This window comes from Syngnathoides biaculeatus, chromosome 12 (genome assembly GCF_019802595.1).
Source record: "Syngnathoides biaculeatus isolate LvHL_M chromosome 12, ASM1980259v1, whole genome shotgun sequence".
Classification (NCBI taxonomy): domain Eukaryota; kingdom Metazoa; phylum Chordata; class Actinopteri; order Syngnathiformes; family Syngnathidae; genus Syngnathoides; species Syngnathoides biaculeatus.
This window is the reverse complement of record NC_084651.1, coordinates 19,833,535-19,887,832: the sequence shown is the minus strand read 5'-3', so window position 1 is coordinate 19,887,832 and position 54,298 is coordinate 19,833,535. Positions and strand designations below refer to the sequence as shown.

The window sequence follows — 54,298 nt, the reverse complement described above, 5'->3', positions numbered from 1 at the left end:
AAATCATCAGCTCTCCATGTACCTAGGAAATCGCAATGTGCCATCACTAGTGAGCTTAATTTTAGAATAGAACTGGATTTTCTCTGTGTGGTCCTTGGGGGCTACCTGGTGCCCATGCACATCATGTTGTGACCCCTGAGCTATACCATGGGTGTTTCAACTAATCTTCAAACTAAGCCTGAGAAATAATTCAGATAAAGCTCAAATACAGGCCCATTATAAAGATTTGTATGGTAAGAGTTCACATTCAATTTAAGTCAGATGAGTTATTACACAATTCATTTAAAAAAAACGAAAGACCATTGCCCCAGGACTCAAAATAATCACTACAACAAAGAATTGGAATGGAATAAAATTCCACAAATTAAATAATTTTATGGAAATATTACTGCTATTACAGCAAGGCTTAATGTGATGTAAAAATAAGAAAAGGGGATTAAGGTTTAAACAAAAAAAAAAGTAGAATGGGCAAATGTAGAATATGTGATGCCAATGTGTACCCAACCAGAAGACAATACACCCATATTATCAAAATATACATTGGATTTTATGGGGAAAATATTTTCATTGAACATTCAAAGGCATTTTAAAGACTTCACGAGGATCTCTCATTTATTTAAGACACAGATGAGCTATAAAATAAATATTAAGAATTTTTTTCTTGATACTGACATTCTGTTGACACAAATCAAAGCAAACAAGTCTGTAATAAAACATGAGTGTTTACAAAAAGTTAGTTTTTAGTTTGATAGTTGGTGCAACTTGAACTGTATGTTGAGCTTTGCGTGCTGCATCTTTAGCTTTGCTGCTGGCCTGGTTTGCCCGAACAGCAGATTCCAGACGGGTTTTAAGCTCAGGTGCTGCACAGATGACTTTCTTGAAGGCAGCTGGATATAGAGGGCCAATACGCATTAAGTTCTGAAGGGCAAAATCATGAAGGCCTTTGGAGACTTGGGATGCAGATGGAATGGCATTTTCATCCAAAAGATATGAGATAAGGGTAGGAACAAGAAGAGCCACCAATTGCACTCCTATTAGACACATAAAAAGCATATAGATAATACAACAATTATAATCAAAAAAGGTCACATTACACTGAACATTTCTGATAACTGAGTCAGTCCATTATTATTTTAAAACACAAATCATAAGTCTTCTAAGCGCAAAATCTGTTGGTGAAGGTGTTATTTTCCATTATGGAGCAAAATCTTTTCTATACCCATTGATTATGCTTTTTTACTGTTTTACCATGGTGGTTGCCATTATCTTGTGACACTGCAGAGGGTAGGTGGTCTTCTCACAGTTTTTTTTTTAAAGACTAAATTAAAAAAATATATATATATAAATGTATATATATGATTTTTGATGCAGTAAAATGTTAAGATTAGTTTTGTCATACACCTTTCAGATGATGTACAAAAGAAATTGATGAATAATATTAATTGAAAAAACAATAACGGAAAAAATCCCATTAAGTTGGCAATTTAGTAGCATTCTAAAAATAGCCAGTAATGCAATGATCATTGATAGTGCACATTTACAGGCACTGTACTTAACACTTTAATGGAGAGCACCCATCCATTATTCAAAGAGATACTCACGGTTCTGCTCTTCACCCATGCCAACTAGATTCTCCAGGACCCTGATGCCCTCCTGTACAGCCTGCAGCTCAGCAGCAGTCATTGGCCGACTCTGTTCCACTGCCTTCAGTTTCTCCACCATGAGTGGAGCCAGAGCGTGAATGTATGGGGTACAAAGGGGACGGCTGGGATGTTGAAACACTGACAAGAGAAGCTGGTAACACCGTGCCTGAACCTAAAGGAAAGCACACAAAATGGAATGAAAAAAAAGAATAAAATGAGCATGGCACATTGAAGATTTGCCATGTGTCGGTTTATCGTTTTTTAAGTTCAGGTACTTACCGATGGATCACAAGAGTTGAGGGCATTACGGAAACGTTCCATGCAGCCCTTCTGCAGGACAGTCACTCCTACAAGTTCATTACTACCAGAGAGTAGGAAAAGTGTAATTGCTGTCAACATGCTGATGTCATCCATGTCAGGTCTGGACTCATCTAAAGAAAATCATATGTTTACATAGCATGTTGCTCATATCTTATCATTTAGGATGAGTACATATAGTACATGCAAACCTGGCTGTGAGTCCTCAAGTACCGAAGCCAAACTGCTTCTCACAAGAGCAGTCCACTGTGTCTGGAGGCTATGCACTCGAGCCAATGGTGAGGTGATGATGGTCTTGATGCCCTGCAGTGCAGCAGACACAGATGTAGGCGCCGAGTTGTCAGCAGTCTTAACTGCAGTTTCCCTCAGCACCCCAGTCATTAGAAAGAGAATGGTAGGTAGGATGGTCATACTTCCTGAGAAGAGAAACCGTGAGAACCTGAGTGTTAGAAAAAAAACGACATGTTAAAATAAGAGAACCTGGGCATCATTTCATGAGAATAAAAACAACAGCAAAATCTAAACTTCAGCCTTACAGTGATATTGAAGGAGCAGAAATACAGTACACCAGAGAATAATGTACTTGAGTTGAGATATCGTTTTTAGAAAAATTACAAAAAAGTATAGGTTCTTTTGTGAAACAGTGTTATTTGATTATGCATGCGCGCGTGTGTGCGTGCATTTTACCAGCAGGGGAGCAGAGCGAGGGTAGTTCTGCCAGGATGGAAACAGTGTTTGCCACCAGGCGTGCGCTCTCTTCAGGTAATCGTTGAGGCCTGATCAGCACATGGCTGGGTGACTCCGTGACACGTGTATTGAGCTGTGGTAAGTGGCGAATCAGGATAAAAACCAGCAACTCCATTGCAGCAAAAACCAGAGAATTGCCAGGGACGAGTTCACCAGTCTCTCCCCCTTCCCCTAGGGTGAGCTGAGAATCTCTTTGCCCTTCCTCTTCTTGGCCTGTGTTAAATACCATCATGACCTACATCAGTGAGACTGCCACATCACATTAATGTTTTGCCAATAGAACATAAACCAATGACACATCCATTCCTTTTCTATACCGCCTATCCTCATTAGGGTCATGGGTGGGTTGAAGCCTATTGATGCTAATCTCAGACGAAAAGTGGGTACACTCTCAACTGGTTGCCAGGCAATTGCAGGGACTATTTGATGTTCAATGACGATAAGATGCGTGTTTTTGGAATGTGGGAGGAAGTAGGAAGAACCAAAAAAAAAAAAAAAAAACAGCAAACCTACACATTCGCAGGGAGAACATACTAACGCCACACGGGGAACCTGAAGCCCTGATTAGCAACCCAACTGCAAAACTGTGACGCGGATTCCCTAACCACAAGTCCACTGAGCCAAACCTCATATAATTAAAATGGACACTCAGAGTAGTTTGATCACATTTTTGGCAAAAACAAGAACTTTATGACAGTAAGTTGTGTTGACAGATAAGCAAAAGGACTCACTGTGTTCGCTCATTACCTTTGTTCATAATTTGCTGCTGTACATGGTCCTGCGCAGCTCTTATGATTTCCTGTACTACAGCAGTCACCTGGAGCTGGACAGCAGGAGGGTCCCGGGTCAACAACAGTCTGTGTAGTACATTCAGGAGCTCCACTGCCAACAGCTGGAAGAAAATTAACACTTTTAATGACACTATTGCAAGGAAGTGAACATGTGAGCCATGTGGATCATGGGCCTTTGTTGTAGCCTTCACAATTTCAAAAGGTCAACCTAAACAAATCAACTCATAAGTTAGGACAGCACTTAAGAGGCCTTTGTCAACTTGTAAAGGCAGTAAATGTCACATGGCCATGTTGGATTTATCAGATGTTTGCACAAAAGCAACCCTAGCAAATGTGTCACTTGGAACTACAACCAACTTACTAGGAGAATGGAGCTGTCACTTTCATTTCCCTTACAATATTAATACTATTTAAAAACTTTTACAACTTAAAGTATTTTATTTTGACAAACTTTAAATTAAGGAAAAAGGTTTTAAAATGTTAATGGGTACAACCACTGGCTGGCATTGCACTCTACAAGACTGCCAACCTATAACAAGTAATCTAAAATCTACACCACCAGAATCCAATAAAAGTATTTCCTCCTCCTATGTCATAATATTTGTTGCACCATTATTTTGTTTATGATGACAAAAGTGCTCTTGCCTGGTCTTCTGCAATGTGGGTCCTTGCAGTGGGAGACTCAAGCAGAGTGGACAAGGCGTGCAGGCAGGACATGACATGCTCAATGGGTTCCTCTGGCCGGGGGAAGCAAAGAAACTCAATACTGACACCTGAGAGACAGAAAAAAAAATGGGCTTCAGCCATACTCACACCAAGCTTTTCCTTTATATTCTGGAATCTCTGTGGCAGGTACAGTAGATATAACAAAAACAACTATTGTTTACGAAAAAATGTGGCGCTGAATAACAATTGTTGTTCTGCCAGGTAAAATGGGATATTGAGAAACAACATCAAAATAATATGAACTACAATACATTTAATCTCTATAGCTTTACCTAACATTAGGTGCATCCTGTCTTTGATTGATTCCTCAAAGGTCTTAGCAGTCCATGAGGCTCCAGTATGGAGGGCAGGAGCCTTGGAGAGTGCTGGAGAAACATTTTTTTGTTCACAAGTTCCAAAGCCCGTGCTGCTCAACCACAAGGCCACGGCATGCAGTACAGGAGCCCAGGAGTTGCGGTAATGCAGCCTTGCTGTGTCTATCGTCTCTGGAGTATAAAATGCTCCACCTACACACATAATTAATTCACCTTTAAACATTTTAGTGGAGTAACTGTTTCAAAGCAAGCCCGAAAAGTTAAGCCCTATAAAGCTCTGTGGTGTGCATCCACATGCAGGAAGTGTGAGGGACAAGGCGTTGGACAGATGTAAACATGTTAAACATTTCATTGTGCTATTCAGGAATCAAAAGGCACAGTTATGTTGTACCATCAGGGGGTAGCTGACTGGAAAACTCTGTAGGCAGAGTGAGCAGGGCATAGTCTCGGAGCATGGCCAACCACAGCTGACTAAGTGAGGGCAATTCAGGCTGGACTAAAGTGATGAGACTGTCAGGTGGAAGCACATCTGAACCCAGATCATCATCATCCTCATCTCCACTTCGAACTGGTTTGACAGGCTTTGATTCTGCCTCTTTCTTTATCTTCATCGCCACCACATAAACCTGTTAAAATAATCGCTATGTGTTTATATGAATTCTTTACACCATTTTCAAGTTGAACACATCAGTGTTATGGACAGAGGAGCACAGTCTTGGGTCTCACCTCTGCCCATGCTTTAAGCACAGCCAGCTTCTCCATGGTGGTGGCACTCTCACTATACAACTGACTGGATGAATCCTTCCCTGCTTGCACCTTGTCCAGTGACGACACTAGCAGGTTGTGAACTCGCCGCAGGTCGTTGAGGTCACTGACTACACCACTACCAATCCAAGTGCTACACACCTGTGAAAAAGGACATTCAAAGATGAACACATTGGTTTTGGCATTTGAGTGTCCAGAAAAAGTCCCTCTGACAGGTGCTTCTGTTTGATGTGTTTTTTTTATCCACTTTTTCCAATGATTGGTTCCCTTCGTTTAGAAGACCCACATGTGAGGCACACTTTTGCTGGGTTGACACCACATGCTCATGATATTTACATTTTTCACGTTTATTGAGGCAACAAAGCGGCAATATTACATCCAAAGTATTGAAAAAAATTTGCTTTGGTTTGGTAAAATATGGATCTTTAAAGTCCTGACAGATCTTGCTCTCTTATTGTGTGTGAATTTCTGGTAGAATTAATATCCAAGGATAACATTTCCATAATGTGGAGTACAAAGAGAAATAAAAAGTGATTTGTTCAAATTGACTCGAAAGAAAAATCACAAAGTTTCTCACCTGGCATGCTTTAGCAGTTATGTCAGATGGTGTATCAGGTGAAAAAGCTGGTCTGAGTGCAGCACCGACCTTAACACATATATTTGAGAGCTCAATTATTTGACGTCCAATTATTTTGGTTATTCTAGTAGAACTGAATTTCGACAGAGAAAACTCAGAGAACTAATTTTTTTACTCACATTGGCCTGGTATTGTTCCAAGATAACATGCCCTGGGAACTCGGGCTCAGGAACACACGCAAACCTTTTAATAATGTCTTCCAGGGCCTGCAGACCAGCCATTCTCAACTGGTTACTGTGGTCTGTGGCAGCCATGAAAGCCATTCGGATGAGGTCAGACAAATGGAGCACCAGCAGATCTCCTAGACAAGAAGAGATGGTGAGGAAATTGAAAGATTATGTGAGGAATGCATTATGCATAACTTCAATAAGCAGTTAGTCGAGAAACTGAAAAATGGCTGTCCTGTGAATTCTTTCACCACTCTTAAAGGCAAAGGCACGTTATTTGTTACTTGTACAATATTTAGCGAAATCAGGTGTTTACATTTAAACTGTTTGGGAGGTGCAAGTACCAATTCCAAGTCTCATGTCCACCATGGTGAAGGAAACTGGCTGGAAACCAATCAAACATAGGTATGTTTATTAGTTTGTGTGGGGACTGCGGAGCCATGAGCTCATATTAATATGACAGCGGAGAACGTAAATCTTGGGTCCCTACTTTCACACTTTCCACTCTTAAACACAGACAGCAAAGATAATAATGATTAATTTCAACTGAGAATGCCAGAAAGGTATTATTGACACAATAGGTTAACTGTTGACAATAATTTGCTGTGGAGTCGAAAATCACCACATCATACTGAAATAGGTTGCTATTTTTTCACCTCTCTTAAGATATTCAGGATAAATTATTTTTAGAAGCAACTTTCATTATGATAATACAGTTTTAGTATAATTTACTAGATTTAACAGATCTGCCACAAACTGAAATGTGTCATACAACACCCTACAATAAAGGTTTGATTAAAAAAAAAAAAAAAAAAATCTGTTTATTTATTTATTTATTTGCATAATCTGTCCGACACATAAATGGTTCCCAGAAATCCCAAGAGAAAATCAGTCTTTGTTCGGTAATTTGTGTCATGTGTTTTGTAAAACATCACTTGTAATACCTTTGGGGTTCTTTGCTCGTGTAGAACGGGCAGTTGACAAGTCAAAGTGTGCTTTGTCTGCATTCTCACACAGCAGGAGGATGCGGCACAAGCAATCTGCGGCAAACACTCGCGTCACCCAGCGAGGTGCCACTGAGGGCTTAGATTTGTCATCTTCGCCTAAACCTGTAAACATGATGTCGTCGTCCATCTCATCTTTTTTCTCAGAATCTTCATCTTTTTCCATCTCAAATGTTACTGCTCCGCCGATGTCTGACCAAGAAGATGGACATAAATTCAGGCATAAATACACGAGACTCAGTTCATAGTATCCTATCTTAATTTGTTCAGAGAACGGGCTCGTCTCTTGTCTTCTCATTTAATGTCACCTGTTGTTGCTGCAAGGACATCCTTGCATAGTTTAAGCCAATGTGAAAGCTTTTTCACTGCAAGTGATGACAGCATGTGGCCCAGCGTGTCATGAATATCAGAGCACAGCTTCCTGTCTGTTTCGTGATCCAGCATGCCAAACAGTGCCCCCTCAAGACCTGTCTCAGTGATATTCAGCTCTGAATCAGCAACAAAGTAAAACACCAATGTCTAATTAGAAATTATGCAAGCACAACACATTCTCGTTAATGTCCTGGTTTGCACTCACTTATTGCAGTGTCTTTGCCATTTCCTGCCTTCTTTGCAAGGCTCATGGCATACTCACAAACCTCAGAGGCCTCCCTCTGAGTAAGTTGTCTCAAGCAGGCTACGGCAGCACGGCGCAGCAACAGGTGAGAGCTGCATAAGTGCACCTGAAAAAGTCCCATCATCATCATGAGGCAAAATGTCATTACTACAGCAATGTGAGATATTTGTTGTTGTAAAGTGATGTAGAAGCCTCTAAAAACAACAACAAAATTATTCAGAATAATCAATAAAAAGTAAAAAAGTATTAATAAATTCCCATTGCTCTTACACAAAGACATGGAACCAAGCTTGAAAGGTTGACATGACGAGGAGCAAACATGTGTAGCTGCTGGAGACAGGAGATGGCAGCTGCTTGCACCAGTGAGTCTGAATGATCTTGCATTATGGCACAGCCAACCAGGCAGGACGAACGGATGGTTGAGATAGTGGCACCGTTTCCTTCATAATATATTGGCAGAGTGTATGTAAGAGTTACATAATTGTTCAGATCTGAGGTTTAAGATTGCTAATACAGTACTACCACCTGCTGGTAAAGAAAGTTGAGTGCAATTACATGGCAGCAACGTCGCATATTAAATGAAGTCTGATTTTCTCTCCAATAAATTTACCTTGTAATTCTGGTCCAACAGTAGTGATGAGAGCGCCCAAGCAGCGACCCAAACACTGATGCACCTCTGTGTGTGATGGGGGCACAGTGAGAAGTAAGGTGAGGACCAAGGACAAGGTGGGTTCCACGTAGCCTCTGTACATAGGACCACTTGAGTCCACAATGAGAGCCAAAGAGTGCAAAGCCCAAGTCTGTTGAAAAAAAAATATATAATAAAAAAATTATACACAGTTAGATATAGTGATGCATATCAGAAGTGATGAATTGAATTTTTGATCTTAGTCTACTTCAAGTTGAAACGAAACCAAAAACAAAAATGCTCAACACTGAAAAATCGTATTTTCCTTTCAGCTTGTTCCCTAAGGGGTCGCCACAGCGCGTCAACCTTTTCCATGTCAGCCCAACACCTGCATCCTCCTCTCTAATACCAATTGCCTTCATGTCTTCCCTCAATACATCTATCTAATCAACATTTGGTTTTCCTCTAGATTTCTTTCCTGGCAGTCCATCCTCATCATCCTCTACCGTTATATAATACTATATAATGTTTTTGCTGTGTGTGAAGTAATTTAATTACAATAAAGTAATTAAGCTCCAGTAAGTTAGCAACCATTATATTTGTGTTTTAATGTTAGAGAATAGTTTTGAAGCTACTCAGAATACAGTACACAACTATAAACAGTAAATGATCAAGTCAATTCAACAGACACATTGTTCCATCTTGTTTGGTGATATAAATATATATATATATATATATATATATATATATATATATATATTTATTTATTTTTAAACAGTCGCTGATCTGTCCCAAAAATCCTGACAGTGTAAACCTAGTCTCAACTCTTCTCGAATAGCCTCACAACAATCTTCCTTTCTCGGCTTCCACCACATGGTTCTCTGGTTTGCTTCCTCCCCACCACCAGTCATTTTACACAACACCATCCTACGCTGTCTAGCCACACTCTCCCAGTAACCTCGTTCAGATTACATTCTCTGCACAAGATGTAATCCACCTGCGTCTTTCTACCATTTTTATGTCACCCTAGGTTCCTCCCTCTTCTGGAAGAAAGTGTTCATTACAGCCATTTCCATCCTTTTTGCAAATTCAACCACAACCTGACCTCCATAGCTCCGTTCCTGGATGCCAAACTTAACCAACACTTCATCACCCCAGTTTTCTTCACTAACATGTCTATTACGATCTGCACTAATCACAACTCTCTCTCTGTCTGTCTGGATGCTCAGAACTACGTCACCTAGCTCCTTCCAGAATTTATTTCACCTCGGTTACATTCCAACTTTGAGCTACCTCCTCTAATCACATTAAACATACACCTTCCAAGCTAAAGTTTCAGCCTCATCACTCAATCTGATACTCTTTTCACCTCCAAGACATTCTTAGCCAACTCGTCCCTTAAAATAACCCCTACTCAATTTCTCTTCCCAGCTACACTATGATAAAATAATTTGAATCCTGCCCCAAAACTTCTCACTTTACTGTTTTTTCATCTGCTCTCCTAGACACAATATATAAACCCTTCTCCTAATCATCACATCAACCAACTCCCGAGCTTTTCCTGTCTTTGGCCCAACATTCAACGTCCCCAGATCCAGTTCTAGGCTCTGTGCTTTTCTCTTCTCTTTCTGCCAAAGAACCCGCTAAGCAGTAACTGAATTTCCACCGGTGCTCTGTAGGTTAATGGTGGAAGTGGTGGAGGTTGTTAACCCGGGCCATGTCCAATCCGATATGGAATTCATTGGATGAACATCTTTGTTTGGCAAAGTTTTAAGATGGATGCCATTCCTGACACAACTCTCTCCATTTATCCAGATGTGGGACAGGCCTACAGTTTGCAATAGCTTGTCCCACCCATAGGGATGCATTATAACACAAATATATATACTGTAATTTAAAATGAAGAAACAATTCCATAGAATGGTGCCTGCAAAAATCTGGAGGCTGTGGCCATACTGTACCTGGACCTCATGAGAGGATCCATCCTGGGCCAATGCCAGCAGGATACTAACACTGGTCTTTAAGTGCTGACCAGAGCCAATTCCTCCAACATATCGATGCAGACAGCCAAGAGCCAGTGAATGACCTGTCCTTGACACTACATCACGAGCTGACTTCAGCCTGCAAACAGAGGAGAGAATATATGAACACCTGATTGAAGTTCAGATTTAGCTCAAGACAAATTTACCTTGAAATCAAGATTTTAAACAAATCTACCCCTCCTCCCCTAAAGGCTTCTTTATACTCGCATGGGCAGTGACTGCGCTAACGTCACTGCCACTAACCTGCTAAGAGTTTACCCTTTTACTTGAATGCAACCAATGCACGCAATTTTGAAAATATTCTTCCGAACACTTTCAAGCCAGGGTTGTCGCTACAGCTGGTATTGGCAAGGACGCCACAGGGTGGAATTTCCTCCGCAATTTTTCACCATTTCTGGTAGCTGTTTTTACTTTCCATAACAAGGAACAAGGCAACAACAATAGTGACCGTGCTTGCTGCTCAAACGTAAGACTCAAGATGACCAGATAATACGTTTAATTATTCTGCAAAATCAATCAAGAAAGTGGCAGCATAAATGGTACGTGGAACCAAGTGCAATGGTGAGTACATCAGTCATCACAGCATGTCACAAAAATTGACTTATTACAAGAGATGATCTCTCCAGCATTCTACGCACAGCAACATTTATAGCGCTGCATGCGTCAAATGACGCACAGGGGCCGCGCAGGGCAAAGATTCAGCCACGTGATGCAATGAAGGTGTTGTCGGCCGCACGAGCGCGGGAGTAAAAAGAGGTCATAAGTCTGATCTGCAGGTGAGAGAGGGAAAACGTACTTGTCAAAGCTGGTCTGTGCCATTCTAGCGATGAAAGTAGCCTCTCCCACTACTTGAGCCATTCTGCCCAGGGCCTCACCAGCAGCACAGCGCAAGATTGGATTGGGATTGTCGAGGGCCCCCATCACCAGAGCAAGTGCGGACTTTCGGACCTCCTCTGGGCCCAAAGTACTCTTGTTCTCCGCCAAACCCTTGATATAAGACAGGAAAAGATGCAATTTCTCAACATTTATATTGAGAGTTGAGGAAAAAAAAATAGAGCCTTTTCTTATATATGGATTGATTAATTCTCACCTTGAGTGCACTCAGCACAGCAGTGAAGATGTTTAGTTGGACGGCTTGCTGACGAACTCCTTTAGCCTGCTTGATACATTCCGCAAAGTGATCTAGCATCTGCAACCTGAATTACGTAGACCAGACAGAATTAATCGTTTTCAGTTTTTACACAACAGCAGTGAATACAAAAACTAAATAAATTAATCAGAAATTCACATTGTATGTTTAATTAGGGTTACAAATAGGCTCATGATTTCATAGCTCACCTGTGTTTGAAAGAAACATGCGGGAAAACTACACCAAACAGAGCCACAGATGCATCAATGACTGATACTCCCAAAGGGAGTGGACCTGGGATAGCTTCACCAACAGGCACCCGCAGGTATATTGAGGATGGATCATGCTCCAAAGCCCCACTTCCGGATGCACTGTTAGGCTGCAACTGTTAAGCAACAGTCATAGTTTGGAAATCAATAACTTTGTTTTTTGTTAAAGTTATATGGACAATGAGGACATCAGCAAAAAAAGTTATTTAGAGAAAGAATGTCATTTTAACTATCCAAAGTGCAGGTTATTTTACCTGATCCTCTATAGACTTGTGGTCAGTTTCCTGCAACCAGGAGCCCATGAGCACACTGTCGTCATAGTGACAAAGTGAGCGCAACAAAGATGTGGTGGTGTTGGATGAGTTGTCAGTCAAAGTGAATTCTGCCACCAGCTCTCTGAGGAGGGCATTGAAGCTGCCTAAGAAAATATAGGATAGATTTTTTTTTTAAAGAGCTTCACTATTTCTCAAAAGGCAAGTCTTTAGAATTTAAAACTATAACAGCAAACAGTGTCATATTATTTAGAGCAAGGGTGCTCAATGCATCGATCAAAACTGCCTGGTCAATCGCGGGACGCCGTGCCAAAAATAAAAAAAAAAATACGTCAGCCAATGTTCCCTTCTAATTTGTGCGTGCGCAATTGGGGACCACTGATACAGTCTCTTCGCAGATATTCTGCGTTGCGCGCAAAATAAATAATCACCCAATGCTAATTGAAAATATAACATACAGCTATCCAGTTTGTGGCATTTTGGAAAAGGATTCAATGAGTGAGGGATGACTGGTTGTTACATCCAATTGCACAATTCACACACCTACTGTAAAAAATTAAAAGACGAAGCCAATGGTTTCTTTTAGGCAGCACACCGAACTTTCTCTAACAACCTACTCCGCCACACTATCTTCTTCCTAGTTTACCTTACACCCCCCTCCCTCTTAAAGACGTACACTAATAATTACAAATGTTACAGTACTTACGCAGCCCATCAATGTGTTTTATAACGACAGGGTCCACCACCGCTGCTTTAGTTAGCAACACAGTCTGGGCAACGTAGAACAAAGACAAGCTAGACATGCTGCTTATGTTTACTTTCGATATTGATGGAGAAAGTTAAAAAAGAAATGCTGTTGTTTTAAGATGCAATGACTGTCGGAGTATGTGAATAATCAAAGAAAAAGTGGTTAAACTGGATGAGATTTTCTCTTTTCCGAGTGGGAAAGATCTGGTCTGAAGCCAAAGTAGAAAGTGCAGGATGAGATGGTGTGTAAGTTTGAAATTCCACCTTGCCACAGCCTGATCTAGGATGAAAGCACAGACAATACAGTGCACAAAAAGCTAATTCTGTATTTTAAATACAGGAGGCAATATAATATTAACCTTAAAACGGTTAGGGAGGATCAACATCATTCCCCCCACCCCCGCGTCGGTAGCTCGCATGAGGCTGGCTGCTTGAAAAGTAGATCTTGGGGTAGAAAAGTCTGGGCACCCCGGATTTCGAGCACTGATTCCAAATTAGTGTGCTGTGGCACATTAGTGTGCTGTGAGAGCTCTTCCGGTGTGTCAAATTTCACTTTCATAATCATATTATTTATTTACAACAAATAATTTATCTTTGTTCATCATCCTATAGGAGGGGAATATAAAAACAGACAGAACATTTAAAAGCTCTTCTATTAGACAGCAGAACGTGTATAATTGACTTGTGTATCCACTTTTGTTTGTTGGTATGCTGTGACATTTTTCAAATGTAAGATATGTGCCTTGACTTAATGAAGGTTTACAATCACTGATTTTGAGGATATGTACAGTGTAAAATTAAATAAAGCAAACTCAAATGTACATTACAATTTATGCTGAAAAAATACCCACAAAATACTAGGGAAGACATCTGAAAGCTGACTAAACAATAGCAGCATTCGCCATTTGTTTCCAGTGATATACAAGTTATTTACTACTGCAAACAAACTGGTGTCTGATGATTCTATAGAAACTACAGTGGGCTTTTGCAACATCTAGACAAATTATTGTTGCTTGTGCATTCCCTTCCGGATGAAACCCACACTTCAGTTCCTGCACCAAACTCTTGGTTAGGGTGCTTTGAGTCTAGTCGTTACTATCCTAGGTTGTAAGCTGTTGACCTGTTTCAGTGAGTTGTATACTTTCGATTAGAAAAAATCCAAATGCCTTACCTTCATATGTTTTAGGAGGCAATAGAGCCAAGATGTCATACAGCCGGAGCCTCACCATTGCTGCACTTGCTTTCAGATGTGCACCGTGAACTTTGATGATTGCAGGAACACTGAGGAGCAGACATTGCATTGAGACATGTACAAAAACTTGTATTATCATATAAAAAGTCACCTGTACACCCCTCGATCAAAAACACCATTATGAAAGCATAATACTCACTGAGATATCATAGTCATAGCGCATTCAATGGGTGTCATCAGCCTACGTATGATGTCCTCAGTAAGGAGCTCAGGACAATGAGCCACAAAACTCCGCATAGCTAAACAGAAAGGGACAGCATCAGAAATGACCATGTTGTCATATATTGCATGCTTATAAAGAAGCAGGAGCACATAGGTTTACCACATAATGCCCCAGCACGGCCTTCTAGGGTGACCTGCCAAGTAAAAGAGTCTCCCCTAGCCTTTTCTGCCTCCAGCTCCTTTTGGGACCGAGGAAACACATTCCTCCACAGCAGCAGCATCTTGGGAAGGTGATAACGGACAAGGGATGGACCTTTGCGTACATACAAGTCAAAAAGATTGGAGCTAGTGTTAGACAGAGCGACCATCATTGGCAAATCTCAGATGAGATAGCATGGCATCTGTGAGTGCCTCACCCATGGTCATGAGGGCACCCAGCAGCAGCCATCCAGCTTGGGTACGCTGCAAAGAGAGTCGACTATTCTGAGCCGCTGTCCGAAGGAGGTCTTCAGCTATACTTACCACCAACTGCAGGGACACAACACTCATATTTTAATCTATAAACCTATGTTTGTTGCGAACATTTAGGACCCAAAAATGTAACTGAAAGAGAAGAGTTGGAGCTACTTCCTAAATTGATGTCTCATAGAAACTTGTTTACAAACCTTGCCCTTAGAATGTGGGATTCCTAGAGGGCACTGATGTACACCTCCAAGAAGAGCTGCCATCGCAAAGCTGTATCCGCTAACAGCCTCAGGTGAACTCTTGAGATGGTTTATTCTCTCAGCACATCGGTCCAGCAGCGGGGTTAATTGATAGGGCAGTGCTACAGCAACACAGCGCAGGCACCAGGCAGCAGCCAACCGAGCGGCCAAGCTCGGGTGTAGCAGCACTGAAGTCACCGTCTCAATAAGTCCTGAGGAAGAAGTCATTGAAAATCTATCAAAGATATTTTGGTTGTAAATGTCATTTCAAATTCACATCATCACACTCTGGTGATTAGGAATGGATTATTAGGAATGGATTCCAGTAAGAGCATCATAAACCGTGGGTCTCTTACCAATGGAAGGCTCCTGGATGAGAGGTGAAGCTGTGGCACTCAAACTCTGAACAAGGCTGCCCAGCTCTTTCAGGGCACAAACCATAACATGCTGACTCGCTGAAACATCAGCTGCACCAGTCTTGTTTTCTCCGTTGACGTCATTAAGAACTGCCTCTGGAAGAACATGGGGAAAAAAAAAGGCAAAATACATAGGCAACTTTTAGAAATGGACGTGACCTGTAGTGATGTAAATACGGTCCAGATTAGATAGAAAAATAGTCTGAAAATGATCTTGACGAGACTGGATAACAATGTTTCATAACATTGAATAGCGTGTCACATTAGTTCATTTGTTTTATATCAGAACGTTGCATGCGCTCTGCTTCAGACGTTTTCAGAATTCCAAAGAACTTATTTATACAAGCCACAATAAAAATATTTTATAGCTTTATCTCCAGAACGCCACAAAATTAATTAAACTGTGTAATAATACTTTAGCAGATTTAGAAACCTCTTCATAAACCTTGGCCTCTTTTTTCCACTGTATAGTTTAAAATACATAGTATAGAATATTAAATAAGTGGCTCAGAAATGGCTGTGTTTTGTGCAGATGTATGGATTTTACATTATTCTACCATTGTCTTAAGGCTATAAAGAAAAACAACAAAATTCACCTATTGCACATTTGAACAGTTTAAAGATTACCAAGCAAACCTGGGTAGTAATAATGACTTCATGAGAAGAATAGCCATTTTCAGTTTGTTCAGCGTGCACGTGCTAGATAAAACAACACAATCTGATGGACCAGCTTGTAAAATGCTACTATGAGCAGAAGTAGCTTGTTCCTGCTATGAGTGTGCAAATTTTGTGGCCCATGCAGCTTTCTTTGCACAGTAAAAGCAATGTGATCTGCTGATGATTAATTTGGAATGTGTAACATAGAACCAAAACATCACAGGAAAACACTGGCAGATGACAACATATGGTATGCCAGAGAAAAAAGCCAGTCCAAATTAAGATTTTATTTTTTGGTCATGAGTATTCATATGTAATATGACGATGATAATAAAATACATATGATAATGCAGAAGGTATTACCCATGCCATACAAAAGCTCAAAGAACAAATGTGTCTGAATGCAACAAAGGTCAAACCATGCCAAATATTTAGCAGAAGACTGGAAAGTGATTGACATTTGATAAGTTCTTGTTTCGTAATTATCTGAAAATCTCCATCCTCCTTACCCACAGCCCTCATTTGCTTGCTGATGGCTTGGCAGATTTCTTTGCCCGCTGCTATTTGTGCCTTCTCGCCAAGTAAGCCCCCCAGCGTGGCACGTAGCATAAAGGAGACGCAGCGCCGCGAGTACACAGCTTCAACGTGCGTCTGTGTGGCCCGTGGATGGGACACAAGGTCCAAAACATGGGAGAGAAAGGTGGCAAAATTGCGCTCCAGCCACTGACCACCAAGCGTAGTCACAAACACAACATAAGCCTGAGGAAAAGGAGGATTTATACGTAAGGTGGCGTAATAAGGTGCAAAATTATGTTTTGTTGAAAGAATTCAGCTCACCTGTGTGATGCCCACCCGGACTTCTCTGCTGACAGAACCACCTCCTTTCAACATTTCCCCTCCACTCTTCAAGAAACCAGATCCACCCCGTAGAAAACCTGTAGCCATTAATTCCAAAACTTCCTCAAGTGTTGACCGTTTCACATTCTGGCGCATCACTAGGGGAAAATGAACCCAAGGTGAGTAAATGAATCTATTTAAATGAAACTATATTAAAATCTAACCCGCTGCTTGTTTGGGCATTAGAGCTGTAGCCATGATGGTCCCTAGGTGTTTAGCCACAGCAACACGAACACCATAATTTGAACCCTCCAGAGCCTTGAAACACACTGTGGCCATGTTCTCCAGTTCTGTAGTCCACATGAATACTGCCTCATTCTGCAGCTCCAAAAGACACTGGCGATGTAAATGGAATCAAGATGGTGCCATGTTAGTAGTCAAACAACTTGTGCATATTTTTTTCTCTGCTGCAAATTCCGTTTGTCCTATGGATAACGGCAAATTATTGTTTTGTGCAAAATCTAAATTCACAATACAGTAGAGAAATTTGTTTAATCAGTGCAGTTTCGTCAACATAGATTAAATTCTGTATCGCTTAAATGTTTTTATTGTCATCACATTAATAAGTAAGAGGATTTAGTGAGAAAATGTCTTAACACATTGAGTTAGGGTTTTTTGCTTCAGAAAATCAACAAACTGTCTTAATGGTTAGTTCAATAGATTATCCAAACCTAGCTTTACGGTTTTATTGAATAGTAATTACAATGAGAATGCGGCAAACCTTTGCAACTGCACACCGCACGGCCATTGACCTGTCTGTGAGTAAAGAGCGGGCATTCTTGTAGATGTCTCTGTGACATGAAGCTGCAGCTCCACCGAGTCCACTGAGCACCTTCTGCAGACTGATGAGTATTTCTCCTCTGCCTTGGGACTGTAAATGTAGTGAAATTAGGACACCTAATTCAAACGTCACGTAAATTCAGCACAATGTGAATCCATTTCTCCAATGCATTCAAGAAAGCTTTTTTAAAACTGTATCATAACGTCCTACCTCCGCACTCTTTAATGCCTTCAGAAGATTATTAATGGTGTCCGGAAAGGAGCTTCCAAGCATTCTGCCCATTTTCTCATAAAAAGCACCAACGCAGGCCACTGCAGCACTAACAAAAACAACAACAATAATAATCAGATAAGGTTTCTGTATCGGTAAATGAACAATAGATATTGCATTGTCAAATTTAGGATATAAGTTTTTTAACATTTTTATTGTTGAAAAAAAAAATTCAATAAGGCCATGATAATATGAGTCGAGAGCCAGATGAAACCTAAAAGCTGACTCATCATTGTTTAAAGACAACACAGTTCAGACCAGTAATGAGAAAAACAATTGATCATCAAAAATTCAGTTGACTGATTGGAATTCCTTGTTGGTGTCTCTTGAAGCACTTGGGAGTGAATGGAATGTACTGGCAATCAGCAGACGCACTGTTCATCGAACCCCAACAGGTTTGTGGGTGAAAGATGAACATTACATCAGTTAAGTGGCATTAAACTATGGCCACAAGACCCCCAATATGACAATTTAACAACCACAAGCAACAGTGAAACAGGAGATCAAAAAATTCACACATAATTTCAACAACCCTCAAATATATAATTGAGAAAAAGAAATCACAATTATTTTCGTGTTAATTTTCCCCAAAGTCGTGCCAACACATTTTGGTCAAATATCTATCCCTCGGACCGTCCGGACTTTTCTTTGCACATCACTCTTTGTAGATACAAATGGGCCTGACATTGATATGCAGTCATTACCAGGCTGTATTAGTGCCTGCCACAGAGCCACATTAAGCTTAATCCACCATTAAAACATGAAGCATCAGAAAGACATTTGGCTGAATGGCCAAATCCCTTGAAGAAAGAAATACTTTACAGTAAACTGGTGGAATTTAACCCTAGAGAACCCATGGAGTCACACATGCCCCAGTGTAATGAAACAACGCACCACAGTTACTCTTTTTACCCTTAAAGCCCGTCTCACATGTGTGTGCATTCAATGCCTTGTTTTTTGGTAGATCAGGTCCACTGGGTCATACGTGACCCATTATCTAAACTGGAAGTAAATTAGTAAGTTTTTCCAAATGTGATGTTTTTGTGTTCCTTTGATGCTTATTGATTCATTTAGTTAGTACATATAATTTTAAAAGAGGATGTGGATGTCTTGGGTTCTCTATCGTTAAATATAAACGTAGCATAAGAATGTTTTTTAAAACAAAGTCATTACACTATTAATTCAATTTAATCTTACAGTTTTGTTGGCAAGTATGCAGTGGTGTCATCCTTGCTTCTGATGATGTCATTGCATTTATCAAGGGTTTGGAAAACTGTGAATGTGTCACCAATGCTGTAGAGGGTGGCAAGGTTTTTAGCAAGCAGTTTTCTTGTTGGTGGACCAGGAGCACTGCTGATGAGTCCAGTGAGTTGTTCCACCAGCTTTTTCTGCTTCTCCTTCACATCCACCTGCCGTTCAAACACAAAGTATTTAGCTACAATCTTATGAAGATCACAGCTCTCAGTTATTAAAAAAACATTTCAGTCACCTTATTTGCTGCCACGAGGACCTTATCCAAGAAACGGAGCCATTCGAAGATGAAGACAGGCCTCTTTGCTTCGGTGATCTGAGCTAGGGCTTCCTCATTGAGCAGGAGACTGTGAGCCAGCTCCATGGCGAGGATTTTCACTGATGTCCTCGCAACTTCTTAATGAGTATTATTGAATCGTGATATCAAAACAAGCTACGGGCCACCTGCTTGAAAAATAAATAAACATTTTAGCAACTAATACTTGGCAAGATGTTTGCATTGAATTAATTTGATTTCATGTTTAGACTTTGTACTTGAAGTATGGCAACACAGAGTTAGCGCTTGACACATCATAGCTACGTTATTGTATTTTTACTTGAAATCGTAATATAGACGGCGTTCCATTATCCGATCGATTTACCAGTCGGAAATTTTACCGTATGTCTGTCGGGGCGTTTCAACGTTCCACTTTATGTGTTGACGTCTTCCTCCAGCTGTTAGCAATCTTAAGCTAGCGACGCTTACGATCAAAAACTACACCTCGAAAATACATTCAAACTCTGAATGAATAATAGCCTCTTACTACCTTGTCTTAACACACTTGGTCGTTTCAAACAGCTACTTTACAAACCACGAGACTTAAGCAACCAGGCTATTTAATGCATGTTCCGATGCCCCGCTGATGACTACTTGCTGTATCGATTGTGTTGCAGCAACACTAGTCCGATAAAACTCCAAAATAACCCCGTAGGCAACTCTGCCACAAAATAAAGTTCTTAAATTTGGAGGTTATCATTTTAATGATTCATCAGTTAGAATATGCGTTTTGAAGTTATCAAAAATCACCTGCCACTTATATTTATTAAGTACATACAGGTTATGGAATCTTTAACGTCAAAATGTTGCTTAGTCGGAGTGTATTATCGAGGAACCAAACCTAAGCGGGCCGACACCACCAGGAAAATACACTGCTCATGGGAAAAGCATACTAGGAGGACACATTCTATTTTTTTCAACCTTCATAATGTCCGATGAGGAAGATGATTATATGTCCGATGCATTCCTCAATCAGATGTAAGTGATGAGTTAGACAACAGTTGCATTATCGAGGTTGCTGCTCGGCGCATCTTGTTAAATATTGAACCATTCAGTACTCAAAATGTTTCTTTATTGTGTTGTGCCTGTTGTAAACTAATGTACAACAACTTATACCACGCTAAACTCCAAACGAAATGTGGTACATTAACCATGATCCTTATAAATCCAATAATTGAAACAATACTTCAAGTCTTAATGTATACATATTGAAATGTAATACTGGATTTAAATCAATAAGTCACTCAACTTGTAATTTTGTTGTTATATTAACTCCCGTTTTCTTTTGTCAGACAAGATGTCAAACCAGGTGTCACCATGGTGAGGAGAGTAAAAGAAGCAATGAAACGAGAAGAAAAGCACAAAGAGATCAACATTAAAAATCGTCAAAAAACCTTCAAGGAGCAAGAAACGGAAAGCCGTGAAACAGCTTTACAAAGCTCCATTAGTAATAACAATAAGGGATTTGCACTTTTGCAGAAAATGGGCTACAAAGCTGGGCAAGGCCTGGGAAAAGAAGGCATGTGTACATCTTGTCTGCTTGCTGAAATTTGACCTGCTTCTGTATTTCGTGCATGCGTTGATCATAATATAATTTTCTATCTTAGGTGCTGGTAGAGTTGATCCGATTCCACTGAATATTAAAACTGGTAAGAGGCATTTTGTCATCGTTAAATTTAGTTTAATGAGTACATTTTTATCCTTTAATGAACCAGACAGAGGCGGCATTGGGATGGAAGAAGCAAAGAAGAGAAAAGCTGAGGAGGAACTGGAGCTGTATCGAAAGAAAATACAGGCTAAACAGCAAAATGAGACCAAATCCCTGCAAGATTTTAGGTAAAAACTTCCTGAATCTGTTCCTCAGAAGACTGAGCAATCGTAGCATCCCAATCCATCATAGTCTCTGTCTGCCCGCCTTGTCTGGTTTCAAGGTCAAGAGTCAGGACAGAGAGAGACGAGCGGAAAATTGAAGGAGACCTAAGAAGAAGTCAACGAGCCTGTGAGCAGTTGGATTCTCAGAAGGTTGGAGAGTTATTGGCTCCATTAAAGATATTCCAGACATCGCTGTTGTAAAGAAAATCATCTATCACTTGAGTATATGGTAGTCTGACAGAAAAATGACACCGGATGTCAGTTTAAAAATAGTGCTCAAGTTTTTGTTTCTGTCTAAACAATTGGCGTTTTCATTTCAGGGCATCACAGTCCCCAGGGAAGAGTGGTACTGGCCTAAAGTAGGGGTTGAAGAAGATACAGATGATCTTAAGGAAGAACAACAGGAGGAAGATGATGATGATATTTGGGAATTAACTGTTAGTTCTGATTAATTTATAAAAATATTTTACAAATCCAAATTCTGCAGTCAAGCCAGTTAGGTATTACTGTATGTGCTATGTTTATACCGTATGGTGTGAAAAGGTGCCTGTTTACTTTCCAAGCAGTGCTTTCTTCACTTTGCATGTAGTTCCGCCACCCACTCTCCATAAGGGGCAAGTAGGTGCATGTATGTGTTTCTGCTTTGGGGAATTTTTAGAAAACCATATAAAATACTCCCATAGGTTGCAGCTAATATAGTAATCTTTCTCTTACAGCCATTTGACCAACTGCAAATGTTGACATCCTATTTAAGAAGGATCCATTTTTACTGCATATGGTGTGGAACGACCTATAATGGTAAGCTTGATGAAAACATTTCACTTTTTGTTTTATTCCCTTTGTTGATTGACTGAAATATTTTCCTCTTTCTAGATCAAGAAGACTTGTCCTCAAACTGTCCTGGGGATACAGCAGGAGACCATGAATGAACTTAACCAATGTAGTGTATCTGCAGAGCTGGATGGAGTCTTATACATTGTGAAAAGGGCAATAACAGTGGGCAGTTTTAGTATTGACATATGTGGGGGGGTGATTCTATTACCTGTATATGTTTGCCCTTTGTTTGAATCTAGAATTTTTTTTGGTAACGAGGTTTGATTTAAATGGAAAAATGATATCCAATAATTTCCTATAAATGTGTCATATGTTATCTTTGTAGAACATACGTGTTTTAAAATTAACAATGTGGAAAATGTTTAAAATTTACAAGGAGTATGCATGCTGATTAGAGACGGTACTCGAGCGACAACAGGAAAAAGCTGGAGGTGGCAGAGATGAAGATATTGGGGTACACTTTCGGCATGCCAGGTTGCATAGAATTAGAAATTATTTCATGTGAGGGACATCTGAGGCTAGATGTTTTCGAGACAAACTTTGAGGGACCAGACTTCAATCATTTGGAGACATTCAAAGGAGAAATAGTATGTTGAGAGATGGATGATGAGGGTGGAGCTACCAAGCAAAAGAGCGAGGAAAGACTAAAGAGGGAAGACATGGAGGGCAGTTGGTGTGAGGGGGATGCAGGCGTACATGGCAAAGGATGGCACGCTGCGGTGACCTCTAACGAGACAAGCCTAAATGAAAAGATGATTAGCGGACGCAGTGTATTGCATGTGAGGAGACTGATGAAATGGTGGAAGGATGTGAAGAGGACGGTCAACCTTAGTAATTGAGTTTGAGGAAGAATCCTTAACCAAGTCATAAAATGTGGGTTTCGTTCATTATAATTTAAGAGTATATTTCATCACCACGATAATGATTATGAATCATAGCAACATGTAAACAAAAGCACACACGTGCACCTCTACATTTCTTGTATTAGGGGCGTACTAGCGACGGTTCATATGAGCATCCATAAGATGAATGGAAGCTTCTTGCAATGGTGTGTTGGGCATTGAAAGCTAAGTGATACAAATCACAGAGGATTCCTCTACTTTTTGGGAAGTCATTGTTTAGAAACAATACTTTTCAACCATGGACTTTGGGTTCTTATTAAAAGACTAATTGCCCCTAATACAAGAAATGTAGAACTGCACGTGTGTGCTCTGTTTACATGTTGCTAAATGGATAGATGATGACATCACTGAGGGTTCAGGACTGAACTTTTCCAGACATGTCTTTACTGGCGTTGAGGCAATTATATTTATGGTGGGTTCTAAGAACACGTTTACTAACCTAATAAACCCCTCTCAGACGTTGTGGGAAAAAAGGATTTCGCCCAGGAATGTAAATTATCTTTCTGACATGAATCCTCAGATGTTGACAATGTTTTAGGCTGTGACTGGAAGTGTGAAGCGTGAGGACCATCTTAAAGGGAAGCGGGTTGCGGCTTTGTCGGTGGTTGGGGGTCAAGAGATGTCTTGGTCATGTCTGCACATGTTGAAACACGGTGACAATCTTTCTGATTGAAGTCAAATGTTACACTTTCCTAACTTTCGGCAACAACCAAAACGTCACATCCTGTAGAGTTCCGAAACTAAAGGAAGCCACTTCCGGTACAACTCTGGCAGCACGATTACGTAATGCTGTCGACGTCACCCCGGACATCAATCATTTTTTTCTTGGAGTATTTTTTAACCTTTATTTATGCAGGTTAGGGAATTGATAACAGATTCGTGGCTGCAGGCGGGAGAAACAAACCGAGATACATAAATCTAATTAAAAAAAACAATTATTCAGTACAACAGATTTCAATGTGATCTAGTTAAGAAATATGACCTTACATTATAACGTGAATAAAAGAATAGACTAAAAACAGGTGCAGAAATCCTATACAATATCACACATTGCAAAGATCAATATTCTAAATATTTTAATTATGCATAAAAATAAAAAAACATCTGTCATTAGGATATAAAAATAGTTTTAGAAAAAATGAACATAGAAAATGTACAACAAATTGGAATACAACATGCAAATATGAATGATAAAGTATGAAAGAAAAATTAAATATGAAGGATTAAAATAGTCTCACCAAAAAAATGTTAACTCTACATTGACTGTATATAACTATATAACTGTTACTTTAAATCTGCGCATAAAACCTACGTCATATGTACACTTTCACCAGTTGACCTGGTAGAGTGTGTTTTCAGACAAGACGCGGATGCACCACGCGGAGGCAGGACGTTTTCATTTGAAGAAATCGAAACTTAGCATAAACTGGACTATTACTGTGCAGCTACTACACTGTCGTTGATACCGTCGTATCAACAAGACCTCCGGTGAATCCTAAATGTCTTTTTTTAAATCATATATATACAGTTATATGGTAATTTGTGTATTGATAATTGTCAATTTATTTCTAGATACTGTTTTGTGATGGATACTGAAAATTACATCGCTAAATTGAACGAGCACACTCAGAGAACACGTTCGGAATTGAAGTACGAGGACGTCGGAACCAATGGCCCGGATCACATTAAAACGTGAGTTGAATATAATTCGAGTGCAACGATGAGGGTTTTCCTAAAGGGTTGCCCGTCCCTGAAAAGGTGATCTCATGCATGAAGAAAGTTAGTTTACAACTTTAATGCACGTTGTCATGTTAAATGTTTATTTTTTCAAACCACAGATTTACAATAAGAGTTGTTGTTAATGGCGAGGAATATCCAGAGGGTGTGGGAAACAGTAAGAAGGAGGCCAAACAGAACGCTGCCAAATATGCTTTAGAAAGGTTAATGGAGAAGGTGAATCCACGTTGCACACACCATTTTGTGTATTGTATGTATTTTGGTGTTCATGTTAAAATAGAAGAGAAAATGTGAACGGAGAGTACATTTTATGTTGACAGAAGGAGCGTCTATCAGAACCCTCTCTTGAACCCGTCGGTCAAACAGTTAAAAATCACGTGTCCTGGCTCTATGAGTATGGTCAGAAAGTCAAGATGCCAGTAAAATTTATCGAGTCCACAAGACCTGGATCATACAAGACTTTTCAGTAAGAAAGGGCCTCAATAATGCTGTCAAGTTGTAAATGGAAAATTATTAACACAATATGTTGTTCACATAAGATGTAGATTTTTTGTTGGGAAAATTGAATATGCTGTTGCCACTGGGACAACAAAGAAGGAAGCTAAGGAAGAAGCTGCTAAACTTGCATATAATGACATAACTAAAGTGTCACTGGTAAGAAATAATACCGTACCAAAGTGGTCGAGTTTACTTGCAAAATGTTGGGGAAATTACAGAATCTCACGGGAGCTCAAAATATTGTATTTATTTTAAGAGTGAAGATGATAAAACCTCTGGTTCTTCAAATCAGCAAAAGGAGGACATGTCAGAGATCTTGTAAGCACAATCCATGACACATTTGTGTTCTGCATCAGTGGAATATCTGATTTGATACATTTCTACTGTGGTACCACAGTGACAGGACATCAAGTTTGAAGACGGAAGACGATGGCTGTGTTGAGACCAATTTTATCGGAGCCATCAACAGCTACTGTCAGAAAACACACCGCACTCCAAAATTTATCGAAATGGGGAGGAGCGGCCCATCTCATAACCATACGTATGGCCGAGCCTCCATCTCGGCACTCACTGTAAGAATACACATATTTCAACACTTTTAAGTTTAAATGTTGCCTCTCTCTGTCAGTACAGATTCCAGTTCAAGTTAGTGATTGATGACGAGGAATACGCTGTGGCTGTGGGAAAGACTATCAAGGAAGCCAAACAAAATGCTGCTCAGTTGGCCCTGTTTGCCCTTGAAAAGGAAGACAGTGAGGTATTCTTTATTGGCTGCTGTTGTTTTTGTTTTATATACAGTACTGTGAAACATATTCTGTCCCATAGTACTCATTAAAAATGGTAAATTCATTTGAGGCATTTGAGGCATGGTGCTTTGTAACTTTTATCATGTTTAACTGGAAGCAAGCATGAAAAAAAAGTATTAACAACAGTTTGTTTAGTGCCGTTGGGCTGGCTGAAGTGGTGTTATGAACATGGTTTACATATGGCACCTTAAACCTTAAAATGTGAAATAATACTTTGTCATCAACCACTATACGGGGTCAGAATACCTATACTTTTGTGTTCGATTGATATTACCTGCATACTATATATAGTATTTGCAAAATAAAATAACCTTCCGGCACCTGCTTCTACATTGTCAATGATGTTGACTTGTTGTCACTTATTACTGTATGTCATTTATTGTGTGCCTGACAGGTCTTGTGGTCCTCCCTAAGCACACCAAGCAGCAGGGTGTCCTCTCCAAACTTGTAAGTTGTTGACTGTGAAGTACCTCTGATTTGTATTTGATTCTCACGATGTTCTATTTTCATTTTTAAAGGGGATCCCTTGATGTGAAATTCAAAAACATTATGACGCCCCCGGCTCTTTTGAGACAATTTGATGCGTCTTCTCCCAAGTATCTGGTGTGTGATTACCAGTCCAATAAACATGTATACTACATCATCCTTGAGTGTTTTGTAAAGACCATTCGATAGGTCAAGTGTGTCTAACCCGATGAACTGTGTTGTATGTTGTTTACTTATCGCCACCCAAGGGCAAAAGTCCAGACTGCAAGCCCAAAAGGACGTAAGTCAGAATCTGAGTCCATCCATCCATCCATCCATCCATCCATCCATCCATCCATCCATCCATCCATCCATCCATCCATCCATCCATTTTCCAAGCGACACATCCTCACAAGGGTCACAGGATCGCTGAGATCCAATCCCAGCTGTCAACGGGCAGGAGGCAGGGTACACCCTGAACTGGTTACCAGCCAATCAGAGGGCTCATAAAGACAAACAACCATTCGCACCCACAGTTACACCTAAGGGCAATTAAAAGTCTCCAATTAATGCATGTTTTTGGGATGTGGGAGGAAACTGGAGGGGCCAGAGAAAACCCACACAGACACGGGGACAATATGCAAACTCCACTCAGGAATGGTCAGGATTTGAACCCCAGTCCTCAGAACTGTGGGGCAGATGCTCTAACCAGTTGCTCCATACTGTGCTGCTGCATCTGAGTTCAACTATGAATAAAACGTCAGCATAAATACACCAGACCCTCTTTTTACTGTTTTACTTTTGTCTCCATAGAATTGCCGCAAATTTTCCCAATGCAACTGGACAACAGGTGAGTACATTAAAAATAATGAAAATAATGTTTAACACATTTTTTGTCTGATCCACATTTAATACATTTATTCATAAGGACAAAAAGAGTGCAGAGTTCAAAGACTGTGAAGATAATAGCGAGCGAAAATCACAGTTAGCTAGCTCAAGGTACAGTATGTGAATTTCAAGTAAATATGTGCATAATCTTTGTGAAGAAAAGTTTGGGTGCAGAAAGCATCCATTTCTTTGTCCATTCAACAGGTTCAAACAGGACTTTGACTCTATAGAATACATCAATAAGGGAGGCTTTGGCTCCGTTTACAAGGCAAAACACAAGCTTGAGGGGAAGAACTATGCTGTGAAGGTTGCCTGCTATAAAGAGTGAGTTAAGTCTGGCTTTGATTTGACTAAAAACATTTCATGCGCAATTTGCGGTTGTCTTTTGTATATGTAGCGCATTGTAAACATATCAATCATCTTTTTGGGCAGAAAATCTTTACGGGAGATATTAGCTTTATCAGAGCTTCAACACCCCAACATTGTCAGATACTACACATGTTGGATGGAAGATGCTCCTTATGAATGTGGCAGCGTAGAGGACAGCTCCTCTTCCCAGTCAGTCCCATTTAAGGATTTTTGCACATCTTTGCTCTCCAGAACATTTCAACAAATACATAAGAGTTGAATCACTTTATCTTTCTTCTTTTGTAGCTCTTCCACAAATTTACCTAAAAGGTACCTCTATATTCAGATGGAGCTGTGTGACAGCAATACTCTCCGGAAATTGATTAATGACATGAACACTCGGAATGTGAGTCCCACTCAAAGAGGAAAATCCAGTTTTGCTATTATACAGCAAATTGTCTCAGGAGTCAAATACATTCATGCCAAAAAATTAATCCACAGAGATTTGAAGGTGAGTTTTTTCACTACTGTTACAGAGTGAATGTAAACTACTACAACAAAATAATAAACATGTTGGTCCCCTTTTGCTAATGAAAACTCACAATGAGCACAGTAATACTTCACAAAAATATAACTGTTTCATAATATTGTCTGTACCAGTTAAGACTTTCAGTAGCTTTTTCTTTAAAATAATTTGGTTTTTTACACCGCCTCCTGCCCGGTGACAGCTGGGATAGGCTCCAGCACCACCGCGACCCTTGTGAGGATAAGTGGCTAAAAAATGGATAGATTGATGGAATATGAAGTACATTTGATTTCTTATAAATTTTTCCCACTTTAAGTTATTTCAGTGATTATTGGGGATATTTCTTTCTCTACGTAAGGCTACCAACAGTCTTTTTATTCAATGCTTAGCCTGCCAACATCCTGCTTGGGCTGGATGAAACCGTGAAGATTGGTGACTTTGGGCTCGTGACTGATGCAAATGTCAGTCAGGACAGAAGCATTAACAAGGGAACCCGAAGTTATATGGCACCTGAGCAGGTGAGTTAATTCGCTTGCATTGTGCAACATTCAATATTGTTAAGAGGAGATATCAGCATAATCATATTTTCAGGGATTTCAACATGTATGCATAACCCTTTCCCAGCTGTCAATGGGCAGGAGGCGGGGTACACCCTAAACTAGTTGCCAGCCAATCGCAGGGCACATGGAGACAAACAGCCGCACTCACAATCACACCTAGGGGCAATTTAGAGTGTCCAATTAATGTTGCATATTTTTGGGATCTGGGAGGAAACCGGAGTGGCCGGAAAAAACTCACGCAGGCACAGGAAGAACATACAAACTCCACACAGGCAGGTCTGGGATTGAACCAGGGACCTCATAACTGTGAAGCCATCGCTTTACCAGCTGAGCCACCGTGCCCCGAAATTTCAAAATAATATTTTATTAATTTTTTTATTTTTCACCAATTGACAGAATGAGGGGATTTATACACTTATTTTCATCATGGGCCACATTGTGATGATGGTTCCCTTAACATGCTGTAACTGTGAAATTTATATCAAAACTTCATCATCCTATAAAAACAAAATTGCGCCAGCATTTCATTGTAATAATGTATATGCAGTACAAGTGTACAAGACTGCCTCTTGCCTGAAGATAGCTGGGATAGGCTCCAGCTCTCCCTTGACCTTTGTGAGGATAAGTAGTAAAAAAAAATGGATGGAAATTGAATTTAAAAACAGCGGTTGTAAAATAGTGGCAACCAAATACTTCATAGATGTATACAGTTATTGTTCACTTTATGAAGGAATTTAATGAAAAAAAATATTTCTTTCAGTGTAAAGTGAAGAAAAATGTATTTTCTATTCATATTTTCTGCCTAAATGAGAAATCATTCAGCAACAAATACAAAGAACAATCACTTTATTTACTTTAGTGGGCCACTTAAACATTGTGGTGGGTTGCATCTATTCGCTGTCGCTGGTAATATGGAATGCAAATTATAAATAGATAAAACAGGTGCTCTGACATTTTAGGCCTTTTTGACTGCATGCGCTGTTTGTATGCCAGCCAAGGAGCTCTGACACATTACTTGTACTTATCAGTGTTGCTCAAGATCACCTCATGTAGCTCTCTTTTATGTCTGAAACATTCTTTCTTTTTGCAGAAAGACAAGATGGATTACGACCGAAAAGTAGACATCTTTGCTCTGGGTTTGATTTATTTTGAGCTCCTCTGGTTCATGGTTACTGCATCTGAAAGGGCAAAGGTGAGTTGAGCTACTATTGAACTATGATCCTAAAATGTTACCTCACAAGAGGGGTGTAGAGGTATCACTCATGGTGTAGTGGTTCACTCGCCTGACTTTGGCGTAGGCAGGATGGGTTTAGTTCCCACTCGGTGACGGCGTCAACATGTGCCCTGCAACAGACTGATGATCAGTTCAGGGCGTAGTCTGCCTTTCGTCCAAAAATTGCCTTAGATAGGCTCCAGCACTCCCGCAACCCTTGTGAGGATAAGCACCTTGGAAAATGGAACAGAATGGAAGAACTATGGAGCAAGAGGAGCCAACGTTAGGCAACATGCTAAATAGGGTTCAAATGAAAGTAAGAAGCTTGTTAACATTTACATGCACCATCAACAATAGTGAAGGTTGTCATAATTGCAGTTTTATCAGAACTGAAAGGCATTTAGTGATTAAAAGAAATACAATAAATCATTTTTGCTGAGTCAGGCTACATGTTGTGCCCATTCTTCCAGTCAGATATACCAATTTTGCATTTTTTTTCCCCGCACGGTTTTTCTAGCATTCCTCATGTATTTAGGTTACCAGTTTACTTAAAATGTATTGATTATTATTGGTTTTCTAATTAAGGAAATTATTTTGCACCGGAGTAAATATATGGTCCCTGTCACATAATGAGGGAATACATTATTACAATCACACTGCTGTGTTCTCACAGTTCAAACAGTGATATGTAGCGAGATAGATAATGTGATTTACACTCATTAGACATGTTCTGATTCTATTTTGTCACTCCATGTAAAACAGCTTTGGAATGATGTCAGAAACCGGAAATTCCCTTCAGGCCTTTCACACCTTTTCCCTACAGAGGTACAGCACATCAACGCGTTGACATTTTACTTGCAAGATACATCTGGGTATCACAGGAATGTCACGAGCTTGAAAGACTGAGAACCGTTGGGGGGGAAATGTTGTCATTTTTGTTTATTTTCCCCCCAGGAACAAATGATTAAGTCAATGCTTTGCTTGAAGCCAGAAGATCGGCCTGAAGCAGATCAACTCCAGACCAACCTTGAGGAATGGGATAATGCACTTAAACAGGCTAAAGACAAAAAGACTAGTTAAAGCATGTTTAAATGAACAGTTGTTTATTTATCTTAAAATTAAATGTATATTTAGTGAATGTGAGTGTGTTAGGTTTTTGTGTGTTTTTATCTGCCTTGTGATTAGCTGGCAACCAGTTCAGGGTGTACCCCGCCTCGTCCCCGATGACAGCTGGGATTGGGTCCAGCACCCCCGTGACCCTCGTGAGGATAAGCGGCTCAAGAAATGGATGGACGGATGACAGAAAGACAACATGATCAGGAATTGTGTTCGATACAACAATGGAGCCCGGTGAAAGGCAAAAACATGAGGTCCGTCTTTTAGGTTGCAAAAGCAGTGGTTTAGTCACGTTGAAACCATTGACCCAAGGTATATGGGGTCAATCCATCCATCCATTTTCTTAGTCACTTATCCTCACAAGGGTCGTGGGGAGTGCTGGAGGCTATCCCAGCTGTCAACGGGCATGAGGCGGGGTACACCCTGAACTGGTTGCCAGCCAATCGCAGGGCACATGGAGACAAACAGCCGCATTCACAATCACACCGAGGTGCAATTTAGAGTATCCAATTAATGTTGCATATTTTTGGGATCTGGGAGGAAAGAAAACCCACGCAGGCATGGGGATAACATGCAAACTCCACACAGGGAAGGCCAGGATTGAACCCAGGTCCTCAGAACTGTGAGGCCAACATTTTCCAGCTGCCCCACCGTGCTGGGGTGAATACAATACAGATCACTAACCGATCCACAGCCTGTCATATGCTCAGTTTTGGTTGGGTTGGTTTAATGTTTCCTGTGTTCCTTTGTCGGTTGTCTCCACCTGCTCACGCTTACGTTCCTCCCTTGTGTTGACCAATCATCTCCCTCCTGCCACTCGCGTCATGTCCAGGTTTTGCTCATTGTATCGTCAAGCTCTCTATAGTTATCTCCTCTGTTTTCTTTCACTTCTTGTTTGGTCCAGTCGTCCATGTTGCAGTTTGCTTTCTGTTCATTCCGTTTTTCAAAGATAGTCAAGTTTCTAGTTGTTGATTTAGGTCATGCTTTGTTACTTTGAGTATTTTGGCTGTTACTTGAAGTTGGGTTTGAAAATGCAATACCGTTCTTGAGATTCTTATACTTCTGCCTTGCGTCCTTGCTTCCCTGCACTTGCGTCCTCCGCGCCTTCCCGTGCTTTCCCCGCCCTTCACTACCCCATACTGTGACACAGACCCTACATATATATTTGCCAAGCACATTTTATTTCCACGTCACTTGCACTAGTTCTGGATTGCAGGCTATCACTGTCATTTGAATGTAATGTTTTTAAGGATGGAAGAAGTCGTTTGAGTGACACTTTGATTATGGGACCCTCATACTGTCAACCTTGTTAAAAAGACAAATGAGCTTAAAGAATAAAAACATCTGACGATCGACTGAACTTTGTGGTGGAGTTGTTAAATATGCTTTTGTCAATGTACCTTTTGCATCTAACCAAGCATCATCTATTTATTTCATTGCAACCTAAAGGGGGAGCTGTAGATTTGTCATTGCTGATGCACTCGAGGCCCGGTTAGCTTAGGGTGACAGAGGCTCATTCGTATTCTGGGAACCGAAACCCAGGAATCTGTGACATTTAATCATCCTTACGGCACTTGTTGGATCATTTGCATCTAGCAGGGTAACGTGCCAAATGCTGTATCCCACAAAGTCACCTGGCTGAGAACGAACACACATCTCAAAGAATGAGACAATTTCAGATAAACTCTGTAAAATGTGTAAATTCAGCAAAAAAAAAAAAAAAAAAGACTGCAAAGCAAGTGTTTGTTTTGTGATTGTACATATATTCTACAATTATCCCTCAAAAAACTTAAACCTGTGTTGGCTTGTACCAGGTTGGCCTATACCCAATTGTATACATTAACAGTTGCACTTTTTTTTGCAAAATAACATTTAAACAAAGCCTTTTTATTCCTAGAGGTACTTCTTGTATTAAATCCCTCTAAGTATTGGAGGTATTTGTAATTTTGCCATTTGTTATTTACTGTATGTAAGAAGTTTGCAGATCAAAGGAAATTGCTATATATGCCTAAAATAGTATAAAGTCAGCTTGACAAGTATGTTAGCGAGGCATATGTTGCAGGTAGGTAATTTCAACTCGATATTGTGTTACCCGGTAAATTATGCTGGTGTAGTACAACAACAATCCAATTGGAATACTGTACCTAAAAATAATCATTGTGAGATATTTTATTTGTGCCTTGCCATTAAGATGTCATATGCATGACAAGGCACATTTACAAAACATTGTACAGTCGTCTGATTTTAGCAGCATCTAAGATAAGAGACCTGCTGTTTTCCCAATCTTGCAGGACGAGTGCGCACGTGCCAGCAGGGTTATTGGATGTATTGAGGTCACTTCCTCTGAGAGCAGCATGAGCACCGAGGCAGTGATCTAGATCTAGTTTGAACCATGTAGCTGGGAGGTAAAATGGACTCGCTCAACAACACACAAATCATGAGCTATGTGTTGGTCCACAAGCGTGCAAGCGATAGTTTCCTCTGCTTCGTGTTGCTCTGTTACTTCTCAGCCACCAGCACACATCAAAATCACTGAATGACTTTCCCGACTCTCCATGCATCTGTTTCACAAGTTCTGTTTTACAGTTTAGAAACATTTGACCTCTGGTGAACTTAGTGACTAACTGAAGCATGACCACGTGCTGTGCCTCACTGTGAGCTGCAATTGCTTTTTATGGAGGACAGTCAGCCCCGGCCCACAGAACCACATACAGTACTTCTACTGTCCTCTTCAATCAATAACCTTGATATTTAAACGGACGCTGTATTTCTATTCTGCCCTTCATAACTACATACACACACAGGCCATAACATTAGATACACACAAAAGAGCCACTGCAATACATTTAAAATTGTATGCCTGTATAAAGATATAAAGTAATAGATGAGTAATAATTATTGATTAATTGAGTATAATTTCCAATATGGATCGTACTATGTATCTACTATTTTTCCGATTGTAGGAAGGTAGGTAAATTGGAAGGTAGGAATTACCCATCTGGAATAGTCTATGGTAAATGTGTCTGAGCCACTTATCCTCACAATGGTTGTGGGAGTGCTGGAGCCAATTCCAGCTATCTTGGGCAGGAGGCGGGGTTGGTGCCAGCCAATTGCAGCCCACATAGAGACAAACAACCATTTGCACTCACCTTCACACTTAAGGGACAATTTAGAGTCTTCAATTAATGTAGATTTTTGGGATGTGGGAGGAAACCGGAGTGCCTGGAGAAAACCCACACAGGCTTGGAGAGAGCAGGCGGGCTCGGGGTTTGAACTCCAGTCCTCTGAACTGTGAGTCAGACGCTCTAAACAGTCATCCACAGTGCCACTTGATGTAATATAAAAATGACATTTTCATTACAATTTTTCATTCATTCATTCATCTTCCGTCCTAGTGTTGAGGGCGTGGTTGAGCCTCTCCCAAATGAGTTCGCGCAAGAGGTGAGGTACACCCTAAACTGGTTACCAACCAATTGCAGAGAACAAATTAATATTGTTTTTAATCATTCTCTGATGGTGAGGAATATTATCTGATTTTTAAATACAGTGTTCATATTGGATTTTATTTCAAAGCCAAGGAAGTAATAGTCTATTGATATAATACATCGTCCTATACCCAGCTAACTTAGGCCAAAAGGCAGACTACACTGTGAATTGATCATCCAGTCAGTCGTAGGGGATGCATCGACACCATCACTGAGCAGGAATTGAATCCACGCTGCCCACACTAAAGTCAGGCGTGTGTACCATCAGTGACTTTACCTGTAACTTTCTGGCCCTTATATTCTGACAAGGTTTTCTTCACAAAGATGTATAGTATTTTAAACAAATAATATTAATTTTGCCTATTCAACAGCTGGTCCTAAACTAAAAATAACACTTTTAAAAATATTTATCTGGATTACATTTATTTAACAGGTGTAACACTGATTGCGCTGGGTGAAAGTATGACCAATCAGTGGGCCTCCACCTCTATTTTATCACAGTGACTAACGACCCTGCCAAGAAGAGTACAGGCAAAATGTGCATGATGGCCAGATTTAAACAGAAAGCCAAATCACAACAAGAAAAATTATACTGTACGTGGTGAGTGCATTTGGAGGCCGCAAAAAGTGGACATATCCAGACAGAAGTCAATGTCTGGTTACTGCAAGGCTAGATGTATTATAAACCAAGTTAGTGAGATTAACTTGTACCAAGTAGTGTGAAATTAGTGAAATTCCCAAGTCATACCACATTCTAGTAAAAACCAAGAAAAGGAAAGCCTGACTATATTTTGCCATCCAAAATATCTTTAAAAAAAAATAATAAATAAATAACAGCAATCATACAAATTCTAGAATTAGATGATTAAACTGGACTTTATATAGCTTGAAGTACTTTTGCTGATGCTGTAATGGGCTAAAAGCGTGAAGGTGGGTGTTTGAGTGCAGTTTTCACGGTAGAGGTGTTTTCTTTGTGACGGCCGAGGGAGCTGTCAGCGCAAACTTGACTTATGAAGCCTGTAATTTACGACAAATGATATTGCATTCTCTCTGCTGACAACCTGCCAGTGCTGTCAAGTGGCAAAGCCAGCACAGTCGTTATTCAACTTCCTGCCCCCTCACATTGCCTCACACACCCACTCTCTTTGTGCAGTTGCTGTATGGAAGGTCAAGGGCACAGCAGCAGACTCAGCTGGTAAATCTTTAATAAGTGAGCTAGTCTGCTTCACCTGGAGTTCAGTAGTTCATCGGGGAGCAGCAGGGTAGGTGACAGTGTATCAGGAAGACCATCTGAAAGCCACTTTTTGCAAAAAAAAACAAACAAAAAACTTTGGCAACCTTGCTTTTCTATCTCATCTGTGCCTGTGGTTTTATATATATATATATATATATATATATATATATCCATCCATTTTCTTCACTGCTTATCCTCACGAGGGTCACAGCGAGTGCTAGAGCCTTTCCCAGCTTTCAACGGGCAGGACGCGGGCTACACCCTGGATTGGTTGGCAGCCAATCGCACAGGGCACAGACAGCAGTTGCACTCAGAATCACAACTTGGGGGAATTTAGTGTCTCCTATTAATGCATGTTTTGGGAGGAAACCGGAACTCCCAGAGAACAACCCACACAGGAATGGGCAGAACATGCAAACTCCACACAAGTGAGGCGGGGATTTGAACCTCAGAAATGTGAATCCAAAGCTATAACCAGTAGCTCCACTGTGCTGCCAAAGGAGAAACAGAATAGCCGAAGTCAACTCAATAAATCATTGGACCAGCCACTTGGTGGAACCAGTTGGCAACAGCACAACCTGGTGGAACCAGTCTGTATTACAGACAAGGTCCAATGATTGTTGTCATGATTTTGGTATGATTCGGGTATTCTGTACCAATTCTTGGCAGACTGGATTGAATTTGTCAATGGGTCGAATGTGGTCCACGTAACGTAGTTTGCCCACCACTGTTTTAGATGCATCTTTTTGCACAAAATTTGGGTTGCACGCCAATTGTAAAACATGGATGGTTCAACTGTAGTTCCTTCCAGTCTTGGCTGTAAAATAATTTGAAAAGAACCTGTTACTAAGAAAGCAGAGTAAAGCTTTTAAGTAAGACCCAATCGGCGTGTTAAAGTGCTATTGTGGCATGTAATCTTACTGTTGTGTAATTAGGAATTAGCAGGCGATACGATGGCGATCTCAAAAATTGTCAGTTGTGTTAGGTGATAAAATCTATCGTAAGATGAAGGGAAATTTAGATCAGACTGATGCGGCCAACCATGATATATTGTACTTCTGAGAGAGAGTAACACTGAAGAGAGATGAGTAGGTAGAGCTGGAGGTGGTGGAGATGAAGATGATGGTGTCTTTCGGACCTGGTTGGGTATCATAGGACTAGAAATGATCTCTCTCTCGTGGGACAGCCAAGGTAAATGTTTTGGAGACAAAGTTGTGTTGCAGAGACCAGATTTTGATGCTTTGGACACATCCCGTCAGGGAAGACGCAGTGTACGTTTATTGGTAGAAGGATGATGAGAATGGAGAATGCAGCCCTTATGGGGGCACAAACCAGTACAATCTGTAGGCCGGTCCCAAGCCCGGATAAATGCAGAGGTTTGCGTCAGGAATGGCATCCGGCGTAAAAACTGTGCCAAACAAATGTGAGCGTTCATCTAAAGAATCCCATACCGGATCGGTCGTTGCCCAGGTTAACAACGCCCGCCCCCGGCACTGCTAACCTGCAGCACGTCGGTGGAAATTCAGCTACTGTGGGTCGAGGACAAAGAAGGGGAGGAAACCGGATCTGTCGTCCGAAGAAAAAGAGGAATGCACAGAGCCTACAACTGAGTGTAGGGACTTTGAATGTTGGGACTATGACAGGAAAAGCTCAGGAGTTGGTTGAGATGATGATTAGGAGAAAGGTTGATATACTGTGCATCCAAGAGAGCAGGTGGAAAGGTAGTAAGGCTAGAAGTTTGGGAGCAGGGTTTAAATTATTCTACCATGGAGTAGATGGGAAGAGAAATGGAGTAGGGGTTATTTTAAAGGAAGAGCTGGCTAAGAATGTCTTGGAGGTGAAAAGAGTATCAGATCGAGTGATGAGACTAAAATTTGAAATTGAGGGTGTTATGAAAATGTGGTTAGCGGCTATGCCCTACAGGTAGGATGTGACCTAGAATTGAAAGAGAAATTCTGGAAGGAACTAGATGAGGTAGTTCTGAGCATCCCAGACAGCGAGAGAGTTGTGATTGGTGCAGATTGTAATGGACATATTGGTAAAGGAAACAGGGGCGATGAAGAAGTGATGGGTAAGTACGGCATCCAGGAAAGGAACTCTGAGGGACAGATGGTGGTGGACTTTGCAAAAAGGATGGAGATGGCTATAGTGAACACTTATTTCCAGAAGAGGGAGGAACATATAGTGACCCACAAGAGCGGAGGTAGAAGCACGCATGTGGATTATATTTTGTGCAGACGATATAATCTGAAGGAGATTATTGACTGTAAAGTAGTGGTAGGGAAGAGTGTAGCTCGAGAGCATAGGATGGTGGTATGTAGGATGACTCTGGTGGTGGGTAGGAAGATTAAGAAGACAAAGGTAGAGCAGAGAACCATGTGGTGGAAGCTGAGAAAGGAAGAATGCTGTGCGGCCTTTCGGAAAGAGGTGAGACAGGCTCTCGATGGACAGCAGAAGCTCCCGGAAAACTGGACTGCGACAGCCAAGGTAATCAGAGAAACAGGCAGGAGAGTACTTGGTGTTTCTTCTGGTAGGAAAGGGGAGAAGGAGACTTGGTGGTGGAACCCCAAAATACAGGGAAAGAGATTAGCGAAGAAGAAGTGGGACACTGAGAGGACTGAGGAGAGGCGAAAGGAGTACATCAAGATCCGACGTAGGGCAAAGGTCGAGGTGGCAAAGGCTAAACAAGAGGCATATGAAAACATGTACACCAGGTTGGACACGAAAGAAGGAGAAAAGGATCTCTACAGCTTGGCCAGACAGAGGGATAGAGATGGGAAGGATGTGCAGCAGGTAAGGGTGGTTAAGGATAGAGATGGAAATGTGTTGACTGGTGCCAGTAGTGTGCTAAACAGATGGAAAGAATACTTCCATACCGGTGGAGGTATGGAAGCAATTTGTAGAGATGCATGTGGAGTTTTTGACCAACTTATTCAACAGAATACTAGCGGGCGAAAAGATGCCTGAAGAATGGAGGAAAAGTGTTCTAGTTCCCTTTTTTAAGAACAAAAGTGATGTTCAGAGCTGTGGGAATTACAGAGGACTAAAGTGGTAATGGATAGGCTGACAGATGAGGTTAGACTGGAATCCCCTTGGACCATGATGTTCGCAGATGATGTTGTGATATGCAGTGAAAGCAGGTAGCATGCGGAGGAACAATTAGAAAGATGGAGACATGCACTGGAAAGTAGAGGAATGAAGATTAGCCGAAGTAAAACTGAATATATGTGCGTGAATGAGAAAGGTGGAGGGGGAAGAGTGAGGCTACAGGGAGAAGAGATAGAGAGGGTGGACGACTTCAAATATTTAGGGTCAACAATCCAGAGCAACGGTGAGTGTGGTAAGGAAGTGAAGAAACGGGTCCAAGCAGGTTGGAACAGCTGGCGGAAGGTGTCTGCTAGGACGAAGGGCAAAGTTTATAAAACAGTGGTGAGGCCGGCCATGCTGTACGGATTAGAGACGGTGGCACTGAAGAAACAACAGGAAGCAGAACTGGAGGTAGCAGAAATAAAGATGTCGAGGTTCTTGCTCGGAGTGAGCAGGTTGGATAGGATTAGAAATGAGCTCATTAGAGGGACAGCCAAAGTTGAATGTTTTGGAGACAAGATTCAAGAGAGCAGACTTCGATGGTTTGGACCTGTTCAGAGGCAAGAGAGTGAGTATATTGGTGGATGGGTGCTGAGGATGGAGCTGCCAGGCAAAAGAGCAAGAGGAAGACCAACGAGAAGGTTTATGGATGTGGTGAGGGAAGACATGAGGGCAGTTGAGGTTAGAGAGGAAGATGCAAGAGATAGGCTAAGATGGCAAAAGATGACACGCTGTGTCGACCCCTAATGGGACAAGCCAAAAGGAAAAAAAAAAGGAAAAGAAGAAGAAGAAAATGATGAGAATGGAGCTGCCAGGCAAGAGAGCTTGAAGAAGACCAAAGAAAAGGTTGATAGATGTAGTGAGGGAAGACATGAGGACAGTTGGTATTCGGGAGGAGTGCAAAAGTATTATAGTAGTATAGTATAGTATAGTATAGTATAGTATAGTATAGTATAGTATAGTATAGTATAGTATAGTATAGTATAGTATAGTAGTAAAATAATAATAAAAGTCAGATGGAAAAGGATGACATGCTGTGTGTGACGACCCATAATGGGACAACTCGAAACAAAAACATCATGGTAATTTCAGATGACATTTTAATGATGAGTGACAACAGACACAATTCGAAGCAGGCAGGGCTGATTAGTTGAACCCAAGCTCTGCTAACAAGGTTGCACAGATGAATTATGCATGAAGTCACCCTCATGAAATGTGTTGTTGAATTAAAAGATGAAATGCATTGACAGTAATTTAGATATGTTTTTGTGGATTCATGTTTTCTCTTTGTGTCCTTAGAAATGACACAGCAGCCTAAGGGAGCAGCAGGGAGGGAGATGAAAGCGGTGGTGAAACCAGGCCGTGAACAAAGCCAGGGACAGATAGGAGGTCTTGGACACCATGCTATGACAGACATCCTTTGGGCCTGTTTTATTCAGCTGCCAGGAGCTTTTTGGGGTTTGTTTTATCTGCGCTGCTTTTCCAACCATGTGTACGCCCACCCCTTCTGGATGCTGATCCAAATCATTCGTGTCCAACTTGACTTCACACAGGCCGCCAGAGCCACTAACAGCAGGCACAGTCGCTGATATCAGCCTGCATGTCATGTGTCTCAGGGATGCTAAACCTTTTTGGGCTCTGCAGAATTTATCTTGAAAAATTAGCCAATCTGGTCAGCTGTAGTAGATTTAGATTTTTTTAAACCTGAAGTTGACACTGTTTTATTAAAAAACAGAATATACACCTGCATCCATTTATACAATATACCTTTGGTCTAGATGCAGAATAAGTACTGTGACTAAAAATTGGGGAGTGTGTTCCAGAAGTCAGCATAATCTCATGAGAGCGAATGTGAGTAAAGAAATAAAAGAATAAACAATGATAAACAATGCTGTTGATTTGTACATACAAATAGAATAGAATGATTTGCAAATCCTTTTTGACCTATATTTGAATACAGTAAAAAGACAAGATGTTTAATGCTGAAAGTGTTGAATTTTGTATTTTTTGCTTTTGTTTTTGAATAGTCTCTGATCTTGAATTTCATGACTGAAACACTTTGCTAAAAGGCAAGAACAGGGGCAACAAAACACTTGGGAAATGAAGGATTGCTAAAAAAAAAAAAAAACACCAGTTTGGAACATTCTACAAGTGAGCAAGTTAATTAGAAGTAGGTGAGTGTCATGACTGAGTATTAAAAACTGGATTCCTGAAAGGCTCACTTGTTTACAAGCGAGGATGTAGTGAGGTTCATCGATTTGCAAACAATTGCTCAAGTAAATATTCCAACAGTTTAAGAACATTTTTTGTCAACTTACAGTTCCAAGGACTTTCGGGATCATCAAAGGTTCGGAGTAGCTGGAGAAATCTCTGCATGTATGCATCAAGGCCGATAACCAACACCAGGCAGCACTGCATTCAAAAGCAGCTATCATTGTGTAAAGGATAGTGTCTTGTGGGCTCAGGAGGACTTCAGATAACAATTGACAGTGAACACATTTTGCTGCTACATCTGCAACTGCAAGTTACAACTCTAGCATGCAAAGTGAAACCCACATATCCTCAACACCCACAAATACCACCAGCTTCTCAGGGCCTAAGCTCATCTGCGATAGACTGATGCAAAGTGAAAAATTTTGCTGTGGTCTCACAAGTCCACTTTTCAAATTATTTTCAGAAATCATGAATGTCATGTCCTCCGGACCAAAGAGTAAAATGACCATCCAGATTGTTTCTTGATCTCAAAGATCAAAAGCCAGAGTGTGTGATGGTACGGGTGTCGTGTTAGTGCCTATGGCATGGGTAACTCACACATCTGTGAAGGCATTTTTGACAATGTACAATTGAGTTTTTGGAACAACATATGCTGCCCTCCAAGCAACGTATTTTTAAGGGACATCCCTATTTATTTCAGCAAGACAACGCTAAGCCGCTTTCTGCACATGTTACAACAATGTGGCTTTGTAGTAAAAGAGTGCTCGTAATATAGACTGGCCTGCCAGCAGTCCAGTACCAACTCTATTGAAAATATGTGGGATATTTTGATGCGCAAAATAGGATAACAGATACCCCGACTGCCGGACTGTGGTACATCAAGCAAGAATGGAAAATAATTCCACCGATGAAGCTCCAATTAATATCCTCTATTTGCAAAAGCTAATTGGGTGTTTTAAAAGAAGTGGTGATATAACATTGTGATAACCAGGTCCTTCCCCTAGCTTTTTGGGAACATGTATCAAACTCAAAATAAGAAATTATTGGCAAAAAAATTAAAACAATAAAGTTGATCAGTTTGAACATTAAATATATTTTCTTTGTAGTGATTTAACATGCAGAAAGTTTAAAAGGATTTGCAAATCTTTGGCTTCTCTTTTTAATTTACATTTTACACAATGTCCCCACTTTTGTGAGAGGCCTCGTAGCTCAGTGGTTAGAGCACTGGTTTGGAAAACCAGCGGTTGTGGGTTCGTATCCCACTGGGGCCTCCACTCCCTGAGAAGGGTTGCGTCAGGAAGGGCATCCGGCGTAAAAATTGTGCCAAACATATGTGTGTTCATCTGAGATGACACTCTGTGGCGGCCCCGAAAGGGACAAGCCGAAAGAAACTCTCACAATGTCCCCACTTTTCTGGAATTGAGCCTTGTACATTCAAACATAGTCCATGTACTTTTTTTTTTTAATGGTCTATAAGAAAAAAAAATTCTGGGGGCAGCTCATACCTGCATCTCAGCTCCTATCCCTATCAGACCCAAAATTAGTTGCAATAGTCTTAGAGAGTGATCTTGTAAAATTATTTTGAAGTCTCCAAAGAGAATCAGTCCACCACGTGGCCATCTGTCCATATACTTTTGAACCCTGAGCCACATTCCCAGAAATCAACGGACTGATCCGACTCACATTTGCCATCCTGTTGTCTGTGTTGCATTTTTTTCCCCTCCCCATTGCAGTCAATGAGCACTTTTAATATTCTAAAAAGACATGCTGTGACCTGTCAATACTTTCTACAGAGAGCATTAAAGATAATGTCTTTCTTCTTTTCAATATTTCCGGTGGGGGATGCTCATATCGCTTTTCTTTTAAGTTTGCAAAAACCACTGCATCTTTGTCTTCCTTAAACGCGTCAGCCTACCATGCCCCAATTTTATGAAAGCACTGCAGAATAAATTGAGTTGCTGTCCTCTCTCTCAACAGGCAATATAAATTGGTATTGTGGTTTTGTCAAACCCCTACTGATGTTACATTTTCTGATATAAAAATTAGAAGGCTTTGAGAAAGACCTTTAAAAAAGTAAAACGATGTGAGACGAGACAAGAGCTAAAACACAACAGAAAAAGTTGAGCATTTGGCCTGGAAAGTGAATGCACTAATCGCTAATAGTCTGTTAGGCTTTAGAATTCTGACCCATGCAAACACCCATTAACCGGCTCTGTTAGCGCGGCGCTATCGCTAGCATTAGCGCAGCGGCCCTTGCGTTAAACTCTCTGTGTACTGTCTTTGTAAATATCTCGTGTTTCAATGTGGGTTTCAATGTGGGCCCTTGCGGCTTTTACACAGCTGCGGCCTATGAATGTAGCAAATGGTATTTCCTTAACAAATGTACTGAGTGAGGCTTACAACTCTCGTGTTATTAAATAACATGGACGTGAGTCCACTGTGTCTTTCAACTTGTGTGATATTTATTTTGCTTTATAACCGCCAAATCCTGAGCTCACTTCCTTGTCGTCACTCTCTGTCGCGCCCTGCTGACGGCAACACAATCACCCCACAATAACCAGGTGCGCTCTGTAGGCCGGGAATTACGGTAACTGTTTTGAATTGATTATATATCATTGTTCGTGTTTATCTACATGGCATATTGAATATCGCTCCTGCATGAATGTCATTTAGTGATAGAGGTGTACCTAATTTTGTGGCAAGTCATGAGTGACCATGTTCTTGTAGGAATTCATTTCATCCAAACTGGCCAACTCCTTTCGGACCCACAATCTCTTTTGAGCTCCTTCAGTGTGTGTGTGTTTCTTTCGGCTTGTCCCTTTCGGGGTCGCCACAGCGTGTCATCTCAGATGAACGCATATATATGTTTGGCACAATTTTTACGCCGGATGCCCTTCCTGACGCAACCCTTCTCAGGGAGTGGAGGCCCCAGTGGGATACGAACCCACAACCTCTGGTTTACCAAACCAGTGCTCTAACCACTGAGCTACGGGGCCTCCCTTTTGAGCTCCTTCAGTGTTCTGCAGAAAATCCTTTTGCATGTTTTTTGCTAGTTACCACCAAGTGGGTGGCACCCATGAAAAGATATTAGTATCACTCTGCCCACATCATAACTGTGATTACTATTCAGTCTTATAACACCACAGAATAGGCCAACACAACAGTTTCCAGGCAGACTGCTGTGCGACCTCTCGGGGGCACTGTTGTATCATGCACACTTAAAATATAACCCACTTGGATCATAAAAAAAAAAAAAAGTTTGCCTACCATTCTTGCTCAAACAGACAGTGGCACCATATTCTGTCCACAGTAACCCTTCCGCCTGGAGAAGGATGGGACATGGTACTTTCCCTTATGTTGCAAATTAAATCAGAATTCCATTATTCAGTGCGACCACGTATGAAACGTGTTTACGGCTGCTCCTACTGTATATCATTTGAAGACTCCATTAACTGATTGTCTGCATGATTGTGAATGGTAACTGCTGATGTCATTCTTCATTACATTTGAATTATTGGAACAACAGGTCTGACCTCGACCAAGGAAAGTTTCTCCATTGTATGGATGTAGCGCACCAAGTCATCCTTAATATGTCATATTGTTATTTTAAAAGCAGAACAGGAGGCTTTTAAATCATGCATAACGTGCTGTATGATTCATGTAACCTTGCCCCTTACAACTTTATTGGATCGCTCCCCTTAAACTCTTTGATCGGCCTGCCCCTAACATCTCACCTCACTCTTCCCACTACCTCGTTTGCACCCACTCACTCATCAGGTATTTGAATATCGATGCCATCTTTCACAGGGATATTGGCCTCGCTCTCCCCCTGTCCTTCATTACAAATGATCTCTCAGCGCTAATGAGTACATGTCTAAAAATACCCTCCGTGTCCACAGAGCTGGATGTGTCATGGTGCATAGTGGGCTTTTACAAATGTTAATGGGTACGAGGTATCAGAGTGGAGGAGAGAGTAGAAATGTTGATACTCCTACTTTAAATGAAACAGAATATTAATATTCCAAATGCATCCTCACTCACCCACAGAATTCCGCAGCCACAGTTTCAGTTGTCTTCTACGCGCTACCATTTTAACATACCACCGGTGTCCTGTGTTGTCATGGCAACGCCACGTAACCTTTCCAGGGAGGTCGAGGTATGTCAGTGTAGCTGCTGAAAAGATTTCATTCTCCTTGAAAGGCTCAGCTAGCTCTCCACTCATTTGTGGTCTTTGCAGTTGGAAGCCTTTCCCCATCTAGACAGACAGGGAAACATTTCCAAGCAGTCTTGAGCTGAGGGGTGAAAGGAAAGATGGATGGAACCGCACCGCTCCTGTCTAATTAACTGACAGGATTCCCTAATTTCCAGCACCAAGCTCCAAGGACTCATTTCACAGAGAACTGTATGGGCAAGCTTTATTTTTTGATGTAAGCCATACCACAAAGGGAAAATTAAGTTCATCTTTATTTTCTTGCAGTTCAAACTGATGATGTGGTCAGAAGACAATTTGGAGGAGACAAACGAGCTGCTACACGTTGCAACTTTTGTAAAGTCGTTGTCATGAATACTCAAAAAAGATATGTTTGGTATTCCATATTGATCTGGTGGTCAATGTCAATTTAATTAGTGTCTACTGTCTTCATGCCAGGACTTATTTAAAGCCAATCCCTGACTACAGTTGACCTAGTTCATGGAGAAACAAACCTTTTAGACAAAGTAGGCATGGGAATTTGATCTCTAAATGTTCTGAAGTCCTGTAGATATGGTGGCATTGACTAAAAGACTTGGGCCACAGTGCTCATCTGTTTGGATGTCGCTCAGAATCCCACAGCTGGCGTCATGTCCGTCTTTGGAACAAAAACTACTTAAGAGTAAAATCACTGTGTAGTTGTATTAGTCGTTGCTGACCTGACCTCTGTGCAGGCAGAGCAGTTTCAATTCCCATTCAGTCAATGTGAATGTTAAATTCTCTAAAGCAGGAGTGTCAAACTGGTTTCTCTCACGGGCCACATTGTAGTTACGGTTTCTGTCAGAGGGCCATTTTGACTGAAAGCATGAAAACCTTTAACTCACCCATCATATTTACACATTAAAATGTATCGACTTGTTTTGGAATCAGAAACCAAGGGTAATGGGTTTTTCAACTATTGTTGATATTTGGTAACACAAAAATGCCTGCAATATCTCAACGTCATTATTTATGATATGACAATTTGGTATTTTGGTCCAGGTTTTACAAAAATCATGGAAGTTGATACACGTGATTTGCCTTCGTGGGCCGCATAAAATCATATGGCGGGCCACATCTGGCCCCCAGGCCTTGAGTTTGACATCTATGGTCTAAAGTGTGGTCCGTTCATTATATTGCAGCAAGAAAATGACACTTCCATCACAGTGTGGAAATGGTTATGTTTGTACTGTACTGTATTTCCTTTTTGCTACAATGGTTAATTTGTTCGTTCACCCAAAGTTGTGTTTTTATTTTAAGTTATGTTTTTCTTCACATTATATTGTCTATTCCTTGCAAAAGCAGAACGACTGGACAGAAGGGTTGGGAGGGGTCATGGAGGAAGTGATTTTCTGTTGTCGCACTCTCCGCTTCAACAAGTAATCGTGTATTTCTCCATTTAACAAAATGGATTATTCATACCCAACTCTTAATGTAATGAATTCGTTGGAATTTTATTTGATATTATAGGTAGAAATGACCCACAAAAGTAGTAAAAGAAGAAGTTATGTACATTTTGAGAGAAATATTAATGTGTAAAAGTACCATCACATTGTGTAATGTCAGAAGAATCCTTCATACCAGTTCATTGTTGGATCTATCTGGTGAGGCACAGTCTTTTTTCACTTGCTTGTGCCATCTACTTTCTCAACTAATAAAAAAAGGAAAAAAAAATGGGGTGTACTCCAGAGTTATTACCTGTAACCCTGAACAGCAACTGTAGTAAATGAATGAAACAAGTTAAACGACAACATAAAAATCAGATATCTCGGAAGTGTTTGGGTATTTTGTCCAGTGACAAGGCTTGTAAAGTAAAGCTGCTTGTGGACACATTGACTCACACTCAAGCGATAAGTTCAAAGACTTTCAACAGGCAGAGAGCCATGACACCACCTACGAAACGAGAGATTGCACAGTGACACACGATGACTGTTGGTCCACGCGGTCAACAACAGCCGATTTCATCAGACCAGTGAGTTCATCGTGAGCATATACGGAGTGGCAACGCAGCAAAATGTTTGCAGCATGAGAGTCAGCAGAAGGAAGAAGAGCCCACACCCTTTCCTTCCTTCGTGAGAAATCAAGGAGACATCGAGAGCACCCTCCCCCATCCATCCCTGCCCAAGGCTTCGACTCTAATTCACACAAGATGTTCCGTGTTCAACAGCCTCCTGTTCTCATTTGTGGTGCGGATCGTGATGAAAAGGTAGAGAGCAGTAGGAGTAGACCTCTCTGGAGGGGTTTCATTAGCTATTACAATCTAAGCTTCCACCAAGGCTGGGGTCAAAGATGGCTCCTATTTTCACCTTATTTAAGGGCCAGAGAGATAATCAGCCCGTACTGATTCCTTCTGGTTCACATGAAGATTTGCCTTTGTACCACGCAATGCAGCACCGGTTTCTTAACCCTGGAAAAAGATTCAAATAAGAACCATGAGGGTGGAATTAAAGATTATTTTCCGAGGTTAACTCAAGCAGCTTGAATCTTAGTGTTACAACCGGATGAAAGGATTGTTTTATTGCTTTCTACTTTTGAGGTTTTAGCGTAGCAGAGAGCACATGTGACAATCTCATGAGTAATATCGGTGAGTCGGTTGTCTTTGTACAGTCTTGCTAAGCATGATAAAGCCAGCGTGGCCCCACCACCCCACTGTCCTCGTGCTCTACTTTTTGTCCTTCGTAGGCAGTAGGTAATCAGATACAGTGGAGCGATTGTGGAGCAAACAACCCGAGGCAATCCAGCTGCACAGGAGTCCATTTTCAACCTTAAGTGATGATGTCATTACACCCATGTGACAGAGTTGAGTTTCACAGTCAGATCAATTATTCACAGGGTTTAATTGGATCAGCTGAATCTAGATCGCACAAGGGATTCATTTCCAGTAATAGCGCCTGCAAATAAACCCTGAGCCAGCACACAAGGCATAAGGCTTCAGATCAATATCCATGTCTGCAGAGTCTCCAACTGTAAAAGCGATACCCAAATGACAGTTAAAGTAACTTAAGGGAATAGTCTCCATGCATTTCATTTTTACCTGAATCCTGACTGCTGCATGCAGTATCGGAAAGGTGCAGGGTGAGGTAAGGGAGTGGTTTGGTGGGGAGTGACAGGGTGAAGGTCAATCTGTGAAGATGTTTGCTGCATCCATTAATCACACAGTCAAGTACAGTGTCGTTCACAGCCTCTTAGTCATCACATAGTCCCCTGGCCTCAACTCCACGCCCGCCTTCAACTCATCGGGGGCCTCCCAGGCATAGGTGGCCTTTGTGCAAAACCAACCGGAACAGTACTCCCCTTATTAGTACTGGTTTCCAGTCCAGACTATAGCACAGAGAGCCTTCCATTCATGTGGTGGAGGCCTATATCTCTCTCTGGGCCTGGATAAAGAGCAGGCCATTCATCTTTTAAGCAGGGCAGTCTCGCCGGGCAAGGTCTCATTTCTACCCCCCAATGTAAACACAGTCATCTCTGATTTCACATGGAGCACACTTATTTATCTTGTCCTTTTCGCATAAATGTTCACCATCGATTATCCTCCTCCTTGTTTGCACAGTCTTTGTTATATTTGATGTGAGAAAAATGAGGTTTGGTAATGCTAAGTACACTCCAGTGAATAGTCTTGTTAATCACTGTAAGCACATTACTTGCTGAAAAGATTTACGGGATCCCAGGTAGCTGAATTAAGAGAGCCTTAGGGCTTGAATACACCTCTTTCATTCCCTCAGGGAAGTCACAGGGTCCTGAGTGCCTTTTGGCAAGTGGTCAGACTATGCTTGTGTGTAAAATAGCAACAAAAGTGACCTGAGGTGTGACCTGAGAAGCATGTTGTAGTTTTGGAAAACGTGACTGTGCTCGATTCACCACCGCAAACAAATAGTTACACTGTGAACTTAGTGAACCTTGCACTTATGTAGGCCTCTCATTGGGATGCTTCAATTTTTAAAAATTGAACCCAACAAATTTTATTGCAGTAGATTACAATTCCTAGGAAAGCTTGAGTGAATGGTTAAAAAAACTGTTATTATTGTCTCTTTAATAATAATACGCCATATCATTTTGTTTCGGCGGCACGGTGGAGCAGCTGGAAAGCATTGGCCTCACAGTTCTAAGGTCCCAGGTTCAATCCCAGACACACCTGTATGGAGTTTGCATGTTCTTCCCGTGCTTGTGTGGGTTTTCTCCGGGCACTCCGGTTTCCTCCCACATCACAAAAACATGCAAAATTAATTGGACAGTCTAAATGTGATTGTCAGTGCGGCTGTTTGTCTCTATGTACCCGGCAATTGACCCCTCCGTACAGGGCACTTAACCACGCCTCCTGAAGTTACGTCACCCCACGTGTGCTAACCTCAGACAAACAATTAGCAAAAATGGCGGCGGAGGAAGAAAAGAATAGAGCGAAACTGTCCGATTTACCAGCTGATTTCTCACTGTCATTCTTAGCGAATAATGAAATATCGTTGAAAAGCAGACAGCAGGGCTTCAAGTATTTCAGCGAGGGGTATTTCAATGGTATTTACATGCATATCGACGGAGAAACCATTGATATTAGCGCGAGATCTTTCCGGAGTCAGAGGAAGACCAAGAAGCCACATAATATAATATATTATAACCCAAAGACGAATTCGACATTGACAGTTTCCTATTTTCGTGTTACATATCACACTTGTGTGCAGAATCTGTATGTGTATCTGTATAGCCGTTTGTGAACCGCCGTATGAAGGAAAAGAAGGAGAGGCTTGATTTACTAGTTGTTTCTCTCGTTTTCTTTGTGTAACATCACGCGCTCCCCTCAAAAAGTATTCTTGAATTAGTGCCGAACCTACGTCAGTCCCGACCGAGTACGACAATCACTACTTTATAGTGTCCTCAAACATCCTTCCTTCAGTCTTGGTGTCTCGGTGCACGTCGAAGGCTTTTAGGTCTCGCTAGTCCGGTTTAGCTTAGCTCCCTAGCCGCCAACAAAGAGACACGTTTGTGCAGTCAGGTCCTCGCAAAATATCGGTCAACACGGATCAAGTGTGTCAATCATTCACTCGTAGCTATGTTATGCAAGCGAAGAACTGCTAATTCATTTATATGAGACATGTATTGAAAATCAAATATAGGGCATACCTTCGTGCAAACATATCTGTTCCGGTTGATTTTAGATGGATTCAGTTGATCATGCGGAGTTCCACAAAGTTTGATCCATCGAAGACATTTTTCGTATTTGGTCTTCTGTTCCGGTTGATTTTAGATGGATTCAGTTGATCATGCCGTCTTCCACAAAGTTTGATCCATCGAAGACATTTTTTGTACTGGGTCTTCAGTTTTGGAAAGGGTACGAATTGAACTCCACCAACTAGCCTTTCAGGATACCTGTCATCACTATTACAAAGTCCGTGACTACACCTCTTAACCATATCTATTGTTAAAGAACCCAAATACGCGATAAAACCCTAACAAAAGCTATACTGGACCATGCAACATTGTCTGAGGTAATAGAGGACGCCAACAAGGGGAGTGGGTTATGCAGATCTCTGGCCTCTGATTGGTCAGTGACGCGGATGACGCAATTTCTACGGAGGGGTCAATTGGCTGGCAACCAGTTCAGGGTGTACCCCACCTCCTCCCCGTTGACAGCTGGGATAGGCTCCAGCACTCCCGCGACCCTCGTGAGGATAAGCGGCTAAGAAAATGGATGGATGGATATCATTTTGATTCACAGTTACGCATGAGGATTTTTTTTCACTAAAGTTACCAAATATGGTTACTTGATCAATAAAAACTTCTGTATACTACTTTTGGGGAGAGTAGGTGATGTTTTTGTCTGTCTTTTGCATAAGCTCCTTCAAATACTGCCAAAGCAGTAATGCAAGTAAGATTCATATCAGTTGCGCATTACTCAAAATCAATGAGATTTATGATCGAAGCAAGCTGATCAATGTTTCCCATCGTCTGAATTTATTAATCAAATGTGCAGAGGAGCCATCAACCAGCAGGTCCACATAGAGTGCACTGACCTTGTGATGGGTGCCCCTTTATGAGGTGGTCTTCAGCCTGAAGAGACATGCTGTGGAGTCACAGCTAGGCTCCTTTGTTTACCGCTCAGCTATGGCTCAAAGAAGACTATTGATCGGTAAATGCATTGATTCAGTGCTCTGGCACAGACTCAATTGATTTGGCAGGTTGTTTGTGTAAGTGGTGGGTGGAGACAGGTCTGGATTTGGCATTATGAATGAATCCAATCAGTTTATTTCTGTCAAATGACTACTGTAGACCGTTTAAGCCAGTGGTCTCAAACTGACAGCCCGTGGGCCATTTGCGGCCCATGAGATAATATTTTGTGGCCCCCACCTTAAGGGCAGGAAAAGCATTATTTTTAGTATGTTTTTAATTTAAAAAAAAAAAAAAGGCAGCCGGAATGGACCCATCCATTTTTTCACCGCACAACATGATTTTAATGTATATGGCTTTTTGTAACTCCTGCCATGAAAATCCTCTCGAGGGATTTGTTTTGGAAAAGAAGCAGGAAGTGACGTTATTCGCAGATGCCCACTCAGGCGGGCTGGTGTGTTTTACCTGCGGGATGGTAGCTCTTTGTTCCTTCGTGTTAGCCAAAATACCGGCTCGATGTCTTGCTGGATATTGTTCGAACACACATGATGGATTTACTCTTCATATGTTTCCAAAAGACCCGGTTCATCGTGAATAATATGCCCCGGTCACTTCACTCGATTGTGAGATGTTCTTTTCTTCTAAAAGTGCTTCCCTGTCAGAAGGGGTGTTGGGAAAAATCTGAAAATCTCTGCTGTTCCTCTCCCATAGCAGGTGGCACAGCGTCTTCTCAATGGCTTCTGTCCCAGTGTGACATCTGCTGATGACGTTGCAGGCAATATGGCAACCACTTGGATGTCGAGTGAGACTTCCCCAACTTCACGCATGGATGACACGCTCTCTGCTCAAATTGTTTTTTTTTTGTGTAGACATTGACGTGAATAATGTTATATGTATTTTCCATTACAATATCTATTTTAGAATGTTTATAGATATGTCTGTGGCCCTTTAATATGAAAGTTTAATGCCCTCGAGTTTTACACGATGGGCACTTTTACAGTGTTGTGTGCAAAGCCAACCAATCATGGTGGGGTATATGGCTCTCAGGCACGTGCAAACAGAAATATTTTTTTGAGGGAAAATTACAGCAGCATTGCCATTTAGCATTTTACTAGTAGTTTTGTACACAACTTGTTGTCAGAAGGATCTTTGATCATCATTTTTCATTGATTCATTTTCTGATCTGCTTATCCTCACCAGGGTTGAGGTGGTGCTGGCGCCGATCCCAGGTATCATCGGGCAAGAGGTGGGGTACACGCTAAACTGGTGGCCAGCCTGTCGCAGGGCACATACACACAGACAACAGTCGCACTCAAAATCACACCGAAGGCCAATTTAGAGTCCCTAATTAATGGCATGTTTTGGGGAATATGGGAGGAAACCGGAATGCCCGGAGAAAAGCTACACAGGCACGGAAAGAACATGCAAACTCCACACAGGCGGATTCAGGATTTGAATCACAGACCTCAGAACTCTGAGGCCAACGGTCTAACCAGTTGCACCACTGTGCTGCCTACTCGTTTATCTTAATGTGTTTTTTTTAAAGAAAAAAAAAGATCTTTGAGAAGATTGAATTTCCTTTTAAATATCTAATTGAAATTGGCCGCAAGTGCATGTGCGCCGACACTGTGGCCCAGTCTCAGCCGGACACTGCCTCCAGCGGCCCCAAGGTAAATTGAGTTAGAGACTCCTGATTTAAGGTCTTGCCATCCCGTGTCATTGCTCCTGATGTTTGCGTTTATGCCTTTTGTGTTTGTCTATCGGTACCTATTTTAAGATTAGCTTTAACAACACAGTTACAGTAACTCGCATCGGACAGTTGACATGTTCATATGTGTGGATTGAGGAAAAAGGCTTTATGCAAGATGAAAGCAATACGGTGGAATTTACTGGTTGACCTGGCTCTATAATAATAAGGCAGTGTGTAAATGGCTGAGTGTCAAAAGTAGTTGTTCTCTCATGTACGGATATATGTGATAAAATTGTGCGCTTGGGGAGTCAAGCCCAAGCACCATAATGTTTTGTCATTCTTAAGGGACATCCTCTATGTATGTATTCATCATAATATCGCAGCGTGAAGATTCAACTGTTTTCAAAGGACCCTGAGAACCTATTTTGGATATGTCTTTATTTACTTGTGTTTTAGCCTTGCTGGAGTCACAACAAGTGAACCATCACATTTGAACATGAACATGTTTCCATTAGCTAATGCCTTTGATCCTGAGGAAAGAAAAATACTGTGAGAAGATAGAGCCCTGCGTATGAGCATAGAAGAGGTGGTACTGAGGACCATAGAACCTCCCATTGGGACCTTGGGAAACACTGCTCTGCTTGGGAGCATATGAATCAGGGAACAAAGGAACCTGAGACTGTCAGAACAAAGGTCTTTAGGATAAAGTATCATTGGAACAGGGCTCTGAACAAGAACCCATACAATGGTCCTTGTACACTAGAAATGTGAGACCCTGTGATCCCAAGTGCACTGGACCCTACAAGCTAGTATGGGATCCTTGGAAGAATAGAACACTGAACCCCTCCATGGCAGCATCGGATACTGGGAACATGGAACCATCCTAGGGGGACCATCTGACCATGCATAGGATCTTGGAAATCTAAAGTTGTACCAATTACAGAAAGTTAGCAAACTTAACCAATGTGTGGTTTA

The 54,298-nt window shown here is 41.1% G+C and overlaps 3 protein-coding genes and 2 non-coding genes across 8 annotated transcripts; 3 read left to right on the top strand and 2 right to left on the bottom strand.

Moving 5' to 3' along the window:
- Window positions 1-598: 598 nt before the first annotated feature.
- On the bottom strand, window positions 599-20,138 carry heatr5b (HEAT repeat containing 5B). Its single transcript, XM_061837992.1, has 36 exons — window positions 19,863-20,138; window positions 19,444-19,649; window positions 19,152-19,363; window positions 17,895-18,003; window positions 17,625-17,774; window positions 17,068-17,239; window positions 16,844-17,001; window positions 16,516-16,765; window positions 15,290-15,445; window positions 14,895-15,145; window positions 14,646-14,757; window positions 14,390-14,542; window positions 14,207-14,306; window positions 13,987-14,096; window positions 12,051-12,214; window positions 11,737-11,912; window positions 11,489-11,594; window positions 11,195-11,385; window positions 10,318-10,477; window positions 8,339-8,528; window positions 7,999-8,168; window positions 7,690-7,834; window positions 7,421-7,600; window positions 7,053-7,304; window positions 6,061-6,242; window positions 5,882-5,950; window positions 5,266-5,445; window positions 4,931-5,165; window positions 4,498-4,731; window positions 4,145-4,272; window positions 3,456-3,600; window positions 2,649-2,921; window positions 2,153-2,377; window positions 1,923-2,074; window positions 1,602-1,815; window positions 599-1,031 (listed from the first exon to the last, which is right to left on the bottom strand). The coding sequence occupies exons 2-36, from the start codon at window positions 19,567-19,569 to the stop codon at window positions 724-726; spliced, it is 6,138 nt and encodes a 2,045-aa protein (XP_061693976.1). The 5' UTR covers window positions 19,570-19,649; window positions 19,863-20,138; the 3' UTR covers window positions 599-723.
- Window positions 19,184-22,490, top strand: gpatch11 (G patch domain containing 11). Of its 2 annotated transcripts, none has more exons than XM_061837998.1 (8): window positions 19,184-19,319; window positions 20,814-21,040; window positions 21,129-21,170; window positions 21,237-21,357; window positions 21,453-21,543; window positions 21,714-21,830; window positions 22,110-22,191; window positions 22,267-22,490. In XM_061837998.1, exons 2-8 carry the CDS (start codon window positions 20,839-20,841, stop codon window positions 22,320-22,322), a joined length of 711 nt encoding a protein of 236 aa, XP_061693982.1. In that variant the 5' UTR covers window positions 19,184-19,319; window positions 20,814-20,838; the 3' UTR covers window positions 22,323-22,490. The 2 variants fall into 2 exon arrangements, with proteins under 2 accessions (XP_061693982.1, XP_061693981.1); XM_061837997.1 differs by lacking the exon at window positions 19,184-19,319 and adding an exon at window positions 20,313-20,499 and having other exon boundaries at window positions 22,267-22,485.
- Window positions 22,491-24,470: 1,980 nt separating this feature from the next.
- Window positions 24,471-40,869, top strand: eif2ak2 (eukaryotic translation initiation factor 2-alpha kinase 2). Of its 3 annotated transcripts, XM_061837994.1 has the most exons (20): window positions 24,471-24,617; window positions 24,702-24,821; window positions 24,968-25,082; window positions 25,187-25,332; window positions 25,406-25,520; window positions 25,621-25,682; window positions 25,762-25,905; window positions 25,998-26,121; window positions 26,565-26,617; window positions 26,689-26,773; window positions 26,905-26,936; window positions 27,449-27,485; window positions 27,564-27,634; window positions 27,728-27,847; window positions 27,956-28,081; window positions 28,178-28,382; window positions 28,787-28,915; window positions 30,048-30,149; window positions 30,933-30,995; window positions 31,125-32,640. In XM_061837994.1, exons 2-20 carry the CDS (start codon window positions 24,715-24,717, stop codon window positions 31,248-31,250), a joined length of 1,962 nt encoding a protein of 653 aa, XP_061693978.1. In that variant the 5' UTR covers window positions 24,471-24,617; window positions 24,702-24,714; the 3' UTR covers window positions 31,251-32,640. The 3 variants fall into 3 exon arrangements, with proteins under 3 accessions (XP_061693978.1, XP_061693980.1, XP_061693979.1); XM_061837996.1 differs by lacking the exons at window positions 30,933-30,995; window positions 31,125-32,640 and adding an exon at window positions 40,392-40,869; XM_061837995.1 differs by lacking the exon at window positions 24,471-24,617 and having other exon boundaries at window positions 24,769-24,887.
- Window positions 40,870-42,504: 1,635 nt separating this feature from the next.
- trnas-gga (transfer RNA serine (anticodon GGA)) lies at window positions 42,505-42,577 on the top strand. Its single transcript has one exon. It is a non-coding gene; the product is annotated as a tRNA-Ser (tRNA).
- Window positions 42,578-44,229: 1,652 nt separating this feature from the next.
- Window positions 44,230-44,302, bottom strand: trnat-ggu (transfer RNA threonine (anticodon GGU)). The gene has a single exon. It is a non-coding gene; the product is annotated as a tRNA-Thr (tRNA).
- Between the last annotated feature and the right edge of the window lie 9,996 nt (window positions 44,303-54,298).

Bases quoted from the DNA above. Each gene is read 5' to 3' on its own strand.
- gpatch11 (XM_061837997.1), top strand. From the start codon at position 20,450: ATGTCCGATGAGGAAGATGATTATATGTCCGATGCATTCCTCAATCAG. The intron at 20,500-20,813 runs GTAAGTGATGAG...TTCTTTTGTCAG, and splicing joins GATGCATTCCTCAATCAGAT to ACAAGATGTCAAACCAGGTG. The intron at 22,192-22,266 runs GTAAGCTTGATG...TCCTCTTTCTAG, and splicing joins GTGTGGAACGACCTATAATG to ATCAAGAAGACTTGTCCTCA.
- eif2ak2 (XM_061837994.1), top strand. From the start codon at position 24,715: ATGGATACTGAAAATTACATCGCTAAATTGAACGAGCACACTCAGAGA. The intron at 28,082-28,177 runs GTCAGTCCCATT...CTTCTTTTGTAG, and splicing joins GAGGACAGCTCCTCTTCCCA to CTCTTCCACAAATTTACCTA. The intron at 30,150-30,932 runs GTGAGTTGAGCT...CATGTAAAACAG, and splicing joins CTGCATCTGAAAGGGCAAAG to CTTTGGAATGATGTCAGAAA.
- heatr5b (XM_061837992.1), bottom strand. From the start codon at position 19,569: ATGGAGCTGGCTCACAGTCTCCTGCTCAATGAGGAAGCCCTAGCTCAG. The intron at 18,004-19,151 runs GTAAGATTAAAT...TGTTTTTGTTAG, and splicing joins GCATACTTGCCAACAAAACT to TGCTGCAGTGGCCTGCGTTG. The intron at 2,378-2,648 runs GTAAAATGCACG...TTCTCTTCTCAG, and splicing joins CTCGCTCTGCTCCCCTGCTG to GAAGTATGACCATCCTACCT.